This window comes from Heloderma suspectum, chromosome 6 (assembly GCF_057233095.1).
Source record: "Heloderma suspectum isolate Gila_16-S chromosome 6, 16-S_ref, whole genome shotgun sequence".
Taxonomy (NCBI): Eukaryota; Metazoa; Chordata; class Lepidosauria; order Squamata; family Helodermatidae; genus Heloderma; species Heloderma suspectum.
Window position 1 is genome coordinate 76,029,609 of NC_139463.1, and position 62,548 is coordinate 76,092,156.

Here is a 62,548-nt window from a genome sequence, read left to right on the forward strand (position 1 = left end):
TAACAGTGCAGTCTTATGCATGTTTACACAGAAATAACTGCCACTGAGTTCAATGGGGCTTACTTCCAGGTAAGTGCACACAGGATTGCAGATTGCTAACTGCCTTGTGCAGAGGTTAAACCCAGGTAGTCAGTGGATGCTGGTGGCTCGAATGTCACTGGGGCGGTAAATCCTCTCTGGGTTTCAGTTAGACCAGTCAGAACTCTCAAGGAAAGGTCTGCACCTTGGACCACCCCTTTAGAGTTCTGACTGGTTCTGACTGAAACCTGGAGCAGATTCACCACTAGAGTGATATCTGAGGCACCAGCCTCCGCTGCTGGTAGCACATTAACTTGCCATTCCCACGTTTTGGGCATGTGAGTTTCAATTTGTAAGTGGCTTAACTCAACCAGAGTTTTTTAAAAAAATATTTGGATTACGTTCTTTCATTTTATTTTTATGACAACCCTCTACTTGATTGCCCTGTGCTTTTAAAACCGGGATAGGGATATTTTCAGGCAGCAATCCTTTACACACTTACCTGGGGGTAAGTCCCATTGAACTCAGCACGGATGGTGCTATAAAGAGCCAAAACATGTGATGAGGATGCTGTGAGTGGTTTTGCTTTTTTACACTTTAAAGCTGTTGGAGCAACCTGCTATTTCCCCAATCTGTGCTGCTTCTCCACCCTCCCCCATTCTGCTATTAGCCGCGCGCGTGTGTGTGTGTGTATGTAGAGGCAGAGGCAGAGGCGCAGGTACCTTCTTTTCTCCAGAAGGGCTAAATATCAGGTTCAGGAGGGGATTTTGGCTGCAATCCTATGCACATTTACACGGGAGAGCAAGCCAAAACAGACATTACTTTAAATCTGTATTGTATTACATTCTTTAAAATATTTATATTGTATTTTATATTTTAACTGTTTGTATGGCATTGAACTGTGGTGTTGGAGGAAAATTCTGAGAGTGCCTTGGACTGCCAGAAGATCAAACCAGTCCATACTCCAGGAAATAAAGCCAGACTGCTCACTTGAGGGAATGATATTAAAGGCAAAACTGAAGTACTTTGGCCACATAATGAGAAGACAGAATACCCTGGAGAAGATGCTGATGCTAGGGAAAGAGGAAGGCAAAAGGAAGAGGGGCCGACCAAAGGCAAGATGGATGGATGATATTCTGGAGGTGACAGGCTCGACCTTGGGGGACCTGGGGGTGGTGACAGCCAACAGGAAGCTCTGGTGTGGGCTGGTCCATGAAGTCACGAAGAGTCGGAAGCGACTGAGCAAATAAACAACAAATGGCATTTCAGTCTTTTAACTGCTTGTAATTTGTCCAGTGAACATTGGTTATGGGGCAAATTAACAATACAAAATAAACAAGTACATAAATAAATAGGCAGCTATGCCTTTTTTTCATTTTTACTCTAGTGTAGGTGCAGGCTCCCAGATCTTAAAAGCTCCCCTACTCCTTTGCCAGGGTCCTGCTCCAAATCAGGCCCACTGTGCCTAAAAGGTAAAGGTAAAGGTGTCCCCAACCAGTCGTGTCCGACTTTAGGGTGTGGTGCTCATCTCCATTTCTAAGCTGAAGAGCCAGCGCTGTCCGAAGACACTTCTGTGGTCATGTGGCCACAACGGAGCGCTGTTACCTTTCCCGCAGAAGTGGTACCTATTTATCTACTTGCAATTTCTTGCTTTCGAACTGCTAGGTTGGCAGAAGCTGGGACTGAAGACGGGAGCTCACTCCTTCACGCAGCACTACCACTAAGCCACCGCAGCCCTCCACTGTGCCTACTCTAGAGTAAAAACAAAGAAATGGTTTGTCCCCAAGTCCCATGGAATTCAGTGGGGATGACTTCTGAGATGAGACAGGGTTGTACTTTATTGCAGGAAAATGACACAGAGGAAAGGGTTAAACTTGCACCAGGGTTCTGATAAAACCCAGAGCCCAATACAGCTGCTTTAAAATGAAAATAAAATAAGAAGTGGGAGATTCAATCACTGTTCCCTTCCATCGTATGGTCTCCTTTGGCTTGGAGTTGTTTTTTTTGTAATTTTGTTTTTATTGGGGTAGACCAGCAGATGTTTTAGACTACAGCTCCCATAATCTTTGATCATTGCCCATGCTGGCTGGGACTGATGGGAGCTGGAGACCAATAACAGCTGGAATGCCACAATCCCCCCCCCCCCGCACTACAGATGGAAGGGATGGATGGAATAGCCATTCCATTAAATTGATGGAATAGCCATTTCCCCTGTTCAGGGAACCCTGGGAAATGTAGTTCTGTGAGGAGGTAGGGGACAGGCAGGGATTCCTAACAGAATTCTCAGCACCTTCACCAGACTACAATTCCCAGGTTTCTTCCAGAGAAGCCATGGCTGTTATAACAAGAACAGCAGATCATTTGTTTTTAGTGCAGATGTGTCTGGTGAAGTCTCACTTTGGAGTAAATCTTCCAGTATCTTCTGGGCACAGGCCCTGCAATAGCAGGCAAAGGCTGCAGAAGTAGAACAGAGGAAAGTTCAGCTCTGAGCAGTGTTGTCAAATACCCTCTCATGGTTCAGAGATGTACATTGGGACCAGCTTGTAACAACCCAGTTCTCACACCAGGGATTAGTGCTCAACACCTCCCCACATGCCATGCTGCTCCCCCTCCTACTGAATTGGTAGGAGTGAGGGAGAGGGCGTCCTCCGTTGTTGTGCTCAGACCAATGGCACCGCTAAGGTAGGACTGTGGGGCAGAAGCCAAGGGCGCCACTCAGCAGAATGAGCAGGACAGTCCCCAAATGCAGAAGGGCTGGCTTACCACATTTTGAAGTGAGTGAAATAATACACTGTCTAAAAGACCATTAAGTCCAGATTACAGCACTGCTGACTCAGACTGTAGAAGGAGGTTCATTTTGCCTGGTCGTTGTTGGTCTTCCACTGCAGTGTTAAGACCTCTCTATTTAGGAAGGCCTTTAGAGCCAAAGTGGAGAACCTGTCTCTAACCCTCCAGACACTGGTGGATTCCAACTTCCATCAGCCCCAGCCAGCATGGCAGTGGTGAGGGATTATGGGAGCTGTACTCCAACAATATCTGGAGGGCCAGAAGTCCCCCCTCCATCCCTGCTGTAGAGCAGCCTTCCCCAACCTGGTACCCATTGGATGCCTTGGCCATGCTGGCTGGGGATGATTGGAATTGGACTCCAACAATATCTGGAGGGTGAGAGAGAAGGTCCCTACTTGATATATCTAATTGCTGAAGTCATGAAAAAAAAAAAGCTGAAAAAAGACGAGAGCTGGGCCTTTCGCATCGCCAAGTGGAGGGTGTTTCTCAGAACAGGGGCTACCACAGCTAAAGCCCTGCTGCTTATGGGTGACGGCTTGCATTTACAGCTGATAGTAGCTGGGGTGGAACTTCAGCTGACAGATCTTAATCTTGGTGGGGCTTAATTATTTTCAGATAAAGATCAATGGCCATGGCAGCCTTCCCCAACCTGGTGACTTCCAGATGTGTTGGACTATAGCTCCCATCAACCCCATGAAAGCTGGGGATGATGAGGATTGTAGTCCCACATCTCTGGAGAGCATCAGGTTGGGGAAACCTGCCCTAGGGGAACTAGAACCCTGGAGGATCTGCAAAGATCATTTTAGCCAACATAGTTTTGGTATGATGGCAGAAATTTTAGGCCCAACCCGGACATGAAAATGCCAGGGAGTGTTCCTTTGCCAGCCATGATATACATAAAGACTCCCCCCCCCTGCAAATCTTAGGTTTTAAATGCTATCCAGAATTGTTCTCTGAAATCTTCCAACCATTTTGAACTCAAGAACAGTCAATTCAGTTTGGTAATTTCAAAAGGGTCTTGTTAATTGCAGAGATATGGGTGCTTAAGCAGACAGACAGTCACTGTTTTCCCATACAGTGTCCTTCCTTCCCCAATTTTTCAGGATTTTCCATATAGTCATCACATCAAATGAACATATTCTCCAATTTTTAGCTTTTTCTTTTAAATGTCCAGGACAAACGCTAATTTCGCTGGACTGTGAGCTTGTGACAAAGCAGAATGAAAATGTAACTGTTTCTGCCTGTCTGTGCTAGGACGGGGTGGGCAGACTTCTAGCTTGTGGGATCTGCTTTGCTTTCTGTTTTTTAAGTGAATGCTGAGATCCATCAAAGGGAGCGTCATTAAGGAACAGGGTGCCTCCCTAACCACATGCTCAGCCAGGTACCGGAACCATGCTCACAAGCCCTTTCACACAAAAATCCACCCCTGGTTTCCTCCCAAGTATTCTTTTTCAGCAACCTAATTTTGGGTGGGGGGGGGTTAAGTTGTTTTTGCGAGAGTCAGAACCCCTTGCAAATCTACTGCAAGTGCAAATCACCCAGAGATCTACCAGCAGAACCTATTCTACCTTCCACCCACCCTTCTGCGAGGAGATTGCAACCCACACACCCACCCCAGTTCACTGGGCTAGGATCAGTGGTGCAGCTAGGTGATTTGAGACCCTGGACTTAAATGTCTTATGCCCCCCCCCCTTTAGATGGCCACAACATGTATTGCTTCAGTTGTGAAGCACACAACTCAGATTTCTCTTCTTCCACCCTTGTCCCACCGCCATTCCATGCGTTACAATTGCTTATACATTCCTGATATGTTAGAACAACAATAATGTATGTTTGCCAAACCTATTAAAATATAATAATAACAATAATGATAACGGTGATATTATTCCTTTCATTAATTATTGTCACTGTCATCATTATCCAGTGTGGTGTAGAGGTTAGAGTGTTGCACTGAGACTCAGGAGCTCCAGGTTCTCGTCCCTACTCAGACATGAAGTTCAAAGGGTGACTTTGGGCCAGTCACTGATTCTCAGCCTCACCTACCTCACAGGGTTGTTGTGATGGTAAAATGGAGAGGAGAAGGACTATATAAGCCACCTTGGGTTCCTTGGAGGAAAAAAAAGGCAGGATATAAATGCAATAATAAATACATAAATAAAACTTTGGGCATGTGCAGTTTTGTATTTTAAACTCACTTAAATCACAGCTACAGGTAGAAAATGGATTTTGCTTCTGATGCCCTCGTCACCGGCCTTTCTCTGGGTACTCATTTTGGACCCCTAAGGTCTGGTTGTAGCAACATCACTGGCCACGATATTAGACAGAGGAGACCTCTGTTTTTAAGCCCTGCACACCCTGAATGTTCTTGAGAGCGCCATCCAAAGGTCTGGGGGCTTTAGTTATTTATTGACTTGCCAGGCTGCTGCTGCTGCTGCTGCTGGTGGTAGCTGGGAGCAATATAAACACCCACTGAATTCGCCAGTTAAATCTTCCTGCCCCGGAAATTCACAGCATCATTCAGCCCTTTATATGCCCTTCAGAGAGGCCGGGCGGCCCTTGATTTCAAAGATAGTCTCAGGGCAGCCTCTGTTGGCAGCAAGCAGGAACTGCACATTGAGGCTTGGAGCGACATTTATAAACTACCAGAACCGGTGGGGGAAGGCAGTGGAGGGGGGTGGCTCTGATTTCGGTGGGTTGTAAATCCGTTCCGGGTTTCAGACAGAACCAGCCACAACCCTAAAGGAGCTATTTTATTTATTTATTTATTTATTTATTAAATTTATTAATCGCCCATCTGACCAGTCACCCAGCCACTCTGGGCGATGTACAACCCCCATAAAACAATTTAAAACAATAAAATTTTACCATAATTTTTTTTTTTAAATACCCTAACCCACCCCAAATGCCTGCCTGAACAACCACGTTTTTAATGCACGACGGAAGCTCATTAAAGAGGGGGCATGACAGAGTTCCCTAGGGAGGGAGTTCCACAGAGTGGGGGCCACCACAGAGAAGGCCCTCTCCCTCGTCCCCACCAGTCTAGCTGTCCTGGCTGATGGGACAGAGAGAAGGCCATCCGAGGCTGATCTTGTTAAGCGGCCTGTCTGGTGTTGCTGGAGGTGCTCCTTAAGATAGAGCTATACAGAGTGCTGAAACTTATATCCCAAATAGGCTCTTGGATAGCTCCTTTAGAGGTTCTGGCTGGTTCTGACTGAAACCCAGAGCGGATTTACAACCCCACTGAAATCGGAGCCACCAGCCTCCACTGGATGTGGTGAGGTGGGAATGCCAAAATCTGTATTAGCGTCATCCCTTTACTAGGCCCACTTGGAGGTTGAAAAAAAATACTGTGCAAGCTTTCAGGTTCTTCAGAACGCTTCATCGGGCAAGATGGTAAATTAAGCAAAAGGGTGGGAGGGCAGGGGTGGGGGAAGAAAAAAAGTGGCTGATGGAGTCTACATTTGGTTACAGTCTTAAGATGGAAAGTGGGAAGGGGCTGCAGGCATTTAAATTAGGCTCTGCCACACCCTTCCCCAACCTGCTGTCCCCCAGATGTGTTGGACTACAACTCCCAGAATCCCCCAGCCAGCTAAGTTGAAACCAACTCATTTCCTGGTAGACCAGCCTTCCCTAACCTAGTGCCCTCCAGATGTGTTGGACTACAACTCCCATAATCCCCCAGCCAGCATAACTATGCAAGCTTTTGGGTTCATCAGAACTCTTTATCAGGCAAGTCAGGAAAGGAAGAAAGAAAGAAAGAAAGAAAGGGGGATGGGGGAAATAAAAACTGGCTGACACTGAAGCCATAGTATCTGCATTTGGTTTTAAGAGGGAGAGTGGGAGGCAGCTGCAGACATTCAAATTAGCCTCTGCCTAGTGGTGTAGTGGAGGCAGGGCTCACAGGGACTCCGCACCAGCACTTTTTCATTAGCAGGGTTGTTGATGTCATCTGCCCACCCCACTCAGGATTCCCTGTTCCCTTCCCCTGAGCTCAGCTGCAATCCTCACAGTAGATGGTGGGGGGCAGGAATGAATTTTCCCAGCTTTACATGATCATTGTCCACTTGCAGATTGTCTTGTCATCTGAACCTGGAGAGGGTGCATTGTTGGCATGGTTAACAAACCACCCAGACAGAACTCATGGGCTGCTTTAGCCTGTGCCAGTGGTCCAGCAAACCAGGTCACTATATTGTTCCCTCTTGTAATGCAAAGGGTTTTTTTTTTTTTTTTTGGTGTCTTAGTCTTGAATGGGCAGTCACATGACAAAAGACCTGCTCCTGGTGGAGATAAAACTGCTAGAATTGGTTTGATGATATGGATCAGCACAGATGCCTGAATTTTTGGACTCTCTTTGAGGAATGTGGCTATAGGGACTGTCATGATAAGCACATGCACTACAAAATTTGCATCTACATCACTGGCTCTTCCACAGCCTTCCCCAAAGTGGTGCCCTCCAGAGGTTTTGGACTTCAACTCCCATCAGCCTCAGAAGACAGCAAGGCCAATGGCCAGGAATGTTGGGAGCTGTTGTTCAAAACATCTGGTGGGCCCCAGGTTGGGGAACGCTGCTGTAGCAGATACTGAGATGGTTTCAACTTACACCTGGAACCCTAAAATATACCCCTGCTGCAAACACAAAACCCTAACTGTACTTGAGGCCTCAGGTTCCATGCAGACATGTGAATTTTTTCTCCAGCATTTTCTTATCATTTCTCTTTTAAATCGAAAGCAACCTCTAAGGGTGTGAGTTTTGGTGGAGGGATGGCTGCAGAAGGCAGGGTGGGGAGGAAGGAGGGAGCTGCTCAGCCTCCCCACCACTGATCCATTTTCTGCTCAAAATCCATCCCCACCTGAGCTGCTTTTTGTCCCAGGTGGGGGGAAGATACAGATAGTATCTTTTCTCCCATGGGGTGAAATGCAGCTGGGGAGAATTTGAGCTGGAAAACAGTTGGAAGGGAATGGGTTAAGTAGCTCCTCTCTCCCACCCACAGAAACTCACTGCCTTTATTTAATTATTTTATTTATTACATTTCTATACTGCCCAATAGCTGAAGCTGTCTGGGCCGTTCACAACAATTAAACCCATAAAATACAGTACAAGATACATTATAAAAATTTAAAGTGTAAAACTGCAGTATAAAAACCAGGATAAAACTTAGCAGCAATGCAGAGATTTAAAGGACAATAACAGATATAAAACAACAGAGCTAAAAGACTAAAATGCCTGGGAAAATTAAAAGGTCTTCACCTGGTGCTGGAAAGAGCACAATGTAGGTGCCAGGTCAGCCTTGCTGGGAAGCGCTTTTCACAATGTGGATACTACTCAGATTATGCCTTGGATAATACTTAACATTTGTATTGTGCTCTTAAGCATTCGAAGTGCCTCACACGCATTATCTAGTTACAATTCTTACAACAACAGTCCTTCAAGGTAGGTCAATGTTATTATCCCCCATATCATAGCAGTCTTTAGATATCTGAAAGGGTGTCCTGTGGAAGATGGAGCAGACCTGTTCTTTCTGCTACTCCAGAGGGCAGAACTAGGACAAATGGGTGGAAATTGTTGGGAAATTGTTGTTTTGGCCTATTTCCCAGTGAGAATACCTTTTCAGGGAACACCTTCTACCCCACACTGTAATGCTGCGACCAGGGCCTTTACCTCAGGTCCAACACCCTTACTTCTCGAGATGTGAGGAAACAACCAGCTTTTTATTCTGACATATATTGTCCTCTTTATCACTTTTGCCCTTTGGTAGCCAAGAGCTGTAGGCACAGGATTTTGAAAAGTAGAGAAATATTTATTAATTACAGAATTAAGGTGCTAAATAGTAAATAACCACTTTACTCTCCTCCTGAACATAAATGAGTTTCAGTAATGTCATGTTAAAACCTTCTATATATCCTCTCACTCTCACACACTCAATCCCCCCTCTAATCCTATGAACATAGATCCTAGGCACTATCTGTTTTCCCACAAGCCCTATCTAACTTTTCCCTAAGTGCCCTTAGCCAGAGGAACAGACAGCCTTGGGGTGGGGCTCTCCGCTGGCAGTGTTTGAGCAGAGGCTGGATGGCCATCTGTCAGGGATGCTTTCATTGCATCCTGCAATACAGATCCTGCACTGAGCAGGGGGGTTGGACTAGATGATCTCCCAGGTCTCTTCCAAAGCTATGATTCCAGCGGAGGCTGGTTGGTCCAATTTCGGTGGGGCTGTAAATCCATGCTGGTTTTCAGGCAGAACCAGCCAGAACTCTAAAGGAGCTATCCAAGGTGCTGAACCTATTTTGGGGGCAGGGTTTAGCACCTTGGATAGGCCCCTTAGAGTTATGGCTGGCTCTGATTGAAAACCAGAATGGCCCCACTGAAATCGGAACCATCAGCTTCCGCTGTATGATTCTATGATATTGCAGATGGGGAGGTGGGGGGCTGAGGGTGAGAGATGACAGCTTGCCTAAAGCCACCTAGTGAAGTTGTAGGGGAGGTGGGATTTGAAGTCAAAAAAGAAACAGCTGCACCCATTGAATTCCCAACCTGTTTCGACACTTGGGCTTTATCAAGGGAAAAACTCCTGGAGATTCTTTTGGAGGATTCCCTCTCCCTTGCTTCTTCAAAAGGTGGGATTTGAACCACGGACTTTGCAACTCGGTTTCTAGTGCCACAGTAGCTCCTTCTGAGTGGGTGGGTTTTGAGGTTGACTTGGGTAAAAAAGAAAATGACAGGAAAAAAAGGAATAAGATCCGCCGGCAATGTCTCTAGATCAGGGATGGGGAGCCTTAGGCCCGGGGGCCAGATCCAGCCCTCCCAGGTCCCCCATTTGGCCATGTCCCTTTTTTCCCCTCCTGTCTGCCCATCATTTGGTGGTTCCTGGGCACAGTCCCCCCACCCGCCCGATTATAAAAAGATTTAAATATCTCTCCTGAAGCTTAGTTACCAGCAATAAGAGATTGAAGCTATTGAAGAGATTGCTGGCATTTGGGGCATGTTGGCTCTGCCCCTTTGCCTTCAGCCCTGCCCACCACTGGAATGCGGCCCCCGAGAGCTTCACACAAACTGAATTCGGCCCTTGGGCTGAAAGAGGTTCTGCACCCCTGCTTTAGACGTTGCTTCTCTTTGCGATTCGTGGGATTGCCTTTCTGCATTTTTCTTTATTTGTTACATGCGTAGATCGCCCAACAGCTGAAGCTGTTTGGGGCGGCTCACAAAATGATGCTTCAAACCACGCCATACGAAAACAGAATAAAAGGTTGTGTAAAAGCCTAACAGAATAAACAAAAGTAAAAAAGCAAAAACCCAGCAGCAGTGCAATATTTATTTATTTATTTATTTCATGTCTATACCACTCAGTAGCCAAAGCTGTCTGGGCGGTTCACAAAAATTAAAACAAAAATTAAAACAAGACTGCAAAAGCACTACAGATGCAATCCTAGGCATGTTTAGATAGAAAAAAGTCCTACATCTCCCAGCATTCCCCAGCCAGCATGGCTGGTTGGGGAATGTTGGGAGTTGTACAGCTTTTTCCTGCCTGAACATGCAAATGATTGTGCCTTAACAGTTTTTCAAAACTGAACAACTAAAAAGCCTGTGAAAATGAAATAGTCTTCACCTGGTGCCCCAAAGATGACAATGCAGGCACCAGGTGAACCTCTCTGGGGATGGTATGCCACAACCAAGGTGCCACCACTGAAAAGACCCACTTTTTAGTAATCATTTGCCTCACCTCATTTGGTGGGGTCACCTGGAGGAGGTCCGCTGAAGATTATCTTAGGGTCCAGGCAAGTATATGTGGGAGATGATGCTACAGGCAGCCTGGTCCCAAACCATTTAGGGCTTTGAACATTACCCACACTTTGATTTGGGCTCAGAAGCAAGCTGGAAGTCCCACACAGATTGCAAAGCACTGGTGTATTATGTTCATATCAACCAGTCCCTGTTAACATTCTCACTGCCCTATTTTGGACCAGCTGAAGCTTCATTTTCAAAGGCAGCTCCACATATAACACATTGCAGTAATCTAGACAAGAGGTAATCGGAGGGTTAATAACTGTAGCTAGGCTATCTCTGACCAGATAAGGATGTAGTTGGTATATCAGCCTATGCTGATAAAAGGTGCCCCACTGTAATAAAATGGCTTTTCCTCCCTCCAAGTTCAGTGAACAAACATGATCATACCAGCATTAGCCAATTGGGGTCCTTGATCATCAGTGCTACTTGCATAATCCCCCCACCCCCCCGGTGCCCCCGGCCTCTTCTCACACAGCAAGACTTCTGTGACTGGGGATGCAAAAAGCATGCAAATCTGGATTAATTACTCTGGAACAGCGATCACCATATGGTTCTAGTCTCACAATCACAAACACCATTTAGAGCTGCAGGCTCTACTGACACAGCAGGAGCACAAAGAGAAAAGAAGAAGGGATGTTTACAACCGGAGACAGAACCAAAGGGTGGAAAAGGAAAGCGAGACACTGAAGGGAAGAGAAAGGAAAGGTGGAAACTGCAGGCGGGAAATGAAGAGCAGTCAAAAGGAAGTGTTTCTTCACACAATGCAGAGTGAACTATGGAACTCGCTGCCACAAGACATAATGATGGCCACCAATGTGGACGGCTTTAAATAGGTGGATTAGACGAATGCATGGTGGATGAAGCTCTTCATGGCTGCAAATGATAGTTATATGGTACCTCCAAGAACAGAGGTGGGATGCCTCGGAATACCTGTTGTTAGAGAGCAACCATGGGAGAGGGCTACTGCCCTCTTAAAGAGAACACTGGGGCCTGCTACACTTGGACCGCCCCTCTTTTAGGAGATTAGAGGGGGGGAGCAGGGCCATCCCACCAGGCCTGCTGACAGCCTATGTAATTCCCCCCCCATCTCCTTTTCCTTGTGTGTCATGTCTTTTTTAGGTTGTAAGCCTGAGGTCAAGGACTGTCTTCTTTGTTCATTGATTGAAAGCCCTTCCAGGAGCCTTTTTTTTTGGCTGAGGAGTGGGATAAAAATACAACAAACAACAAACAAATAAATAAATACGCATTGCCAACAAACAAACAAACAAAAATGCCGCACCCAAAAAGAGGACTAAGAATTGCATACAATTTGCGTACACTAACGCATAAGTATAGATGCAAGTTTAGAAAGGATTGCTACCATATAAATAGAAATACAATACATCTTGCCAGAGTGGGGGAAGGCTGCCTGACCAGTGTGCCTGCTCAGTGAGTCTGCTGTCCGGATGTTGTGTTGATGGGTAACTTTAAGGCCACTGTTTGCTCTCCCTTCTGATGGTTCTTGATCTTTAAACCAGCCTTGGATGGACAGCCCTTCAACAGATGTCACCTTCAAACAGGGGACTGCTCTCTGACATTTATGTGCACATGCGCGCGTGTGCGCGCGCACACACACACTGTGTATGCATGCACACATGTGTGTGCTCACGCTTACATGCACATCTCAGCATGCTAGGATGGGGAGGTCTAACCTCTTTTATCCTGCAGTGATATGCAGTGAGATTACTCTCCCTTTCAACAGCATCGGAACAGTGTTCTTTGCCCTGCAGTCCAGCTGATCAGCTCAGCTGTGGGAAAAGTAGGTGGAGTTCTGATGGCTTTGTGGGCTGCACTGGGAGCAGCCGTGAGCCACATGTGGCCTGCGGGTTGTGCACCCCTACTGTAGTGCAAGGTAAGGTATATATGATCCATAGGCCACATTTAAACTGTTTGCAATCCAGCTTTAAAAAAGCACAACTCATATTCAAAATGTCTTCCTTTTGTCCCAGAACACTCAGCTTTGCAAGGTCAAAAGATGTGCCTCACTCTTACCTAAGTATTTTGTGTACCCAATCCCAAAATGATGTGTTTTCTACCTTGTATTCCCCTGCCTTCGTGTCCCCAGACTGTGATAGTTTTCCTATGAATGACTGCCAAGGCTACACCTCTGGAAGTATGTCATCCCTATGGGCTTTTCATCTCAGTATCAACTTTGAAATGTGGCACTGCTTCTCTTCCTTCCTTCAGATCCTTTCCTGAAAACCTACCTTTCCAATGTGGACTTTGATTTAGTTCCCCATTCACAGCTGTAATCAAGATTTAAGGACATGGAACTGCATTCTGGGGATGGGTGAGAAATTTGCTTTGTCAAGCTTATTTATAAGTAAAGAAACTTATTTATTTGAGAATTTAGCATATTTGTGCCTCCGATGCATTTGATTGAGTGGAGAAAGATTTGTATATAGAAATCCACATTTTTGTGAGCTTTCTGATGCAGCCTGTTTGGGGAAAATGTGTACCAAAATACGCATATTAGGGGAAATTGTACACAACATGCATATATTTGAAAAAAATATATGCAGAAAACTGCATTTCAGCAATGTGTAAAATATCTTGAAAAATGTGTACATCTAAGAAAACATGGACAAAAAATGCATACAGCAGAAAAAACATGGACAAAAGATGTACAAATTTCCATATAGCTTTCTCTTTTTTAAAAATTGCAAGCTTATGTGGAAGCAGCCTTAAATGACAGAAAATCCTGGGGAGACCAAAACTGACAGATCTGTCCATCCCTACTGCATTCTGCTACACTGTTCCCTCCATACTCTTATGTCTTACTCATTCCCCCCTTTTGTTTCTCCTATTGTCTGGTTTAGATTGTAAGTTCCTTGGGAACAGGGACCTGTCTATTTCTGCATGGTTTACTATGTAAAATACCATGTACGCTGACAGTGTGGTAATATTAATAGTAACCTACTTCAACTACTACTATCACCATCAATAATAATACCACCTGAGCTCCTTAATTAATTCTTATTTCATATCACATGTTCTGGGATAAAACAATGAAGAGATGTGGAACACTTTAAAGACTTACACATTTGTTATGGCATAAACAATTTATCAAGAAGTTCAGCTCTATTGCCTGTGGCCTGAACTGAGATAATGGGTGCTTATTCCACAACAGGGGCTAATTGGCTTACAAATGCCAGGATGTTGGTGTTATCATCAACAAAGCATTGTTAGCAGTCACTGTAACAATTTTAACATTTAAGCTAACCATAATTATCATAGTTTGTATTTCTGGCATTTCATTTTCCTCTGGCCATGCTGCTAACATTTCTCTCTCTTCTCTTCTGTGTGTATACATATACCTGCCAATTTAGGATAAAAATGCATGCATCTGATGAAGTGGATTCCGGACAGAATAAATTTGTTAGTTTTTAAGGTGCCTCAAGACTCCTTGTGGCGTTTGCTTCAATAGTCTAACATGATGTTGCTCCTGTAATTCTCTTTGAGAATACCCACATAGTACCTCCTCTATCTCAACAATAACAACAACAACAACAACACAATACAATGTATTTCCCATTTATTTTGTATCAACCAATACATCCTGCATAATGAACATGGAAGGAGTTAACTTTAACCCTTTGCCTGTTCATGTTTCTTTACATGCACTCCAAAAGGAATTCATTTGATGTTATAAATTCTGTAGATGCAACACTAGCTAAAGGTGCATCTAGGGCTACCAGAATGTCGATTTACTTAAAATTCATGCACCTCCCCTGCAGTAAAGCCGCTTTCCTGCAGATGGCAACAGTACCCTGCTGAGAAATAGGGAATCTGCAGAGCAGCTGTTACTAACCCTGGAAGAGTCCTCTCTGAGGCATTGGCTGGAACCTTTGGCAGATGGATGTCCCAGCCCCAGATCATGGGGAGGGGTGCATTCCAAGATGTTGCACCTGGGCCCCAGTTTGTCTAGTCCTCACGGGATCCAGGCTATACCAATTATATATCAGCAAGTACCTGTAGAAATCAGTAATCTTCCACTACAGAATAACTTTCTGCACCTTTCCTACCATGAGTGGAAAGACCTATTTCCATTTCAGGTTCACCTTTCCAGTTGAAAAGATACCTGCTTCCTTTTGGGGGAGGGGCATGGCAAAGTTCCAAAGATCTAAGTATTACCCAAGTAGACAGGGAAGGCCTTCTGTAAAGGATTTGCCAGGAAGTGGGACATTTGGACACACACCTGCCTCCTCCACCCAAGAGGTTCCCCAAACACATGGTTGGAGGCCAAACTCTTTAACTCAAATGCCCATTCCCTTGGCTCCCTAAACAAGCCTCCCCATCTCCCTTGCTGGCTGTCAACAGAATACAGCCGTTTCTGTCCCTAGGGCCTGTGTAAGGCTTTTCCTTTCATCTCCCACTTTGGTCCCAGCTGCTGTGCTGGTTATCAGCATTCCATAGCTGAGCTTTGAGCCTTCTGCCTCAGAAGTTAGAATGTTTATGAACATTCCACGATACCATGCCAGCTCTGTTGATGCCTAATGGAGACATCCAACCTGTTTATACCCTTTACAATTGGCTGGACAAGCTGCATAATTGCCCTGTGGTTCATTATACCACAATTGGGTGGCTCACAGGCTGGATGTGGCCCTTGGAGACCTTTAGTATGGCCTGGGCAGGTAGCGAAGCTGCTGAACTTTGCTGCTGCCTTTTGGGGAGGACGACATGTGGGAATGACCCTTCCCATGCATCATCCTCACTGTGCAAATCACATAAATCTGTGTAAATAATACTTCTGTCAGACAGCTGATAGGTTAGGGGCTGCACAACTGTGATGAAGAGCATGGGGCATGGGGGGGGTCATCTCTGCATGCCCTCCTTCCCCTGAAAACCGTGTTCCCCACAGCCTAGCACACCACTCTTTGGTGCGCTGGGGGAAGCACCATGTCCATGGGGAAGATGGGGGATGGAAGGGGAGGGGTGTGTGCGTGAGAGTGAGTGAGTGAGGGAATGGAGGATCTGTGTATGTGTGAGGCGCAAGGGGAATGCCAGCCCTGGCAATGCACACCATCAGCCCAGGTCGAGTCCCCCACCAGCTCGGACTACTCCCACTGGCATGTGGTCCTGACGCCCTGGGCTGTGGGGCTCTGGACTTTGGCCCCGAAGTTGAGCCCTAGGGGCACCACGGCTTGTAGGCATCTGAGAGCAGAGTTGGTCCCATGGGTGGCACTGTAGTAGCCTTAACTGTTTTCCTCCATTGTGTGTGTACCAGTGGAGGCTGGTGGCTCTGATGTCATTGTGGGGGAGTGAATCCGCTCCGGGTTTCAGTGAGAACCAGTCAGAACTCTAAAGGAGCTATCCAAGGTCCAAAGCTCCATTAGAGTTCTGACTGCTTCTGACTGAAACCTGGAGCAGATTCACCCTCAACTGACCTTGGAGCCACCAGCCTCCACTGGTGTGTTCTCTCTCTCTCTTTTAAAGTCTCTGTCCTGTTGTTCCTCACAACTTTTTATGACGCAGTCCAGTGTCGTGATACCTCTGAATTTCGTAATCCTTCGGACTGTTGGTTGAAACTTGTCTGTCCATAAATGCTCACCTTTGTAGCGAGCCTGGAGCAATGTATGACAAATGTGCAATTAAGTTCGGAATTGCTTACAAGGTTTGGCACATGCACAGTCTGCATCTAAACACTGCCATTTCTGTGCATGCCCTGAGGTGGCTGGTTTAACCGTTGAATGATCCAGTGTGTTCACCGCTGCTTCCCTTGCTGCCGCTGCAGGACTGGCTCTGTGAGGGCTCCTCTCTGGGTCCCACTTCTCCTCTCCATACACTGGCCATTGGCGATGGCAAGTAAACATCACATCACACAGGAAAGCCACAGGAAAACACCCAATCCGGAAGCAGGTACATGATGTGGTAATGCATGATGACATCATGAGCATCCATCATGATGCATTTCCAAAATACAGCTCCCAAGGTGCACTTTGATAGCGTGCATGCACAAAATCTCATAGAAAAGGAGTTTGTATGAAAGGGGAACCCTCATCAGAGTGAACATGGGTGAATTCGTTACTTTCCAAGGAAATAACAAATTCACCTGGGGTAAGTTCACCCATTACTAGCCCTGCACTCACCCATTTTCTGAGATTTGTTCCATCTCTTCTCTTTTGGTGATTGTTCACCCTGCTAAGGTTACTGGGGGCTGGAGATAGGGATGTCAGAGAAATCCACAGTGTATTCAAATGAGTTTGGATTTCTATGAATCTGACCCATGGATTCCACAGCAGACCAGCTTTTCCTGAGTCACACAGATTCTGCAGCTGACCAGGTTTTTTTTACTTTCTGAATTTTTTTTTTAACAGATTTAGTCATATGTAAAATATGTAAAATAAAAAGCACCAGCTGGAAATGTGCATTTCCCCCATGGGCTAAAGCATGAAAACGCACATTTTGGGGGCATTTGCACATTTCGCAAGTGTGAATTCGCACAAATGCAAATTTGCACAGACTTGGGAAACTGGAAAAAATCCAGTTCCATCCATGAGCGGACAACGTAATGAAAGGCACCTGATAATCTGCGAAATGCAGTCAGAACAGATTTTACAACATCCATACATCCCTAGCTGGAGGTGGCATTTGCCGGTTTGCCTCAGGTGGCAAAATGTCTTGGGATGGCCCTGCCTCTCCAAAATGGTGAAATGTACCCTCTGCTAGCATTCTACCAACAAGACACGTTCACAATATAAATGCGGCAGCAGCACCAGTTCAGCTGCTGGTGAAATCAATGTCTTCTCGGCACCAACCTCGATACAGGCAGAGAGTGAGAATGGAAGAGAAGCAGATGCGAGGCTGGGCTTGAAGCTCTGTATGTCAAGAAAGAGAGGATTAGATAAAAGAAGGAAGGATTCCCAGGATCTCTTGCCAAGATCTGCCCCCTCATCTTTCTTCTAGGGTCAATCGACAGTCAGTCAGGGAAAAAGAAAATCACATAATTAGGGATGTATGGATTTTTAAAAACCCTTCCCATCTGTGTTTTGGAGATTGTCAGATGTCTTTCATTCCAGTGTCTTCCACTCATGGATGGAATCAGATTTTTCAAACCAGAATTTCATTCTATTGGTGCTAATTTGCGTCAGCGCTGATGTGCGCTTGTGCAAATGTGATAATCTGCATTGACTAATGCAGATTAGCACATTTGCACACAAGCATGTTAGTGCAAATCCCTCCCCACCCCCCAAGTGAAAAAGCTGCCCACAAGTCTGCATGACTTGGAAGAAGCTGGTCCGCTGTGGAGTCCACAGGCTGGATTTCTCCAACATCCCTGCACATAATATACCACTTCAGAATGCAGCTGAAGGGGGAACACATTCAAATGCTCACCCATGTTTATAAAAACAGGGGAAGTAAGGTGGACATGTGTCCTACTTTACAGAGGACAGTCCTCTATTTGAAGGGATGTGCTATTTCAGGGGTGGACAATGTCTGACCTTCCTGATGTTTTCACCTACGACTCCCATCAGCCCTAGCCAGCACAGCCGTTGGTGAGGAATGCTGGGAATTGTTGGCCAAAACATTTGGAGGATCACAAGTAGCCCACCCCTGCTCTGTTTGAAGGGCTGTCCGGTCCAAGTCCGGTTACAAGATCAAGAGCCATCATAAAGGGGATCGGGGGCCTTGAAGTCGCCCATCAACACTCAGCATCTGGAAAGCAGACCTGAAAAGCACAGTCCTCCCCACGAAGGTGAGATATATTGCATTTCTACTGAAATTACAATCATTATTTCCGAATCTGCATCTTTGCACATTAGCTCACGTATGTTTCACACAATTCTGTGTCCTCTGTTGTCCTCCTCTTCGGGCAACGTGTAAGTGACCACCCTGCAAAGGGGAACACATGCTTGGCATGCAGAGAGTCCCAGGTTTGATCTCTGGTCTCTCCAGATCGAGAACGATCTCAGCAAACTGACCTAGGAAGGGACCCCCACCTGAGATCTTGGACAGTGGGCAGTAGTGCTCTAGAGGGACTGATGCTCTGGCTGAGCATGTCCCCCATCTGAAATCCTGGAGAGCCACTGCCAGTCAATGTAGGCCATCCTTCACCAACCTGTTGCCCTTCAGACGTGTTGGACTACAACTCCCATAATCTCCAGTGTCTGGGGACCATGAGAGTTGTAGTCTAACCCATGTGGAGGGTACCAGCTTGGTGAAGGGGTTTGATTCAATGGTCTGATTCAGTGTAAGGCAGCCTTCCCCAATCCTCCAGATGTGTGGGGCTACAAATCTCCGCATCCCAGGGGCTGCATGGCCACTGGGGATCTTGGGAGTTGTTGTCTGACACGCTACGGGTTGGGGAAGGCTAGTGTAAAGTACGTTCATTTAAAAAAAATTATTCCAGGTTTTTAAGCTTTGATATGGTGACGAAAAGAAGGAAACTTAGCCTTGGCTGGATTTCTTGTTATGCGGTGTTAGATTTTTAAAATATTTAAATACTAGAGAATGCACTTGGGTTCACATGGGTTGGAGTACCCTTACTTTTATGCAGTGAAGCCTTCAAGCAGATTTACACAGCGGTCAGAGTTGGACACATTGTGCCCGCCCCATCTGTCACTTCCACTGACATCCCTAGGCCCAGCCACTGCCATGGTGCAGTCCTATAGCCCCTTGAGGGAGTATCTGTCCACTCCATTCCCCTGAGGGGGCAGGAGGGAGAAGCCACACAACTCTGTCCTTTGGCCTACTAATTTCCCCTGACTTCAAACTGTACTGGCTGCAAAGCTATGGGCTGGTTAGGGAAGTCTGCCCATAGTGGCTGAAGGTGTTACTGCAGGCTTTAACCACATGGACACATTTAAATTGATCTGTTTTAAGAACAAAATATCTCTGAGGCTCATACCCCAAGGATCTCCTTAATATGCAGGCCAGGTTTCAGGTGTCTTGGTGCTATGGCACTTACGGACAGACAGACGGATGGACACACATCCTCTTTTATTATTACAGAGGTATCATAATTGAGCCTTTAAAGGAGAGGCAGCTATGAAACGTTATAAATAAAGATGCACTTTGAACTCACCGAGAAGAACACAGCCCGCTTGCCACATATGGCATCCTGCCAGGAGCTTGACACCCACCCGATTTTGCAGTTCCAGATCAGCAGCAAAGCCAGGAGGTGTCTCAAGGTGGGTCATTTCAGCCTGCTTAATCACGTCAGGGCTGTGCTGAAACTTGATTACTCATTCAGTCTCCACATAGTCATCAGTAATGTTTTGGGGAAAAAAAGATGCTTAAACAAGGTTATATACAGCTCCCTGGTAGGGTTCTTTACACAGGCCTGCAGCAGGTTTTTCCTTAGGCCAAGACAAGAGGGTCTGGAAGTGGGGCTGTCCTCAAGGGGACAATGCACAGTTAATTCACTGGGCCTGAACACAACACACAGTCTTGTCATCACTTTATAGCAGAGGTGCTGAAGCTCAGGCCTCGAGTCCAAATTTGGCCCTCCATAGTTCCCCAGATGGCCACACCTCCTTTCTCTGGCCAACCATCCTTTCCCACAACTGTTTGGTGGTTTTCCAGCTTTTGTTCCATTTTGCCCCATTCCCAAAGACTGATATTCCTCTCCCCAGGCTTAGTTCCTGGCAATAAAAGCTTTAAGCTAAAAGGGTCTGGGTTTGGGTATTTGGCCATGCCCCTTTCCCTTTGGCCCTGCCCACCACTGGAATGCAGCCCCAAAAGCTTCCCTAAGATTGAACTGGGCCTTTTGGCTGAAAGAGGTTCAACAGCCCTGCTTTACAGTTTTTTTTACTTACCTACCAAGAGGGGAACTTACAAATTCTCCCTTGGGATGTCAGCAACTGGGTAAAAGGCACAAAGTATATTCACGGTCCCTGAGTGGCAGCTCTGGTTTTAGCTTGTGCAGAAGCTGAAGGCATGAGATCACAGATCTGTGAAGCAGGAAGGGAAGAAAACCCAATACAGCAGAAACACATTGCGATCCCCTCCTCCCGAAGGGTCAATTTGTTGCCCTGATGCACTCCAGAGGACAAAGAAAATAGCCTGAACATGTTCTTTATTCATGTGTTGTAAAGTGAAAGGAAGGGGGTGGGGGAGTTTGAAGACTTTTTTGGCTTTTGCTAAAGCCAAATTTTTTGCATTACGTCAAGATATATACATTTATGTTTCAAAGCAATAAAAATACAGACCTGTATCACTGACCAAAGACACATTTGTGTCCTTCTGCCACATGGTCTACCCAAGGCTATGGTGCACTCAGTCAGGGGGCAATCCTATGCATGTTTAGACAGAAAAAAGCCCTACAACTCCCTACATGGCTGGCTGGGGAATGCTGGAAGTTCTAGGACTTTTTCTGTCTAAACATGCATAGGATTGCACCCTTAAACACTTTTAAGTTCCATTGACTTCAATGGGAGAAACTTAAAGTGTGTGCTTTCAAATTAATGGGATCTGAAAGGGTTTAACTATGGGTGTCTTTGACTTGTGTTGATCCTTTGCCACATTCAGACTCTGCATAGGTATTGGTATCTAAAGAGGGTTATTAAACCGTGGCTGGACTCTTAATGGAGGCCTGCAGCAGGGTTTCTCCTAGTCCAAGGGAAGAGAGAGGGGAGGGAAAGTCTGGAGACTAAGCTGTGCACAGTTAATTCAGCATGCCTGAATACAAGACAGGCTCTCCTTGATGCAACTGCTTTTTGCAAAACATATTGCAATCTGTACAGCCACTCTACATCTCCATGCCAAGAGGGCTCATTAAACTCCACATCTCCATTCCAAGAGGGCTCATTATATCTTCCCATGTGACTCCTAAAGTGATGTCTCAGAACCTTCTGGGGCATTGCAAGGGATCCTAGGGGTGTACCTCTTACATCACATAGTGGCTGGGTTCACATGCTCAGTGGGGGAAAAGAAGCCACCACTGTTTCTCCCCCCGTCGCCCCACATGCCACTTGGATGCTCTTCATTTGTCTAATTTCCCACAATGCAGCATAAGTTATCGTGTCATCCAAACCTGGTGTGCTGCGAGGCGGGGGTGGCTTCTAAACCACCCCACAACCCATGGTTTGTTGCAGGGGTTGTAAGGTGGTTTAGATGCCCTCCTTGTCGCACACTGTGCTGGGTTTGGATGACATGATAACCCATGCTGTGGGTAATTAGGCAAGTGGCGGGGTGGGGGAAGAAGCCACGGTGACTTCTTTTCCCCTGCTGATCATGTGAACCCGGTCAGTGTGTCACCGGGCAACCCTAAAACGTATTATCTCAACAAACTAGTCGGGTGTAGGGTGGCCGCTTACACATGGTCAAAAAAGAGGAAATGCAGCATCAGAAAAAGGGGGCACAGGTTTGCATAAGAGTTGCATATGCTAATTTATATGTATAGATGCAAATGTGGAAATAATGACTATAATTTAAATAGAAACACAGTCAATCTCACCCTAGCGGAGAAGACTGTGAACAGGTGACCACTGTGCCTGCCTGCTCAGTCTGCTGTCCAGGTGCTGCTAACTGCTGATGGGCAACTTCAAGGCCCATCGTCAGTCTCTTTTCTAAAAACATAGAAAAAGCTGCTCTGGATCAGATCCAAGCCCAGTGCCTGGCCCAGCATTCTGTTTTGACAGGGGCCAACAAGGTGCCTATGGGAAACCCACAAGCAGGACCTGAGGACAATTTAGCACCCTCCTGCTCATGTTCTCCAGCATGGTATTCAGGGGCATCCTGCCTCCGCTTTTGGAGGCAATATATAGCCATCATGACTAGTATCTACTGAGAGCCTTATCCTCTGTGAATTTGTCTACTCCTCTTTTAAAGCTGTTCAGGTTGGCAGCCATCACTGCATCTTGTGGTAGCAAATGCCACAGTTTATCTATGTGCTGATGGTTCTCAATCTTTACACCAGACTTGGACTGGAAAGCCCTCCAAAGAGGAGATGCCTTCACATAGAGAACTGTCCCCTAACAGCCCTTCAAATAAGGGATGGGCAAACCCCCCAATGTCCGGTCTGGGGTGGGGGTGGTTGCTGCAGGGAAATCCAGGCCACTTGGGCCACATGGATTTCCCTGGAGCCATGGTGCATCTGCCACAATTCACAGGGCAGCTCTTTGGCTGTCTAAAAGGTGCAATAGGCTAATGGCAGCCTCCACTAGCCTATCATGGGACAATTATGGCTACAAGTTGCATAGTTCGTGGCATTTATGGCCATAAAGCACTTCCTTCTAGGTAAATTGTGGCCTTTTACTCCGCAATTTACCTAGAAGGAAGTTCTTTACGGCCTTACATGCCCTAAACTATGCAATTTGCAGCCATAAATTCCCAGAGATAGGCTAATGGTGGCAGTATTGCACATTTAGACAGGCAGAGAGCTGCCCCATGAGCTACGGCAGACGCACCAGGTAAGGGGGTGGTGGTCCACATGGAATCCGGAAGTCAGATTCCTGGGAATTCAGCCTCATTTGGGTCTGCAGTGGATTTCTCCAGCATCCCTACTTCAAATAGAGGAGTGTCCTCTCTAAAGCAGGAAACATGGCTACCCTAACTGTACAGTCAAGGTGATCCTGCATTGTAAGTCTCACCTAGGGATGTACAGATTTTGTTAAATCCATTCTGTCTGTGTTTTGCAGACTCTCAGGCATCTTTTGTCCTGTCATCCACTCATTGACAGAATCAGATTTTTGAAAACCAGAATTTCATTCTACTAATGCCAATGCACATTAATGCCAATGCACATTAGTGCTAAATACACACTTCTGCCAATGTGCTAATACACGTTAGTGAATGCACATTAGTGCACCCCCCCCGTGTGAAAAACCACATGACCCGGAAAAAGTTGGTCCGCTGCAGAATGGGCAGATTGGTTTCATAGAAATCCAAACTTATTTGAATCCACTGCGGATTTCTCCAACATCCCTGGTCTCACCACCAGAGTTCTTTCCACCACTGGGACATTTCCCCACTGAATACAGCCCCTGTAATCATTTTAAATGCACACACAATACACAGATAAATCTGGATCAAAATAAGGATCTTCCTCTATGTCTGTTGCCAGAAGGCCAGTAGGATGAATAGAAATCTTGAATTCTTTGATTATTACAGTGGTCGGTAACTAGCTGCTGGTCTGTGCAGTGTATATGCTTAAAAGGGTTGGGGCGGGGATAGTAATAGGCTACCATTTGAAAAGCAGAAAACAAATTGCATCTGTAACTAACTTTGCTTGCACCATTAGCTGAGCAATGCCAATTTTTCTATTCCGCTGAACGGTGAGTTCAGCATCGCTCAAAAGACTGCAAAAGACTGCAAAGAGGGCATTTAAGAGATAGTCTCCCCTGAGAGGTTTGCTTTGTTGCCTACTTGGACATCTTTTCAGCAACAGGCAGAGACATTTTTATTCTCGCAGATTTTTTAACCTGAGATCATGTGTTAGAAACTGCTGTTTCCATCTATTGTTGTTTTATCCTCATTTATTTCATTGCTTATTGTTGTCGTGCTTTCGAGTTGATTGTTGCATTTTCAGTTTTACTTTGTAAGCCACTTTGGAGATATTCAATATTGAAAGGCGGGGTATAAGTAACTAAACAAACAAGCTTCTTCACCAACAGGAAGCTCAACAAAGGAGACCTGTTTTGTATTTCTATGCACATATCTACATTACAGGCATCTCTACACCAGCCTAAAATCCTGCATTTAAAACAGGGCTTTCTGCTTACATTTTAAAGGCAGGATCACAATGACTCCCCTTTTCACCCGCTTCCTTTCCCCCCACCCCCTTCCCCTTCTTCTCTCCATATCTGAGTCTTCCATTATCTTTGATTGATCTCACTCCTGTTCTTGCCGCTTTTCCTCTTTCCATGGAGGGAACTCAAGCGGAACACAATGGGGTAATTTGATAGCTCATTATCTGCGATCCATTTAAAAACGGAATAAAGGGCATTTAGTACAGGAGACACCTTGGAGGTTCACGGCATCATGTAAAGAGCCTGCAAACTTCCATGAAGGGGCAATCTCAATTACAGGATAAAAGCTCCAAGTGAAGGAGCCCTACAAGTTGACGTTATTTTTATGTCATGGCTTAATTGCCATGGCTGTCACCAAAGAATCTTGGGAATTATCATTTTGTGAGAATTCTCAAATGGAGATACTGAATTCTCCCTATGGAACTATAGCTGCCAGGTAGATGGACTTTCAGAAGATCAGCACCTCCCTCATTCACCCCACTAACACTGAAGGCTGAGTCCTGAGCACATGAAACAGCTAGTGTGCTGCAAGTATTATCCTCCTGGTACATCTATACCTCAGCATTTATTCACCTTTTGGAATCATCCATTTTCCCGCAGAGTTGGTGTCATTAACCTCTTTTCTCTTTCTTTCTACTAATTATAGGAAAATATTTATGGATTGGATCCAGACTTAGTCATACTTGGAGCAGCAGACCCACTGAAATCAATGAGATTTATGTTAGTCATAACAAACGCAAGTCCCATTGATTTCAATGGGTTGGAGCAGACCCACTGAAATCAGTGGGACAAGTCATGACGAACTTAATTCTGGATTCAACCCCCTGGGTCTACTCTAGGTGTGACCATGTCTGCATTTATGTGTGTGTGCATGTGCATGTTTCTTTTTGCAAACTTATAAAACACTTATCGCAACATACCCCAAAACTCTGTGAGTCCTATTCTGTGGCTACCCAAGGCTCACAGGTGAAGCCAATGACATCTGAGCGGGTCAGATCTGAGCAAGGGGAATCTAGTCTGGGTAAGCAAGGTTGTGTCAACTTGGTAGAATCCAGTCAAAGTAAGTACATCAGGGACAGCAAACTAAGTTAAAGCAGAAGCCCTTTGGGGTGTAAAAGGCAGCTGCAACAGTACCATGGACAGCTCAGAGTGAGCTTTGCTAGGTAGCACTCCCTCCTATTGGAGCTATAGGAGGATGTTATGTCAGCTGCTAGCTAATGCCAACTGAAGCCTTATGTAAGCACCAAGAACTGTAGTGTGGTCAGCTCTTCCCACTCTGGAGGAGCTGGCTGGACTGCCCTCACCTGATTTAGTTTTTTCAGACTTCTGCAAGGCTGAGGAGATGGAGGTTCTGCCAGGGGTTCATCCTCTGCCTCAGAGGATGATGGCAAAGCCATGTCTTCTGGGTGAGGGTGGGGGCTGAATATGGGACTGACTGTCCTCCCTTAGAAGAGCAGTCTGGTCCTCATCTTCATCAGAGTCTTCTCCTGTAGCCTGAAAAGGCCAAAGGTTGGTGGACATGACACTGTGGAAGCTGGTGCTTCATGAATCCCAGATACTTACTGCTCAACCACAGAATCATATGTGAACACTCCTGGAAGTGTCTTCCTCTATCTGATTTGTGAATCAGGGGTCTTTCTGAGCCATCTGACTCCAGAAAAATATTTACAGGAATGTGGACACTCTGAGGTTACCTAACAGCAGGGACAACCCGAGACATTTTGCTGCCTGAGGCAAAGCAGCAAATGGCTCCCCCCTCCTCCAACACACACAAGTCAAGATGATAGTATCCAGTCAAGTTATTTTGTCACCTGAGGCAGAAAATCCCAGAAGTGCCTCTCCCCCTTCCTGGCCGTAATGCAATACAATAATAATACATTAAATAGCTAACTATTTGCTGCTCTTTCATGACACCCCAAAGAAGTTGCTTGAGGTGACTGCCTCACTTTGCCTCATCATAGGGCCAGCCCTGCTAGCAATCTATGCATAAAGTTTGAAGGGGCCATTTAGGCCATCAAATCCAATTCCCTGTTCAGTTTAATGCATCCCTGACAGACAGCTATCTGTCAGGGATGCTAAGTTTAAACTGGATTTCTGCACTGAGCAGGGGATTGGACTTGATGGCCTAAATGGATTCTATGGTTATATTTCTTGTTATCTTTTATTTCTTATTAATTTTTGTGAACTGCCCAGAGAGCTTCGGCTATTGGGCGGTATAGAAATGAAATAAATAAATAAAAATAAATAAATAAATAAAATATGTTTTAACATTTTCATATTTTATACAATTTTAATATTGCTGATTTAATTATATTTTTTAACTTTTAACTTTTGTATACTTCTATTTCTAGGTTTTAACTGTACAAGTTTTAATGTTGTAAAGCTGCCTTGAGTCCCACTATTGGGAAAAAGGTGGGATATAATAATAATAATAATAATAATAATAATAATAATAATAATAATGGTCCCTTTGAACTCTATGATTCTATGTTAACTCAGACATCCTACTGGGATTACTCCCAAAGGAGTATGGGATTTCAGCATTGCTCTTCCTATCCCAGATCTGCTTCTTTATTAATATACCAGTTAAGAGTATATTAACCATGTCACTCCAGAGACAGGGGAACACTTACCTTGGCTCACCCACACCCAGCAAAAATATAGACCCAATTTGCAAGGATGGGTGCAGAAATGAAAAGTCTACCTCTTTTACAGTCTGCAGAAGCAGGGGTACAAACTCCCACCCTTTCCCAGCACTAGAGGTGACCATGCCTATCTGCAATACACACCCTCCCCAACCTTTCTTACCCCAAAACATGAAAAATGACTCATTCATTCATTCATTCATTCATTCATTCATTACATTGCCATACTGCCCAATAGCCAGTGAGGTTCAATCCAAGCGAGTATCAAGGGAGGCACATTGGGACAACCCCCCCCCCCCGAATGTCACATATACATGGATGGGGTTGGATCCAGATTTATACTAGATCAACCATGCTGATGGAAGTGGACTTACCTGCCCCCTCCTTCCCACAGCGGCCCCTCCAGCCACCTGAAAATGCTACACAGAAAGTCAGGAGAGGCCCTGCTGAACGGAGTGATCTGTGGTGTCTGTGTGTTTGTGGGGGGGGGGTGCCCAAAAATTGGGTGGAGGAAGCGTCCATGAGTGGAGCCCTTCCTCTTGCAGAAGGCAGATCCTGGATCCAGTTCTGATGGGGTCTGAACTGACTGACTAGGAAAGGTATCTTGGGGTCATGGTGGATAGCTCCAGGAAAACGTTGACCCAGTGTGCTGCTGCTATGATACAGGCTATCTATGGCTACTGGTCCTGATGCCTATATATCACCTGCAGTATCAGAGGCAGGATGCCTTCCTATGCTGGTTTCTGGGGACATGAATGGGAGGGTCCTGTTGTGCTCATGTCCTGCTTGGGGTCTTCCCCACCGGGTTCTGAAAGCTCTGTGCAAGCCTTCGACAGGAGCCCATCGATGTTCTTTGGCAGGATGGACGGGGTTGCAAGGATGCTGTTGGTTCTGGGCTGTGCAACAGCCTCCTCTTCAGCCTCTTCTCGTAATGTGTGCTGAGCCTCAACTAACAGAAAATAACAGTTCATAGCAGCTGCTGCACATGGCAGTGTCACATCGCCAGCCTTCGACGGTACCTGCCGCCAGCCTTAGCAGATGCACAGTGCTGCTTCCATTGAGCTGCAGCCTGAGAGTGGCCAGTTCTCCAGCACCCGAAGCCAGAGCTGAGACTTCAGCAGTGAGACTTGATGATGCCAGTGCCAGCCCCGGGTTTTGTGGGCCCTTGGGCAAGGCACCCTCAATGGGCCCCTCCCTCAGTGAGTCTACCTTCTCACCACCATTGCCAGCAGCTGATATCGCTCATCCTTCTCCTCTTTCTCATCATTGTTACCACTTTCTTGCTTGACAGGCAGGGAGCAAGGAGACAGGGGCATCTCCTGATCCTCCTCCTCACCACCACCCTCGTCTGGGCCGGAGCGAGAGGCAGGTGAACAAGCAGGTTGCAACTATGAAGTAGAGGAGCAGGTCCAGGGGATTCTTCACAGTGGGCCCCCTGTTGGCGTGTGGGTCCTCAGCACGTGCCCGACCATGCTGACCCTTGACGCCTGCCGTGGGAGCTCTCATAAGGTGGGGCTCAGTGATGTCATGAGGCAAGGCCCGGTGATGTCACAGGGCTGTCAACTCTGGAAAGTCAGAAATTGGATGTATGGGTTGGGAGTATCATGGCTCAATGGAAAAGGGGTGAAGAGCTCGAGATGTGAAGACCCAGAGAAACTGAAGAAATCAGGGTTAGGTGGGGAATGGGTATTTAATCTTTGTTGTTGTTGAGATGCTGCACTTACGAATAATGAGTGGGATACTTTTTAAAGCACTGCTCTGTGCGCCCGTCTAGCAAGTCAGCAATGATGTGTGGCCATAGCAGTCCACTACTGTGCTGTAGCTTCTTCTACAAGTTACATGGGCAAGAGTTACCACCAAGGTCAGGCACAGATCAGCTGATCTAGCACACCTGCACCCCTCGAAGAAGCACTCAAGGGTACAGGAGTAGCAGACTGGCGGACGGCTCTAAGATTTAATTGGCTGCCCTGAAGCCCTCAAAGTGAACCCCCAAACCAGTGTCTCGGGGCCAATGTCTGAGATCTGGCAACCCTAGTGTGGCCATTATACATGGCCCCCAAAGCGGAAATGTATCACCAAAAGAGAGGACAAAATAGGGCATTGGTTTGCATAAGAGTTGCATATGCTAATTTGTATGTGTAGATGCACACTTTGGAATAATTGTTGTTGTTGTTGTTCAGTCGTTCAGTCGTGTCCGACTCTTCGTGACCCCATGGACCATAGCACGCCAGGCCTTCCTGTCCTGCGCTCTCTCCCGGAGCGTGCTCAAGTTCATATTCATTGCATCCGTGATGCTATCTAGCCATCTCATCCTCTGCCGTCCCCTGCTCCTTTTGCCTTCAGTCTTTCCCAGCATCAGGGTCTTTTCCAGGGAGTTTTCTCTTCGCATTAGGTGGCCAAAATATTGGAGCTTCAGCTTCATTATCTGTCCTTCCAATGAGCACTCAGGGTTGATTTCCTTTAGGATGGACTGATTTGACCTCCTTGCAGTCCAGGGGACTCGTAAGAGTCTTCTCCAGCACCACAGTTCGAAAGCATCAATTCTTCGGCGCTCAGCCTTCCTTATAGTCCAGCTCTCACAGCCATACATTACTACTGGGAAAACCATAGCTTTGATTAGACGGACCTTTGTCGGCAAGGTGATGTCTCTGCTTCTTACTATGCTGTCTAGGTTTGCCATAGCTTTCCTCCCAAGGAGCAAGCGTCTTTTAATTTCATGGCTACAGTCACCGTCTGCGGTGATCTTGGAGCCCAAGAAAGTAAAATCTGTCACTGCTTCCATTTCTTCCCCTTCTATATGCCAGGAAGTGATAGGGCCAGATGACATGATCTTAGTTTTTTTAATGTTGAGTTTCAAACCAGCTTTTGCACTCTCCTCTTTCACCCTCAACAAGAGGCTCTTGAGATCCTCTTCGCTTTCTGCCATTAGGGTGGTATCGTCTGCATATCGGAGGTTGTTGATAATTCTCCCGGCAATCTTAATTCCGACCTCTGATTCATCCAACCCGGCATTTCTCATGATGTACTCTGCATATAAGTTAAATAAGCAGGGTGACAATATGCAGCCTTGTCGTACTCCTTTCCCAATTTTGAACCAATTGGTTGTTCCATGTCTGGTTCTTACTGTTGCTTCTTGACCCTCGTACAGGTTTCTCAGGAGACGGGTAAGGTGGTCTGGTACTCCCATCACTTTAAGAATTTGCCACAGTTTGTTGTGATCCACACAATCAAAGGCTTTAGCGTAGTCAATGAAGCAGAAATAGACGTTTTTCTGGAATTCTCTTGCTTTCTCCATGATGCAGCGAATGTTGGCGATTTGATCTCTAGTTCCTCTGCCTCTTCGAAACCCAGCTTGTACTTCCGGTAGTTCTCGGTTCGCATACTGCTGAAGCCTAGCTTGTAGGATTTTGAGCATCACCTTGCTGGCATGTGAAATGAGCGCAATTGTGCGGTAGTTTGAACACGCTTTGGCGTTGCCCTTCTTTGGAATTGGAATGTAAACTGACCTTTTCCAGTCTTGTGGCCACTGTTGAGTGTTCCAGATTTGTTGGCATATTGAATGCAGCACTTTAACAGCATCATCTTTTAGGATTTTAAATAGCTCGGCTGGAATACTGTCATCTCCGCTAGCTTTGTTGTTACTAATGCTTCCTAAGGCCCACTTGACTTCACTCTCGAGGATGTCCGGCTCAAGTTCAGTGACCGCACTATCATGGCTATCAGGGACATTCAGATCTTTCCTGTATAGTTCTTCTGTGTATTCTTGCCACCTCTTCTTAATCTCATCTGCTTCTGTTAGGTCCATGCCTTCTTTGTCCTTGATCATGCCCGTCTTTGCACAAAACGTTCCCTTGAGATCTCCAATTTTCTTGAAGAGATCTCTAGTCTTTCCCATTCTGTTGTTTTCCTCGATTTCTTTGCATTGTTCATTTAAGAAGGCCTTCTTGTCTCTCCTTGCTATTCTCTGGAACTCTGCATTCAGTTGGGTATATCTTCCCCTTTCTCCCTTGCTTTTCGCTTCCCTTCTTTCATGAGCTACTTGTAAAGCCTCCTCAGACAGCCACTTGGCTTTCTTGCATTTCTTTTTCTTTGGGACGGATTTTGTTGCTGCCTCCTGAACAATGTTACGGACCTCCGTCCATAGTTCCTCAGGCACTCTGTCTATCAGGTCTAATCCCTGAAATCTATTCCTCACCTCCACTGTATATTCAGAAGGGATATGACTGAGGTCATACCTGAACGGTTTAGTGGTTTTCCCGACGTTCTTCAATTTAAGCCGAAATTTTGCAAGAAGCAGCTCATGATCTGAGCCACAGTCAGCTCCAGGTCTTGTTTTTACTGACTGTATGGAGCTTCTCCATCTTTGGCTGCAAAGGACATAATCAATCTGATTTCGATATTGACCATCTGGTGACGTCCATGTGTAGAGTCGTCTCTTATGCTGTTGGAAAAGAGTGTTTGCTATGATCAGCATGTTCTCTTGGCAAAACTCTATTAGCTTTTGTCCTGCTTCATTTGGTACACCAAGGCCATGCCTGCCTGTTATCCCGGTGATTTCTTGACTTCCTACTTTAGCATTCCAATCCCCTATGATGAAGAGGACATCTTTTTTGGGTGTTAGTTCTAGAAGGTGTTGTAGGTCTTCATAGAACCGATCAACCTCAGCTTCTTCGGCCTCAGTGGTTGGGGCATAGACTTGAATTACTGTGATGTTGAATGGTTTGCCTTGGATTCGTACTGAGATCATTCTACCATTTTTAAGATTGTACCCCAGTACTGCTTTTCCCACCCTTTTGTTGACTATGAGTGCTACTCCATTTCTTCTAAGGGATTCTTGCCCACAATAGTAGATATGATGGTCACCTGAATTAAATTCGCCCATGCCTGTCCATTTTAGTTCGCTGATTCCCAAGATGTCGATGTTCAATCTTGCCATCTCATGTTTGACCACCTCCAGCTTACCTTGATTCATTGATCTGACATTCCAGGTTCCTAAACAATATTGTTCTTTACAGCATCGGATTTTCTTTTCACCGCCAGACACATCCACAGCTGAGTGTCCTTTCGGGTTTGGCCCAGCCGCTTCACTCTTTCTGGCGCTACTTGGAAATACCCTCTGCTCTTCCCCAGTAGCATATTGGACACCTTCCAACCTGAGGGGCTCATCTTCCGGCGTCATATCTTTTAGCCTTGTGATACGTTCCATGGGGTTTTCTTGGCAAGAATACTGGAGTGGGTTGCCATTTCCTTCTCCAGTGGACCACATTTTGTCAGAACCCTCTGCCATGACCTGTCCGTCTTGGGTGGCCCTGCACGGCATAGCTTATGGCTTCACTGAGTTACGCAAGCCCCTTCGCCACAACAAGGCAGTGATCCATGAAGGGGTTGGAATAATTACTATAATTTAAATAGAAATACAACACATCTTGCCATAGTGTGCCTGCTCAGTCAGCTGTCTAGGTGCTAACTGACGATGGGTAATTTCAGGGCCCCGTTCGCTCTCCCTTCTTACAGTTCTTTATCCGCCAGTTGAGCTTGGGCAGGACATCCCTTCAAACAGAGGATGATAGTCTGGCAGCCCTTCAAGTAGAGGACTGTCCTCTGTCAAAGAGGACACATGTCCACCCTATGCACATCCCACAGTGAGTCTGAGGCCTGGCCTATACATGCAGCCAGATGAGGTGGAGGCCGTGAGTGGGAGAAAATCCAATTTTTGAAATGCTAAAACTCCCTGCAAACAGAAAAGCAGCCCAGCCAGCAAAAGGCTGGGCTAAAACCTTCCCCGATGTGCTACTTTTCTACTTGCATTGATATCTTGTGTGTGTGTGTGTATGTGATTTTTTGTTCACGAGTTACAGGGGGAGCATTCACAAGCAGCGGTACTGGCTCCAGGATTTGGAGGCCTCTTGGGCAAGACACCTTCAATGGGTCCCTCCCTCAGTGAATCTACCTTCTCATCTCCATTGTTACCAGTTGCTGTCACTCCTCCTCCTCTCTCTCATCATTACTACCACTTGCCTGGCAAGCAGATGGTCAATGAGCAAGTGGGCAGCGGCATCTGCTGCTCCTCCTTCTCACCACCACCCTTGTCTGGGCCAGAGCCAGAGGCAGCTGAACAAGCAGGGTGCAAAGGTGAAGAGGAGGAGCAACTCTAGGGGCCTGTTTTCAGTGGGCCCCTTCTGAGGTATGGGTCCTCAGCCAGTGCCCAACCATGCCTATCCTTGACGCCAGTCCTGACAAGCAGTATCCCCTACCTGCAACCTCAAGTGATATAGCCTGTTCCTTCACCTCATTCCTATTTCATATTGCTACATGTGTAAACTTACCTAGCTTTGAGAAATGGCAAGGATCTTTTTTCTTTCCCTGCTTGGCTTTTGATGATCTGCCAGCAAGAGCTTTCCTCTCTCTCTCTCTCTCTCTCTCTCTGGATTCCAGAGAGTCCAGTCTTTGCACAAAGCTGCACTGGGGGACAAGCAGCCTTGTTCAGAGACCTTGAACCCTCATAGGCACAGAGGTTCCTTGCGCATGTCCGGCAACACCTCCCCCCCTCCAGGTCATCTCGGGTGGTCTTGCAATCCTAGCAGCCCCTGCGGAAGGAAGCAAGAAGAGACAATTTGGCAACCTACCGACTTCCAACTGTGTGACACCAGGCCAGGCTGCGCAGGGAGAGAGCATTCTCCTAGAGCAGGTTCCTGCCAAGCCTCTTCCCTTGGATGGCCCCAGTTCTCTAGGACCAGCTCCCATCAATCTGCCCTGCAACCTGGGCTTCCTGGCATTATCTCTGAGAAGTTCTTTACGCTGGCCATGATTCTGGCCATTTTTCAATGCTGCTGCAGCTTGGAGGAAGGAGGCCACTGGGAAAGGAAACGGACGGCACCTACTTAGCTGCTTGGAAATGTGAAGGAGCTTGGAGTGTGGAGTAGGGAGGCCAATTTCTTACACTGAGATGCACCCAGATAATTATTCCACAGCAGGGACCCTAATTTGTCTGGCTGTGCTCTCTCTTTCTCCTAGCTGATCTGGAATAGCCCAGTCGGTCTTCGAGCGATTGTGTTTCTTTGCTTGTCCTTCATCTTGTGCCCCTCACAGCAGCCTGGCAGGCAGAAATTAAGGAGGGAAAGCTTCTCCCTATCATTTGATCTCAGTTGTCCAGGTGTTCTCCTTTACGGAGGACAGTCCTCTATTTGAAGGGCTGTCTGGTCCAATTCTGGTTTAAAGATAAAAGAACCAGAAGAACTGCTGTTGCCCATCAAGGGTTAGCCCCTGAATGGCAAACTGGCACACAGATTCCCTGGTCGGAGTCTTCTCTGCTATGGTAAGATCGTCTATATTTCTACTGAAATTATAATTATTTCTTAAATTTGCCTCTATCCCTATAAATTAGCATAGGGAAATATTATGCAAACCAGTCTCCTCTTTTTTGATGATGTATGTCATCTTTGGGGGCAATTTCTAAGTGGCCATCTTAGTCAGAGAAATGTAGCTCTTCTACATTTCTACAGGTGGAGATGTGGTGACAGGCACAAAAGCAGGGCCAGTAAAGGAAGAAAGGAAGAAAACGAAGAAGGGGGAGGCAAGGGAATACTATGCAACTCATCAGTTCATGCTATTTCAGATGCCAATGAGTAAAACGATAAGAAGAGCCCCACTGGATCCGATCAATGGGGTCCTTCTAGCCCAGCACTTTGCTTCCTGCAGTGGCCAACCAGATGTCTCTGGGAAACCCCTAAAGAAGGGCACAAAGGCAATAGCCCTTTCCCATCATTGCTCTCAAGCAGTGGTGGAGTGGAGACAAGGGGCACAGTCAGGGACACAGCACCCGCACTTTTTTATTAGCAGGGATGCTGATGTCATCTGCCACCCTCCCCCTTTAGAATTCCCTGTTCCCTCCGAGCTTAGCTGCAATCCTCACAGTGAAAATGAATTTTCCAAGTAACAATATATTTTGGGGTGGCTTGTTTCTGAATAGGCAATGAAGACCCATTAGCTTTAGAAAAGACCTGTTCCTGGTGGAGATGAAGAGGCTGTTCACACTTCACGGTGGCAAATTGTGGATGATTTAACCCACGATTTATGGGGATGTGCACCATACATGAGCTGCTTCCACTTTTTGTAAATAACCTCTGATCGGATTGCTTGAAGGTTGTGAGAGTGCTGTGTGAATCCAGACCAGTGGATTGTTTAGGGGCTAAACAACCCAGCAGTTAACCCAACAATAAACCATGAATTAGCTGCTGGGTTCTTTAGTCCTTAAAGCTCCCATTGGTCTGGGTTTGCACGTCATGCTGACAGCCTCTGATTGTGCTGATTGGATCTTGTTTACAGAAACTGGAAGTTGCTCGCAGGCGACTCACATCCCCATGAGTCATGGGTTTAATAACCCCTGATTTACTGTGGTGACCTACAAAGCAGATCAAAAACTGCTAGAACTGGTTTGTTAAGATGCATCGACACCTGCCTGCATTTTGGGACTTTCCTTGAGGGTGTGGCTATGGGGACTATCATGATGAACGCCTGCACTTCAAAATGTGTTTTTAAAAAGAATAATGTTAATGTGATGTTTTAATCTTTTTATCTTTTAAAAAAACTTTTTACTATTTTACCTCTTATGTTCACTGCTCTGGAATCTGTTTTAGATATGGAATGGTATACAAATGCTGTCAAATCAAAATAAAAATGTAACACTACACCACTGCTTCCCAGAAACAGGTATTCAGTGGCTTCTTACCTCAGAACCTGGAATCTCCATGTAGCCATGATGTTGTGTAGCCATTGACTGACATATCCTTATCCTCCATGAAGCATTCTACTCCGCTAATTAAATACAGTGGTGGGCAGACTTCAGGCTCTGTGGGATCTACTTCGTTGTATTTTACTAGAAACGCCGAGACTGACTAACCAGAGCCTGGTGCAAAAGACCAACAGTGAGAATAGGATTCTGAGCCCAGGAATTAAGTACCAAAATGAAGCTCACCATCCTTTTGCACAAGAATCGACTCCTGCTTACCCCATGCTTTCTTCTTTTCAGCAGTATAATTTAAGGCGATGGTGAGTAATTTTGTCACTGCTATTGTTAAACGGTTGGGAGTCAGAACTCCTTGTCAATCTACTACAAATCAGCCAGAGATCTATGAACAGATTCAGACTTTCTTTCTGCCCACCCGTGACATAGAGAGTAATGCTATACACACACACACACACACACACACATCACACCACACTCTATAGGGCTGTTCACACAACACACTAACCCACACTCAGTGGTTGTGTGTGGGTTGTTTTGAACCATGGGTTGTTTGTTGAATCGTGGGTTATCATGTTGTCTGAATGCAGCCAGGGTGGCTTGTTAACCATGCAGTGTGGCTTATGTTTCTTGAACAAGCCACCTTGAGGACCCATGGTTTGTTGTTGGGTTGTTCAGGTGGTTAACAAGCCACACTGCATGGTTAACAAGCCACCTGTCAAAAATGTCCCAGGTTCAGATAACACGCTAACCCACAATTCAACAAACAACCCCTCCCCCAACACACTATTACATAGGTCATCCAGTGCACTCAGCATGCACAAATAGATGCCACTGAAACATTAAAATTCATATTTTGTTTACCCTTAACAGCTCCGAAGCCTAATCACAACCATTTCCCCAGAAATTATTCATCTCCTACTTTGCTTTATGAACCATGACTTTGTATGTTAACTTTATCATTCCAAGACTTTTTGGCTATTCATCAACTGATTCATCAATTCAGATCTTTTCCGCTTGTGAGCGGTATGAGTTTGAGCGGCTGTCAATGGATTTGAAATTAATTCCATATCCTGTCTTTCTCACTCTGCCTTTTCAACTAGCCTAATAGAATTATTCAAGGGTCTAGGGAAATTAAACATTGTACTGTCTCTTTGATTACCTTTACTATTCCTTCCCAATGTACTCTAATTTTAGCACAAGTCCACCATTTACAGAGAATACAAATAAAGTTCCACAAAGATTTTCATTTTTTCTCTCAATGCAACACTGAGGACTAGGAACTTACCTCTCTTGTTTTAAACACAACACAAAACAATGAATGCTAGATTCTCAGCTGCCTCTGGGCCATTCCATATTGCACAACGCATGATGGGTGACCAGGTTTGTTTGTTGGCTTGTTTATTTATTTGAAAGATGTATAGCCCGCTTTTCAATAACAGTCCTCAGAGCAGGGTACAACTGGAGTAAATCAAATGCCCAATAAAAGTACAGGGACAACAATCAAAACATTAAGACAGATTAAAACAGAGGTACATTAAAACAGCGAGTTGTCATTAAAACAGCATCTTTGTTATAAAAGGCTGGCCTAGGTGCACCTTTAAAAAGGCCAGTAGCCAGGGTCTGTTGCCCCAGTTTCAGAGGCAGCATGTCTATGTAGACTGGCTGCTGGGGAACATGGGCAGGAGGGTGCTGTTGCACCCATGTCCTGCTTGTGGTTTCTCGGTCGAGAGCTGGTCGGCCACTGTGTGAACAGAATGCTGGACTAGATGGACCCTTGGTCTGATCCAGCCTGGCTCTCCTTATGTTCTTCTTATGTTCCTATGAGAGGAGCTGAATCCTCCCTGTACCCATTACTTATCTTCCCATAGCCTCCCCTCTGCCAAGTGCTTTTCTCCCCAAACTCAGCCAGGTATCAGAGCTTGGCTGAGAAGGAAAGCATCTCCAGTGACACAATGTGGGGAGGTAAGTTGCCCCCTCCCTTGCACCTAGGGGAAGTCTTTGGATGGCTTTAAAAGGGGGTTGGGCAAATTCCTGGAGGAGAAGGCTAACAATGGCTACTAGTCTTGATTCTATGTGCTACCTCCAGTACCAGAGGCAGTGAGCCTGTGTACACCATTTGTTGGGGAACATGGGTGGGAGGGTGCTCTGCACTCATGCCCTGCTTGTGGGTTCCTGGTCAACAGCTGTTTGGCCACTGTGTGAACAGAATGCTGGACTAGATGGACCCTTGGTCTGATCCAGCACGGCTCTTCCTATGTTCCCATGTTCTTAAAAGTTGGCAACTGATTCCAGAGCTCAGGGGTGACAGCTGAAAAAGACCGTTCTGTGGTGGCCACCACCCTGTTCCTGTAGGAACATAGGAACAAGCTGCCTTTGACTGAGTGAGACCATTTTGTTCATCTAGGGCAGGGGTGTGGAACCTGGAACCTGCAGGCCTCATCTGGCCCGCGGAGGCTCTGTATCTGGCCCGCAGGGCCTCCTTGGGTTCCTGCATGGGGTGGGGCTTGGCCTACGAGCCCCACCCCCTAGAGTGATCCCTGCTCTTATCTCCAATCTCAGGTCAGAGGTAACAGCAGGGATGTAGGCCATGGTAGGCTCTGCTGGCACTGGGAGGAGCCGCTTCTCTCAGGGGCAGCCGAGTCCATTTCCCCACGCCTCTTTCAGCACTGAGAAAGTGAAAATGGGTGGGGGCAATGACTTGAGTGGGCGTGGCCCTGTCCACTGGGATCATCCAGCCCACAGAGGGCCTGTTGGGGGGCAATTTGCCCCCCACACCACCACCTTTAACTAGTTCTCCACCCCTCAGGTAGGGGTAGGCCACTGGGTGCCCTCCAGATGTTATGGACTACCACACCCATATTCCTTGGCCATTGGCCATGCTGGCTGTGGCTGATGGGAGTGATAGTCCAAACCATCTTGAGGGCATCTGGTTGTCTACCCCTGGTCCCGTGGAGGCTGGTGGCTCCGATTTTAGTGGAGCTGTGAAACCATTCTGGGTTTCAGTCATAACCAGCCAGAATTCTACCACCAAAACAGTTTCATTACCTTGGATAGCTCCTTTAGAGTTCTGGATGGTCCTGACTGAAACCTGGAATGGATTTACAGCCCCACCAAAATTGGGGCCACCAGCCTCCTCTGCCCTGGTCTATGCAGATGGGATTTTGGGGTATGGCCTGGATTGGAGGTGAGCAATTTTGTCATAAGCATTTTGAAAGGTGATGTGTAAGATGACTACCAGGACATCATTGTTTGTTTGCTTATGTTAAAACTTGTAGGTCACTTTCCCCCTTCCAACATGAAGGCACCCAAGGGAGCATACAGCAACAACCAATAAAACCATATCAAACAACCAGATAAAGCAAGCAATGAAATACAAAAGCAGCCATAAAACTGAAACTGAAAAACTCAGAAAGAGCCAGGACGAAGCGGAACTACTCTTACTCCTGCAACTACCACTATACAGGAACTAAGGCTGCAATCCTATGTGAACTTACCTGGGAGTAGTAAGCCCCATTAGAAATAGTGGTGCTTATTTCTAAGGAAATATGCAAGGGTTGAGTTGTTAATTAAAGACCTGCTTGGAAAAAAAAATCTTCAAGCAGTAATGGAACACTGGCAGAGTGGGAGACAACCTGATGTCCTTGGGACAAGAACATCCACATATCAGGTTCCACAAAAAGAAAAAGAAAAAGGCTCTCTCATGCATTCCCACCAGCCATACCTCAGAAGGCAGTAGGATGCCACATCATCGTTCATAATTGTTCAAGCGCCTAAATATGTGCTAGGTCAGCACCATACAGAAACAACAACAGCAACATCAAGTCCTTGCCTGGAGGCATGCGATGGGAAAACATGAGACAAAAGGAGAGGGCAGTTGATTTGGGGCACTCCAAAATGTTGCTGAAAAACTCCCTTGTGCAGAAGCCATGCTGGTTCATCCTCTGCAAGGCTTGTTCTTCAATATATTGAGCAATTTGTAACCTTAATAATATTTTAATTCTATTTTCCCAGGATTGAGACTAGGCTGAGTGGTGTGCAATTTCCTCTCTCATCTCTGGAGCTGCTCTCCCTACATGCACACACACTTCCCCCTCCCTCTCTAACACTGATTGCATTGGCTAACGTTCGATCCTCTGGTTGAAAAAGGGGAGTTTGAGTTTGGCGATGTATTTTAGTTAAAAGACAAGTAATTTCACATATGACATTTTCAGATTTTGATTTCACACTTCACTTGCCCTGCTTTCGTGGGTTTCAAAGAAGGCAGATCAATGTAAAAGAGCAAGACAACAGGAGTGGGTCAGACAGGACCAGAGGCCGGCATGAAACAGAGCTGCTCAAGTGGCTTTTAAGACCATTGGTTACAGCAATGTGCCACATGCAGTTACACAGCTAAGACAAGGAGGTGGAAGGAAACTGATCTGCCTCCCTCTGATCAAAACAAGTGCAACTACTGGACCAGCTGAGCAATCTGAACTAGGGGAGGCTGGTAGCTCCAATTTCGGTGGGGCTGTGAATCCATCCTGGGTTTCAGTCAGAACCAGCCAGAATTCTAAAGGAGCTATCCAAGATGCTGAGCCCCAACCCCCAAAATCGGTTCAAGACCTTGGATAGCTCCTTTAGAGTTCTGGCTGGTTCTGACTAAAACCCAGGATGGAATTACTGCCCCACCGAAACTGGAGCCACCAGCCTCCCCTAGTACAAAGGCTGTACGGATAGGACCCTGCCTTTTGCAGGATTTCCAGGTCACGTGTACAGACTTAGAGCCTCTATAGAAACAACTTCTACATGCGGAGGCTCTATTCAGATCATTCAAGTGAATACATGAAGGCCAGGGCCTGGAGCAGGGATATATTAAACTAGAGAGAAAGATCCTCAGGCCTGCAGGCCACATCTGCCCCCCTGAGATTCCCAGATGGCCCCGCCCCCTCTCCTGGCCCCACCCCCTTTCCCTGGCCACCAATTGTTTGGCAGTTTGCTGGCTGTTGCACAGCCCCCCTGCCCCTGTGCTCCTCAGCCTTGGTTATTGGCAGTAAGAAATGTAGGCTGCGATATATTGGGTTTTTGGCCCTGTCCCCTTTGCCTTCGACCCTGGCCACTGCTGTTATGAGGCTCTGAGAGATGCTCTGAAATAGAATTCGGCCCTCTAGATGAAAAAGGTTCAGCACCCCTGTACTAAACTGAATGACAAGAACCCCCATTGGAAACAATGGGACCTATCTGAAAGCCCCTATAGGAAACGATGGCAGCTGCAGATGCCACTGGGCAGCGCTGGGCTCCATGGAAATCCATGCAGGCTGCAAATAAAGCAAGGAATGGATTCTGAGAGGGAATGGAATGGGTCACGACCATAACCAGACTTTTATTTATTTATTTATTTATTTCATTTCTATACCGCCCAATAGCCAAAGCTCTCTGGGCGGTTCACAAAAACTAAAACCAAACAACACACAATAAAACAATTTAAAATATATAGAACATTAAAACCACAATATAACAATACTACCACAATAAAACCTAGCAGCAGTACAGGAGTTTAAAATACAGATTTAAAACAGCAAAGATAAAAATTTAGAAAGCTAAAATGCCTGGGAAAATAAAAAGGTCTTCACCAGGCGCTGAAAGGAGTACAATGTAGGCGCCAGGCGAACCTCACTAGGGAGCTCATTCCAGAGCCGGGGTGCCACAACAGAAAAAGCCCTCCTCCTAGTAGCCACCCACCTCACTTCCTTTGGCAGGGGCTCACGGAGAAGGGCCGCTGATGATGATCTTAAGGTCCGGGCAGGCACATATGGGAGGAGGTGATCCTTCAGGTAACCTGGCCCCAAGCTGTTAAGGGCTTTGAATGTTAACACCAGCACTTTGAATCGGGCCCGGAAATGGACTGGCAGCCAGTGCAGCTGGAAAAGTACTGGCGTAATATGAGCTCGCAGGCCAGTCCCTGTTAACAATCTTGCTGCCCTATTTTGGACCAGCTGAAGTTTCCGGACCATTTTCAAAGGCAGCCCCACGTATAACGCATTGCAGTAATCCAGACGAGAAGTTATCAGAGCATGGATAACAGTAGCTAGGCTATCTCTGTCCAGATAAGGGCGTAGTTGGTATACCAGCCTAAGCTGATAAAAAATGCTCCGTGCCACTGAGTTCACCTGTGCCTCAAGTGACAGTTCTGGATCCAAGAGCACCCCCAAACTACGAACCTGATCCTTTAGGGGGAGTGCAACCCCCTCCAGAACAGGTTGAATATCACCTAGCCGGGCAGACGAACCACCCACTAACAGTACCTCTGTCTTGTCTGGATTGAGTTTCAGTTTATTAGCCCTCATCCAGTCCATTACCGTGCCCAGGCACTGGTTCAGAACAGCCACTGCCTCACCTGGTTTTGATGAGAACGAGAGGTAGAGCTGGGTGTCATCCGCATATTGATGGCACCTCAGCCCACACCTCCGGATAACCTCCCCCAGCGGTTTCATGTAGATGTTAAACAGCATGGGGGATAGAATAGAGCCCTGTGGAACCCCATGGCACAATTGCCATGGCACAGAGCAATAATCCCCCAGCACCACCTTCTGGAATCGGCCATCCAAGTAGGAGCGGAACCACTGTAGTGCAGTGCCTCCAACTCCCAACCCAGACAACCTATCCAGAAGGATACCATGGTCAATGGTATCGAAAGCCGCTGAGAGGTCCAGGAGAATCAACAGGGTTGCACTCCCCCTGTCCCTCTCCCGGCAGAGGTCATCCCACAGGGCGACCAAGGCAGTTTCCGTTCCAAAACCAGGCCTGAAGCCCGATTGAAATGGATCTAGATAATCCATTTCATTCAAGAGTGCCTGGAGCTGTCCTACAACCACCCGCTCAAGCACCTTGCCCAGGAAGGGGATGTTGGCCACTGGCCTATAATTGTTAACATCCTCTGGGTCCAGGTTAGGCTTTTTCAGGAGTGGTCTAATTACTGCCTCTTTTAAAGCAGCAGGCACCACTCCCTCTCTCAAGGAGGAATTTACAACCTCCTGGACCCAGCCGGACAACCCCTCCTTGTTTGATTTAATAAGCCATGAAGGGCAAGGGTCAAGCACACAAGTGGTCGATCGGACTTGGCCAAGCACCTTGTCCGCATCCTCAGGCCTCAGTAACTGAAACTCATCCAATAAAACTGGACCAGACGGTGCTCTGAACGCCTCTACCAATGGAACTGCATTAATGGTGGTGTCCAATTCATGACGAATCTGAGCGACTTTATCCTCAAAGTGCCGCGCAAACTCGTCACAGCGTGCTACCGAGGGTTCCACCGTCTCTCTCCCTGGCCCAGAATGTAACAGGCCACGAACCACTCGGAAAAGCTCCACCGGACGACACTGAGAAGATGCAATGCTGGTGGAAAAGAACTGCCTCTTTGCCACCCTCACCGCCACAGAGTAGGCTCGATAGTGGGCTCTTACCTGTGTTCGGTCAGACTCAGCACAAGTTTTCCTCCACCTGCGTTCTAGCCATCTCCCCTCTTGCTTCATTGCCCTCAGCTCAGGTGTATACCAAGGAGCTGGCCGGGCTCTGCTCAGAGGGAGAGGGCGCTTGGGTGCGATCGTATCAACCGCCCGAGTCATCTCTGCATTCCACAGAGCGACCTGGGCTTCGACAGGAGCACCAGCCATACCAGCAGGAAAATCCCCCAGAGCCCTCTGGAATCCATCGGAATCCATTAATCTCCGGGGGCGGACCATTTTAATAGGTCCCCCACCCTTGCAGAGGGGAAAGGCCGCCAGAAGTCTAAACCTCAGCAGGAAGTGATCTGTCCATGACAAAGGGACAGATGTTAATTCCTCTACTTTTAGATCACCATCCTCCTGCCCAGTCGAGAAAACCAGATCAAGCGTTTGTCCTTTTATATGCGTTGGGCCGATGACATGTTGGGACAGCCCCATGGTTGTCATGGCGGCCATGAAGTCCTGAGCCACCCCGGATACCCGGCGGCCTTGGCATGGAAGTTGAAATCCCCCAGGACCATTATCCTGGGGGTCCTCAACACCAAGTCCGAGACCACCTCCGTCAGCTCAGGCAGGGAGTCCGATGGGCAGCGGGGTGGGCGGTACACCAACAGAATCCCTAATCTGTCCCGGGTACCCAACACAAGGTACAGACACTCAAGATCTGCACTCGAATGAGCAGGAAGCCTGGAGAGGGAGATTGAATTCCTATAGACCACGGCAACCCCCCCTCCCCGACCCTCAAGTCGGTGTTGGTGACATTCTTTTAGAGAGAAATGGGGGTGGGGAAGTACTTGAGAGACTGGAATGACGGGCCTGGGGTTGGAATGAGAATCAGATCACAGGGCTGAAGATGATGGTCTGGCCTGTAATTCAGAGACTGTTCAACTCACACAGCACCTGACTCCTCCTGTAGATTTCACGGGGCTGAAACCAGGAATTAAAAAAGCACCAACAATACACCCAAAACAGGTGTTGTTGCAAGGGTTTATTGGAAGGTGTGTGTACTATCCGCCTATCACTTGAAGGGCCCCCACTCCATTTGCAGGGTATCAGCATGAACTCCTTTTGCCTTACTGAGGAAGCTTATCAGATCTTTTGTCCACCTAGGGATGTACGGATTTTGTTAAATCCATTCCGTCTGTGTTGCACAGGTTGTCAGGCATCTTTCATTCTGTTATCCGCTCATTGATGGTATTGATCTTTTTTTTTAAAAAAACAGAACTTTGTTCTACTTGCGCTAATGCACATGAGCACAAAAGTGCTAAAGCACACTAGTGCAAATGTGCTAATGCACATTAGTTAATGCAAATTAATGCTGATGCGCATTAGCACTAATTGAACTAGCACAAATCCCCCCCCCCCCATGAAAAACCGGTCTGCATGTGACTCAGAAAAAGCCTGTCCACTGCAGAAACTGCAGGTCAGGTTTATCGAAATCCGAACTCATTTGAATCCGTTGTGGATTTCTCCAACATCCCCATGTCCATTATTTTAGGTTCAATGATTTATTTATTTATTAAATTTATTAATTGCCCATCTGGCTGGTCACCCAGCCACTCTGGGTGATGTACAAGCATATAATAAAGCAGTTTAAAACAATAAAACTCTACAATAAAAACATTTTCTAAAATACCCTAAAAAAAGGTAAAGGTGTCCCCAAACAGTCGTGTCCGACTCTAGGGTGCGGTGCTCATCCCCGTTTCTAAGCCGAAGAGCCAGCGCTGTCCGAAGACGCTTCCATGGTCATGTGGCCGGCATGACTGAACACCGAGGTGCACAGAACGCTGTTACCTTTCCCGCCGAGGCGGTACCTATTTATCTACTTGCAATTTCTTGCTTTCGAACTGCTAGGTTGGCAGGAGCTGGGACTGAAGACAGGAGCTCACTCCGTCACGCAGCACTCGGGTCTCGAACTGCTGACCTGCCGACCTTCCAGTCTGCAGTTCAGCGTCTTAACCACTAAATGCCTGCCTGAACAACCACATTTTTAATGCACGGTGGAAGCTCATTAAAGATCAGTTCTATTTTCAGACCAAAGGGGAATCCTGTGGCACCCAGTATAGCAAATGTGTACGCGGCATACTTAGAAGGGATGGAATCAGACAAGAAATCTGTATAGACATCATGTTGTATTATGAGAGGTATATTGATGACATCTATATAGTCAGGGCTGTATTTCATAAAATGGATGAATATAGTAGATCCCAACATTCAATTTACTCCCCATAAGGATTTACAAGAAATATCCTTCTTGGATGTGTTGACCTACAAAATGGGGGGTAAACCCATGTGAAAAAGAGCCAGTGTGGTGTAGTGGCTAGAGTGTTGGACTGGGAGCTGAGAGTTCCGGGTTCACTGGGAAGCTCACTGGGTGACTTGGGGCCAGTCACAGACCTCACAGGGTTGTAGTTGTGAGGATAAAATGGAGGAGGAGGAGGACTATGTATGTGCCTTGGGTTCCTTGGAGGAAAAAGGCAGGATAGAAATGTAATAAATAAATCCATAAATAAATCTAGCTCAGTATTGTCAACCAGCAGCAGCTCTCCAGGTTTTTGGACAGGGGTTTTTCTAAGCCCTACCTGGCAATGCTGGGAATAAACTTGGGACCTACTGCATGCCAAGGACATACTCTACTGCTGAGCTATGGCTGATCAACCCAGAAGGCAGTGGCGCAGCAAGTTATTTGAACTGGATGTGCCATCATGTCACAATCCCACCACGGAGTTACGTGGCTACGTCACAAAGACAGTGATGTCACCTGACTGAGTCCACCACGCCTGCTTGGTACTGCCATTGTTTGTTCCATAATTTGTTGAGTCTTCTGGCTGATTTCATAGCCAGCTTTCCCCCCAAAGATCCAGAAAGCACAGTTCATGCAGTCACTCCTCTCCCAACATCCGTCGCAGCATCTTTCAGCACCTCATAGCAAGGAGCTTAGCATCTCTCCTGATGAGAAGGCCGCTTTGACTGTATCCCCTCCTCCGAAGCATAAGAGAGTCTCTCAAGCTAATAGTGAGATTCAGTATTGGTGTAGAATTTCTGGAAATTGTGGCAACATGGAAAAGTGTGTGTGTGTGTGTGTGTGTGTGTACAATACCTGTATTAGGCCAGCCCAAAGATCACCAAAAAATGTGCAAGCTTTTAAGATCTGCAGATCTCTTCATCAGGCAAGACTTTACAAATAGTGGGTGGTGGTGATTAGGGGGCAGGGGCAAAGGCTGATGGGACGTTGGCATCAATGTGTCTGCGTAGTCAGAGTCTCAAGAGCCTATGGAGGAGGATGGTTTGCTGGCATTCAAATCAGCCTCTTCTAGGGGATGTGATGGTTTCTGGTTTCAGTGTCCTTAGGACCACTGGGGACAAGAAAGTAGCAAACAATTGTTGATCCTCCAGTTTTGAAAATATAAAATCCAGCTGTTAACTCAACACTCCATCGTGGGTGAACCAGACACATTCCTTGGTTGGGGAGAAACAGAAGTAGAGATCAACTAAGCAGTCTTTATAGTAACAAAGCTGGAGATACATTTAGATGCATGGCAAAAAAGAAGAAGAGTCAATAGAAGCCAAATTAGGTAGCAGTTGAAGGGGATGAACCCTCAGAGAATAAGGTCTGAAAAATCCTCTTCCTCCAATGGAGGGCCCTGCTGTCGAATGGCTAAATTCGGTATTCTCCAAGTCATATAAAAAACAGGCAGACGTGCTGGCCATAAGAGAAATGCCAAAATCCATATAGTGTGATGATCTTATTAGGCCATCTCAAAAATCACAACAAAAATGTGCATGCAGGTGCGTGTGTAACTTTCTAGTGGAAATGAAATGTTGGGAGGCCTAAAATATTTCCCATATTTCATTGGCAATCAACACTGGGGAGCCTCAGGTTGTTTGGGTTTCTGACCCATTTCTGCCTGGCCTTAGCGCAGGGTGCTAATTTATGCCATGCGTAAGCAACAGCAGTTGCTGCTCACACCTTGCTCTGCGTGGGTTCCAGTTTTTACAGCTGGCATGTGGAAGTGGTTATATTGAGAACAGCCAGGGGAGGGGTGACCCCAAAAACTGATGCTTGGTGTGGTGGATGCATTGCACAGAGTTTAGGGGTCAAGAGGAGGCCCCTGGCTAATCGAATAGGATCCTGGAATCAGATCCTATTAATTCACGAAGATCTTAGGATATATAAGGTCATTTAATGTTGATTCATTCTTTTTATTTTATTTATGATTAACATTTCTATATCTAATTTCTATTTCTATATCATTTGCAAAAAAGCCATCAAGGCGGTGTACAATGATTTAAAACAATAAAAGCTTAAAACAACTTTAAAAACCTAGAAGATTAAAAACGGTAAAAGACTGAAACATTACAACTCCATAAACTCAAAGGCTAGATTAAAAAGATGTGTCTTTACACCCTTTCTGAAAGCCAAGAGAGTAGGGGCCAACTGTAGTTCTTGGGGCAGCACTGTACACAGCTTGGGCGCAATACAGGAGAAAGCTCTTTCGCGCATTCCCATCAAACGGGCCTCTGCAGTCAGTGGTGCCCTCAAGAAGGCCTCCCTGCAGATCTTAATATCCGGACAGGTTCATAATTATCCCCTGACAGGGGCTCCAAGGCTGGAACCAGTGTAGTGTAGTGGTTAGAGTGTTGGACCGGGACTCAGGAGGTCCAGGTTCTGGTCCCCACTTGGCTATGAAGCTCACTGGGTGACTTTGAGCCAGTCACTGACTCTCAGCCTCACCAAACTCATAGGGTTGTTGTGAGGGTAAAATGGAGAGGAGGAGGAGCATGTAAGCCACCTTGGGTTCCTTGCAAGAAGAAAAAAGGTGGGATATAAATGTAAATAAATAAATAAATAAATAAATAAATAAATAAATAAATGTAATGTAATGCCACCTGGTTTTGGATGGCCCGACAAGCCATGCCTGGGCAGGTAAGTAAGGAAATGGCACCCAGCATGTGCTGGCACATGCTGGGAGGTTAAAACAAGCTACTGCCACTTCATAGAATCATAGGGTTGGAAGGGGCCTACCAGACCATCGAGCCCAACCCCCTGCTCAGTGCAGGAAGCTTGATTCCCAGGCAGTCTCCCATCCAAGTACTAACCAGGGCTGACCCTGCTTAGCTTCCAAGATCAGCTGAGATTGGGCACATCTGGCCCTTTGCTCGTGATTATGTAAGCCTTGTTCTGCTCCCCTCTCAGCCATAAAGATCACTAGGTGGCTTTGGGCAGTTTTTGGTTTCAACCTAACCTACCTCACAGGGTTGCTGTGAGGATAAAATGGAGAAGATGATTATGTACCATACACAGCCCTGGAGGAAAGGTGGGATATAAATGTAACAAATAAATACAAATTAAAAAACCCAGGAACTTTGTCATCTGAAGGTGGGATGTTGCCTAATTAGTTTCTTGGGGCTGTGTGTGCTTAGAGGTTTCTGGGCCCTGGAAGGTGTGCAAAAAAAGCCTCTATGATTGGCAGGCAGTATGATGCTTCAGGATTGGCTAACCCTGGAATAAATAGAAGTAGGGCCCTGGCCTTCTGTCACTTCCTGGTCAGTGAAGCAGCATGGCTTGCCTGCTGCACACCCAGCACATTTTTCCCAGGGCACACACTCTAGGTCTGTATTTGCATGTGGCCACCCACCACCCTGCCTTGCCTGGAGAACCCTTCACGTACCGGAAAAGCCTTGGTTGTCAGTCCAAAGACTTAGGATAATCAGAGAGTGGCAAACTGACAGTCCCCACACCCTCTTTTGACCCAGGTCTGCAAATAGCTGTAAGCAGAGAACCAGAGGGTAGAATTTAATTTCCACTGAATGCGCTGGGATAAGGAGATGTTAATTAGTGTATGCTCCCTGCTTAATGGCAGTGCTGGCTGGGAATTCTAAGCGGAGAGAGAATGGGGTAAGGGAGACCTAGGTCAAGTTGTCTGTCAGGTCAAGTGCGATCACTATGAGATCATGTACAAGACTGGCGTTGGGAGTAGGCATGGTCGGGCACCGGCCAAGGGTCCACACCCCAGCAGGGACCCACTGACAAAAGCCCCCTGGACTTGCTCATCCTCTTCACCATTGCGACCTGCTTATCCCGCTGCCTCTTGCTCTGGCCCAGACAACGGTGGTAGTGAGTAGGAGGAGCAGCAGATGCCGCTGCCGCCTTGCTCACTGGCTCTCTGCCTGTCAAGAAGAAAGAAAGAGGCCCAGGAGCAATAGCAGCTAGTGACAATGGTGGTGAGAAGGTAGACTCATGGAGGGAGGGGCCCCATTGGGGGTCTCTTGCCCAAGGGCCCTTTGAAACCTGGAGCCAGCGCTGATTATGTAATAGGAAAAAGCATGTTGCATCCTGGAGGAATTATGGTTGTGGGTTTGCAGCGTGGGTCTGGGCTCCCAAGAAGCCCCCTGGCTCTTTATGAACATAAGGACCAAACATCTGTGATTTGGTCTCCAGTTTATTTTTTTATCTTTAAAACTGGAATGCAACTGTGGGAGGCTACAAATCTGCTTGCAGCAGTGGCAGGTATGTGTGCGTGCTTAACCTTCCCCCTCCTGTTTTTGCTATCGACCCTCTCCACCTTCTGCTGCAGTTTACACGTGTGTGTGTGTGTGCGTGTGCGCGTGCACACGCATACGTGTGTGTGTGACAGTCACAGGTACTTGTGTTTTTTTTCTCCATGGGCAAAACAGCTTGTGAGGTTGGGGGGAAAAGCGATCAGGAAAATGGCATGAGCAGGGTTAAACACCCCCTCACTCTTGCTACTGCCACGAGCAGATTCACAGCCCTCCCTCAGTGCGGTTGCATTTCAGTGGAAAACAGAAAAAGCAAAGCCCACAAATATCGGAAGATCTAGTCATGGATCTCATGCCTTCTCCACCCTGGTGCCCTCCAGGTGTGTATGGCCACAACTCCCAGCATCCCCATCTGGGTATGATGGGAGTTGTAGTCCCACACCTCTGGATGGTGCCAGGTTTGCGATGGCCCTAAAGATGGGGTAGGCAACCTGGTACCCTCCAGATGATTTGGACTGCAACTCCTATAATCCCTGGCCATTGGCTGGGTGGCTGGGTTTTCTGTGTCATCCAATACATCTGGAAGGCACCAGGTTGGAGAAGCCTGACCCTAAAGAATGCCCTGGGCCCACAGTCTTCGACTGGTGGGTTGGAATGCACAAGGAGGTCATACGTTCGGTGGCTCAGTCCAGTGATGCCACAACCACCATTGAAAAGCTGTTGCTGACAACCTGCATGGGTCAGAATACCCTCTTTTGTACAGGCATTAGGGTACACAGGAGTGCTGTCCTCCTGACTCTTAAAAGCAATGAGAAAAAACATGAGAACTCAAGCCGCCTTGAGTTCCTCGTGAGAGGGAGAAAGGCGGGGTATAAATGCAATAAATAAATAAATAAACAAACAAACAAACAAACAAACAGGCAGATACAGCATAGTGTAGAGCTAAGGGAACAGTGAAAGCGCTCTATAAATGCCGGATATTTTCAGCATTGTCACAGAATTAAAAATGGGTCCGATGTTGTGGGTTGAGGTCAAGGGTAGATCCAAAAGAGTTGAAGACTCTTAGGGAAGGGCTGTAACTCTGTGGCAGAGCACCCGCTTGGCATGCAGGAGGTCCCTGGTTCAATCCCCGGCATCTGCAGGGAGGGCTGGGAAAGAATCCTGCCTGAAACACTGCAGAGCCACCGCCAGTCAGTGAAGGCCACCTCCACTCACCTGGCACCGTCCAGATGTGCTGGCCAGCATGGCCAAAGGTGGGGGTAGTGGGAGCTGTAGTCCAACACATCTGGAGGGCCCCAGATTGGGGAAGGCCGTGTGCACAATCGGGAGATAGATGGGCCAGCGGTCTGACTCGTTCTAAGGCAGTTTCTTATGTTCCCAAGACTACGGACCCCGGTGAGCCCCGCGAGGCCACGGGGGTCCTGAGGTCCTGTCCAAGGGGCACATTAACAGCTGTTGTGGTGGCGGCAGGCTCCTCTTAGGATGCTGTACACAGCGCGGATTATCGCCAGGGGGCAACAGGAGCGATGTTTCCGTGACCACAGCGGTGTCATTACCGATGGTACCATATACCATTACCATATCCGCAAAAAGAACTAAACGTCCTGTGGCAGCTTAAAGGCTATGGGTTGGATCCAGATCTCGGTTGGATCAACTGTGCTGGCAGAAGTGGAGTTCCTTGCTACCCTCCTTCTCATTGCAGCTCCTCAACCTCCCTGAAGAGTCGAGAGGCCCTGCTGAATGGGGTGAGTTGCGGTGTGTGGTGGGCAGGGGGAATCCCCAAAAATCGGATGGAGGGCTCTTCCCCACACAGGGTAAAATCCAGCAAGAACCCTAATTAGACTAACTTAAGACTCACTTAAGTCCCAGTTATTTCAGTGGGCTACTCTAAGTAGGGCTCATGTTGGATTTTACCCACATTGCCCTGCTTTTCATGGAAGGCAGATCCTGGATGCAACCTTGATTCATGCCTACTCAGAAGTAAGTCCCACTGAGTTCAATGGGACTCACTCCCAGGGAAGTGGGATTTATTTATTTATTTATATTTAATTTATATCCCACCTTTCTTCCATCATGGCACTCAAGGTGGCTACATGTGCTTCCCAGGTGGTCTCCCTTCCAAGCACTGACCAGACCCCGACCTGCTTAGCTGCAGCAAGGTGGCCACCTCATGTGCCTTCAGACTATGCCCTGGGACCTGGGTAGAGAATTGCAGCCCTTGACAGAGTTATTGTGGCATGAACTTGGGCCAACTTTTTCAGAAGAACAAATTTGTTTAACTTTCTTTTTCTTGGTTATTTTTCAGGAAACTTCTAACAATGAAGAAAACAAAGGCATGGGTTATTATTACAGCTACACTGCAGAAACGAATTTCGTTGGCTTTGGAGCTAGATGAGTTCCATTTCAACCTTTTCATTTTCTTATAAACAAATGCTTCTTCTCCCTCTTCTTCCAGAATCTCCCTGCCCCAGTGCCTTGTTCATCACAAAGCAAACTCTGACATCACTTTATGGAAACCTTAATAATTCTCCAGGGTGACACTCTCCAGATGTGTTGGACTACAACTCCCACCATCCCCAGCCAGCAAGGATGCTGGCTGGGGATGATGGGGTTGTGATCCAACGCATCTGGAGGGCCCTAGGTCGAGGAAGGCTGCTTAGGTTCATGGAGGAAAGGGAAGCCTGTTAAACTTTATTTTCCTCGTTCCAAACAGCAGCCACATCTAGTCCCAGGCAAATCCAAAGGGCCGCTGAAATTGACTAGACTACACGGGGATGGGGTGGAGTTTTGACCTAGTCAATTTCATTCCTAAAGCGAATTATCCTGGAGGGGCATTTTTTTTTAATGTCTGGGCTGAGATTATGAATTATGATTAATAATATTAATAATAATAATAATGCCGACTCTATCTAGCAGTGATGAAAAAGGTACACAAGACTTGCTCTTATTCGCGTATTTGCTCATCCTACATTTCCCCCAATGCTCCTTTTCGTCGGAGGTTCTGGAGATGAATCAGTGTGGTCACACAGCCTGACATCCTGATCTGTGATTCTTGACCGAGAGAGAGAGAGAGAGAGAGAGAGAGACTTGTAATCTTGTAATCTCCATAACTGGGCGGCGAGAAAAGGAGAGCTGAGCGAAGAGGGCCTGAAGCGGACTGGCCGAGCTAAACCACAAGCTACCGGGCAGTCGATTCGCCACCCTCGCCGTAATGACCGCCAGTCAATCGGCCGGCGTGCAGGGTGGCGATTTGCGGAGATCCCCCGCTTCCCCATTAAGCGACCAGCACACTCCTCCATTTGGGCCAAACCAATCAGGGACGAAGCAACCTGCTCCTGGGGACTCAGTTACAGGAGCACCACTCTCCCCCCCGCCCACGGGCATATACACTGCCCGCACCACGCCTCCCAGCTGCCATCTCTCCCCGGCTGCCCCCGCCCTCTCTCCTTCGCCGCGCGCCTTGCCCATCATCTCTCCCTCTTGCGCTTTCTCGTTCCCTCTTGGTCCATCGCTCTCGCTCCTTCGCTCAGTCGCGCACTCTCTCTCTCCCGCCTCCCCGCCGCCTCCCCTCCCCCTCCCCGCTTCCTCCCACCCCCACCCGCCAGTATTAGTATTCCACTCCCGTCCGTGGTGCTCGCAGGAGCGCTTTTGCTGCAGCGCTCTCGACGTCGTGGGTTGGTTGGCTGGTTGGTCGGGTCGCCTTCTTCCTTGGCAGCCGGGTCGGGTCGGAGCCAGGACGAGGGGCTCTAGGTCTTCGCTTGCTTTGCTACTGCTGCTGCTTCGTCGTCTTCTTCGCTCGCTTCCCGAGGCCCCACGGGCTCTGATCGGGGATCTGTATGGAGCCCAAGCGTTAAGGGGACCGGGGAGACCGCGGCCTCCCCCCCCTTTGCCCCCCAACTGGGCACGCGGAGGAGGAGGAGGAGGAGGGGAGCAGCTAGCTGCGCCATCGTCGCCAAGGAAAGGGGGGCAGGGGATGAGACTTCCACGACGACCCCCGCTTTGGTGAGTGTGGGGACAAAGGGGTGGTGGGGAGGCTTTTTTTTTTTTAATAGGAGGGGGAGGAAGAACCCAGTCCGAGTAAACGGGAGCAGACGGGGGATGGATGCCCTATGATGGATGGAGGATTGGGGCGTGGGGGGTTTAAAGAGGTTAGACTGGGACAGTGATTCGGGGGGGGGGTAGAGGCGGGACTGATAGGAGTGGAGAAATGGGAGGGGGCGATGGATGGAAGTTGCTATGGAAATGGCACCATCTACCCCCCTCTCGGTGGCCGAGAGATGCTGCCCTGCCACCTTCTCCCTCTCCCCCCCCCCATGGGCCTGGTATCCCTCCCCCCACTCTTTCTTCCCTTCCTCCCACTGTAGAAAACGCTGACAGGTCCAACTAGTCTCCATTTAATCTAACATCCTCCACCTCCAGAAAAAATCTCTCTCGCAAGCATTCATTTACTATGTCCTCTGAAGAGTGAGCCCCCCCCGTCTAAAAGGCTCGCCCCCCTCCCCTTCCGTTGCCTGCTCCCATAGCAACACACTTTGCGTTCCCATCAAGCCGCTGCTTATTACTCAGGTCCGATGCCACACCCCCACAATGGGAGGAGGAGGGTCTCCTCCATGGAGCCCCATAGATTCCCCATCCAGGCCTGGCTCCAAGAAAATGCGTCCTTCCAACTCACCCCGGGGTTTCTTCCCTTCTCTCGCCCCGCTTCTCTTGGAGGCGCCGAGCCCTCGCTTGTCCTTCGACTCCCTCTGAATCGGTTTCCTCCTTTCTGCAGAAATGGACCCGATTCCACGCCTTCCTCTCCCTCTCCCATCAAAACCCTCCTTGGGGGCCCGAACCTCACAGCGATCATGCAGTCACTGCCTGCCTTGTTTCTTCCTACCCCCCCCCCCCCAGCGTGAAATTGATCAGGATCCCACTAAGAACTGTCCTTCCTACCAAGAAGTTACCACCTCCTTAATGAAGATCATCCCCTCCCACCTTCCCAGCTGACTCGGCCTTCTCCACTCCCATCATGAAGTCTACCTGCTTCTGTCTCTTCCCAACCTGGGAAGTGACCTAAATGAGGCCTACCCAGTTCCCCAAGAGGGCTAAGACCCGCCTAAGCTCCTCACCACTGCCAGATCTACCAACTTGCTGAGTTTCCCCCCTCCTCTCATTCCTGATCTTTAAGGAGTACCCCATCTACTCTCTCATAATTGACTCTTAGTGCCAATATTTACGGGTCCTTTGGCTTCCCCCTCCCCCCTCCCACAGCTCAGCTCTCCCCCCTGGTTCCCACTACCTTCCCACCCTTACTCCATTTGTGCTGAGCTCACGCAAGGGATTCCCAGACCCCTCTCCCTTTGGCCCTATGGACCGTCCTCCAAACCCCAATGCCTTGGAACATATTGGCCAGTAAGCCATATGTGTTTTATTGTTGCATGCTTCCTTGGGAGGACTCCTGTCCTGAAAGGTGGCCAAAAAATATTTTATTCATTCATTCATTCATTCATTCATTGATAATAATAAACACCCAGCTATCCCTTGGCACCATGGATTTCCCTTGATCCCCCCCCCCCCCACGTCACTCACCTTGAGACCAACTTGGCTTTCTGCTCCTCCCCATCACATTAGTAACTAACCACAGTTCTTCTACTCCCCACAAGCGATACCACCCCCTCCAACATCCAGGATGTTGGTGATGCTTTCACACTCTCACCAATTCACCCTTTACCTAGTTAGGTAATTTTAGACTGTGGACTTAATGGCCTTATTATACCCCCTTTCATATGGCCACGTGTGTTACCTCAATGGTGAAGCATGCAAATTACATTTTTCTCTCCCCCCCACAAAAATCACCACGGCCATTCCATGCTTTACAACTGCTTCCACATTCCTGATATGTTAGAACATTGCTGGCCAATCCTGCTGTAGATATAGATATAGATGTACATATAGATATATTCCCTGAGCAAGTGCAGTTTTGCATTTTAAGCTCCTTTAAATCTTCACACCATCATGACTTCAGGAATAAAATGGAATTTGCTTATGGTACCCTGATGCCCTCAACATCTCCCACTCCCTGCACTGGAGGCTGGTGACTCTGATGTCAGTGAGGCGGTGAATCTGCTCCAGGTTTCAGTCAGAACCAGCCAGGACTCTAAAGGAGCTATCTGAGGTGCTGAACCTGGCTCCGATTTCACTGGGGCTGTGCATCCATTCTGGGTTTCGGTCAGAACCAGCCAGAACTCTAAAGGAGCTATCCAAGGTGCTGAACCTGGCTCCGATTTCACTGGGGCTGTGCATCCATTCTGGGTTTCGGTCAGAACCAGCCAGAACTCTAAAGGAGCTATCCAAGGTGCTGAACCTGGCTCTGATTTCACTGGGGCTGTGCATCCATTCTGGGTTTCAGTCAGAACCAGCCAGAACTCTAAAGGAGCTATCCAAGGTACTTTGCACCTTAAGAGTTCAGACTGAAACCCGGAGTGGATTCACCACCCCATTGACATCGAGGCTACCAGCCTCCACTGCTCTCTGAGTAGTTATTGGGGGGTGTTAGTTGCAGGGCCCCCACACTTTGGCCCCAACATCCATCCCTCTAGCTGCTCCACTGCCTTCACTTTGAGCCATTTAAGCTTTCCCAGACATGGTGCTTTATGCGTGACAACGCCCACAGTGATACCCAATTCTCTGAAACAGCAGATGAGGAAGTCAGCCTGTGTCTGGACTGTACCACTTCGGACTGCAATTGGGGTTTCACCTGGCTGAACGATCCTCTACACTTAAACAAAGAAAAAAAATGGGGGGAGTTCCCCTGTATGTAAAACCAGATGTCACAGAGGAAGCCGGGCTAGAACCCTTTCACCCTGACATACTACTTTTCCATAGGCAAGGAACTTAAAAAATGTCCTATGGAAGAGCATTTAATTATGGGAGCCCATGCTTGCCATCAGAAGTGGTACTGTCAAGACACAGGCTTACCTATTCACTTGTTGTTTGTGAGAAGAATGTGTGTGGAGGCATCTCTGAACAAGCTGTTTGCTATCATGGATACTTTCTAGACCAATTGTGGGTGGGCTGCTGTGTAATGGAATCTGAGTTGGAGATATTAGAACTGGAGATATTAGAATGACACATTTCTGCTAGAAAACTGGTGGCGGCGGTGGGGAGGGAGATGTCTGCAGAGCTGGCTGTAGGGGTTTTAAGGTAGCTAGAGATACTTGGACTGGGAAGAATCATGGAGTGGGGAACTGATTTAGAGGGATGTCTGGGGATGTTCTGACTTGGGAGGAGTTATTGGGGCTATGAATTTGTGGGGTTCTTTTGAGGGAAAAGCAGGGCCTTCTTAAGACTCTGAGAGGGGCCCTGGGAGCTAAATGCTCATTTGAGGCCTTCCTGCCCTTGTTTTCTTTCCTCTGTTACTCTGCTCTGTTTGTCAGTGTTGACGATGTGGCTGCCTCCATGTGTGAGGCCTGCCTGGGGAAATGCCTCCATTGCCCCCCCCCCCCCCAGAATGGCCTGGTTGCTCCAGGGGTGGGGGTGTTGATTGACATGTGCGGGTGCTGTGACATGTGCAGGTGCAAGGCCACAAACACAGAGGAGATGTCAGGTTAGAGCAACAAAGCTATTTGAAACAAGTCCCCGGGCTCGAGCTGAGGATGCATGATGCTGCCAACTTGCTAAGCTAAGCAGATCCAAGACTGGCCAGAGCCTGGATGGGAGACCGCATGGGAAACCCACATATGCCACCTTGAGTTCCATGATGGAAGAAAGGCAGGGCTATAAATGCACTAAATAAATAAACATAAGATTATGAGGACAGAGAAGTGGATCTGAGGGTTAGGAACCTATAGGTGTGTGTGGAAGTGAAGGGCTGGAAGTGCATTCCCAGAAAGAAGTTATAAGTGTTGGGGGTGGGTGGGTTTGTTTTGCAAGGGCAGGAAGAGATAAGAAATGTTCTATGTGGGTGAGTTGGCTGAAAGAGATGGAACACAAGGAATGGGGTCGCTTGTGAATAAGGACAGAAGAATTTGGCTAGTACCGAATCAGGCAATTGGTGTCTTTAGTCCAGGACTGTCTGATATGGGTCGCTTAAGGTTTTAGGTCTTTACTTCTCTTCCTCCCTAGGATTTTTCTGGGTGGTGGTGGTGGTGGTGGAAAGAGGCTGTGATCACACAAAGAAACACCCCTTTACCCCTCCTTAGCAGGGTATAAACAATAGAAATCCCCAAGATGGGGAGAATGGATGTGTTATTGCATGTTTGTAGATTGCGATGCTGGGTTTTGATGATAGAGTATCAAGGAGCCATTTGGCAAGAGGCTGCGTTGAGGGTGAAGGCAGTCGGGTGTGGGCATTCAGGTGATACAGACATTAACTACATGTAGCTATATTGCTGAAGGGAGAGGGGGAAAGGGTCCAAGGCAGATAATTTTGTGTAGTTCATTGTTAAGAGGGGAATGTCAGAGACTGACATTGGGGATGTGGCTTGAAGCTTTGGGAAGTAATTTGTAGTGGAAACAGCTGACGTTAACAGTAAATCTGTACAATGAGCCTAGGCCTCTATATGTAAATTGGGGTACGTCTCTTAGCTTGGGTGTTATTTTTTTTTAAACTATTCATATCTATATATTGTACATGGCTACAGCTGCCTGAAAAGGTGGCCATGAGGATGTGCTAGGAACAGTTACCATGGCAATGGCAACCAGAGGAATGAGGATGAAAAGGAAGGAGGAAGAAGACCCCTTTTAGTTTCTAATCTACCCCATAAGTGTGCTGCCTTCGCCACCCCAATTTTCCAACATCTTGTCCCCAATATATAACACAGTTAACAGCTGTCTGACTTAGGCGAAGAGGGTGGGGTATCCAAATTTCTTTCTCATAGAAGCTGTGTATGTAGGAAACTATCTCTGCATAGGTGTGAACAGGATGGATGTCGAAGAACTTATCTTATACTGGGTGTAGAAACAGAGATCCAGTTCGCACAAGCAAAACAAGCCACCATGGCTTAAATAAGTGACAGTGGCTTGTTTTAATCCCCAGCTCATGCCAGTGCATACTAGGCACCATTTCCCTAATTACCTGTCTGGGTGCGGTTTGTCCTGTCATCTGAACCTGGGCGACATGGCTTGTTTGAGGGGGGAACAACCCTCAAATAACCCATGGTCTGTTGAAGGGTTATTTGAGGGTTTTTTCTCCCTCAACCCTCAAGCAAGCCAGTGAGACCCAGTGTGGTATAGTGGTTAGGGTGTTGGACTGGGACTCGAGAGATCCGGGTTCTAGTCCCCATTCGGCCATGAAGTTCACTGGGTGGCTTTGGGACAATCACAGACTCTCAGCCTCACCTACCTCGCAGGGTTGTTGTGAGGGTAAAATGGATAGGAGGAGGAGCATGTAAGCCACCTTGGGTTCCTTGCAAGAGGAAAAAGGGTGGGATATAAATGTAAATAAATAAAAAATAAAAACAAGTCATGCCACCTGGGTTTGGATGTCCTGAGACTCCTGACAAGCCATGCTTAGGTGGGTAATTGGGGAAATGGCACCCAGCATGCTCTGGCACATGCTGGGAGATTAAAACAAGCCACTATCACTTATTTAAGCTATGATGCCTTGTTTGATCCTGCGAGCAGGCCCAGAGAGTCAATGTGGCATCCATCAAGGATGGGGTGAGGTTGGAGTAGCAGCCAAGTAGGAACATCCGAAGCTGCCTTTATACCCAGTCAAAATATTTGTCCATTTACACCAGTGTTGTCTACTCTGACTGGCAGCAGCACTCCAGAGCTTGGGGAAGAAACTCCCATCACATGCTACCAGATCCTTTTTGTAACTGGAAATGCCAGGGAGTAAATCTGAGACCTAAATCTGTCTGTACAGGTGCTACTGACTGTTGATGGGCAATTTCAAGGCCCCTGGGTGCTCTCCCTTCTTATTGTTCCTCATCTTTCAACTGCACTTGGACTGGAACTGCCCATCAAATACAGGATGCCTTCAAAGTGGGGACCGTCCTCTGCCAGCTTTCCAAAATAGAGGACTGCCCTCTGTCAAGTAGGACACTTGGCCATCCTACATTCTGCATTCAAAGCCTGCACTCTACACTGGGCTATGGGCCTCTCTCCAAGATGTCAGTTCTGATAGCAGCACAGTCTTCCCCATCCTGGCATCCTCCAGATGTGGCAGACTACAACTCCCATCATCCACAGGCAGTGGGGCCAGTTGTTTTCTGGGGACAATGGGAGCTGTAGTCCAACACATCTGGGGGGTGCCAGGTGGCGTAAGGCCATTGTAGTAGGTTGTAAGTGTTGGGAATTCTAGGGGTTTTGTCTAGTCACCACCCCTAGATGGTGAGTCACCGAGGCAGATAAAACTGAGTAGAAGGAAGTACCGTATTACTGAGATCAATCTGGATTGAAATGATGTTATCAGGATGTTATCAAGCACCCAAAGAATGAAAACCCCAAGCGGCTAAATATGTGGCATCTTTTGTTTTCTTTGGCCTGTGCAGAGCAGGGGATCCTGAGAATTTTAAAACATTTATTTCCACGTCTGATTATAATTACACTCCTTCTTCTGGTCCAAGTGCCTTCTCTGAAGGAGGTGGTCCCCAATTATGGATCACTCTCCCTAGCGAGGTTCGCCAACATGGTCATCTTTCCAGTGCAAGGTTAAGATTTTCCCCTGCCCCCAGGCATTTGCCAGCATGTGATGAGCTTTTTAATGGGTCCTGGGATTTTACTGTTGATTGTTCAAAATTGTTTTTGATTTTTGTATGCAAATGGTTTTATATGATGTTATTACATTGTGTTTTTAGGGGTTTAATTTTTGTAAACTGCCCAGAGAGCTTTGGCTATTGGGTGGTATACAAATGTAATAGATGAAATGAAATGGTCATCATTACAGCAAGATTGTCAGGTAAGTAATTATAAGTGGGAATTTATAATCAATTATATTGTATTACTCCCCTGGGGGGGGAGGGCGGAGCTGCGAACCAACTTTCCCACAAGTTTACCACGCTGCGCCCATCCCTGTCTACCAAGAGCAGTGGGGAGCAATTTGGGAGTGACCCACATCTGATTTTCTTACGGGGCTAGTCATTTTGTAGCATTGGCTTTGGCGATGTGCGTGGGCCCATGCATGTATGTGCCTAGAAGTAGGCAGACTAAAAAATATGACTGCACATCTTGACAGTGGTCACTGGAATGCATTAAGCCAAAGTGATGGCTTGACTACTGAGTATAGTTTAGGGAGTGTCTCCAAGTGAACATCCAGAAATTAGTTGTCTTTCTGAATGGCTAAAGAAATGCATTAGGATTGATTGGGATCCTGCACAATTGTCTTTAGGGAACAAGAGGAGCCCCTTGACCCATAACAGGGTGAAACAGTGAGCCCCCTTGTCAAGAAATGCATGTTTCTTCTGTGTTTTAGCAGCCTGCAAGGTTCCATTCTGCATGGCTAAGCCTGTATGTATCCATTAAGCCACCTGGGTGTGTTATCTCCTGCCCTCCCTGGCTTCAAGGCCAAAGCAGAACCCTCTCTAATTGGGCTGAACGAGTTCAGCTGAGTGGTCCTGAGAACCCTCTGCCACCCAGAAAGCCTGGGCAGAGCATTTCCAGCTAGCTTGTGACTGGCTAATAGGGATCACCTCAGATTTGCTAAAGGCTTTTGGGTATAAAACCAAGGAGAGAAAAGAAGTCTTTGTCTTCATTTGTGCTCGTTTGCCCTGTCCAATGTTTGCTTTGGAGGGTTTCTTTCTGCGGTCCTGTTCTATTGAAGACCCATGCTGCTGGTACATATAGATAGGTTTAGGGCACAATCCTAAGGGAACTCAGAGGCGACCGCCTATTCAATGCAGGATGGGAGAAGCACAGAGGGGATCGTTCCCGCTGCGCTTCTCCTGCCTTGCATTTGCGGCTAGACAGCTGATTGCAGCTGTCTAGCCATGGGAAGGCGGAGCAGGGGAGGAGGCTGCTGGACGACACACAGGATGTGTCGTACTGGCATTTCCACCTTCCCCACCCCAGAACGCCCCCCGGAATGCCCCATTTTGGCCACTCTGTGCTCTTCTTCGGAGCGTGGAGTGCAGGTCTGTTCTGCGGAAATAGGGGGGAAGGTTGGTTCTCCGGGAACCGGCCTCAGAGCACAGGCTCCAAGGTCGGTTCCCGGAAAACCAGATATCCTATGGCCGTCTGGCTGCTGACTAGTGGCCATAGGATTGCTCCCTTAGTCAATTTTGTTGTTTCGCCTTCCAAGTATTGTTTCCGAACATTGCTCTGTTCTTTTGTATGTTATTCCCTTTCCCTTTTCCCCTTTTGTAAATAAACTTTTTGTAAATAAACCGATCATATGTGAATGTGTGTGCTTTATTCCAACTGGTCTTCCAGAGCTTTCCTCTTGGTTGGTTGGTTATTTATTTATTTATTACATTTCTATACCACCCAATAACCGAAGCTCTCTGGGCGGTTCACAAAAATTAAAACCACAGGGTTAGCATAAAAACAATATAAAGTGTAAATGCATTAAAACTACTGTATAAAAGTACAACTAGTATAAAACCTAGCAGCAATACAGAGATTTAAAATACAGTAACAAATGTAAAACAGCGAAGCTAAAAGACCAGAATGTTAACATGCTAAAGTTCTTGGGAAAATGAAAAGGTCTTCACCTGGCACTGGAAAGAGTACAACGTAGGTGCCAGGTTATTGCTACTGTTTAAGGTTTCAGGCCTCGGGCTTTGGAATAGGAGGTGCCGTCTTGGGCCCTTGTTTCATACGTCTTAGGGGTGTCCTGTAAGGTCTGAGAGTTCACTGGCTCAGGCTGAATTGGATGTCAGGGGTGGTGACAGCCTACCTTGCTGGGTTGGTGTTCAATTCAAGCAACTTTTTGT

The 62,548-nt window shown here is 47.2% G+C and overlaps 1 long non-coding RNA gene across 1 annotated transcript; it reads right to left on the reverse strand.

Annotated features, from left to right (window-relative positions):
- Positions 1-1,293: 1,293 nt before the first annotated feature.
- LOC146341236 (uncharacterized) lies at positions 1,294-5,393 on the reverse strand. Its single transcript, XR_014784111.1, has 3 exons — positions 5,001-5,393; positions 4,849-4,911; positions 1,294-2,472 (listed from the first exon to the last, which is right to left on the reverse strand). It is a non-coding gene; the product is annotated as an uncharacterized LOC146341236 (long non-coding RNA).
- Between the last annotated feature and the right edge of the window lie 57,155 nt (positions 5,394-62,548).